Source organism: Hemiscyllium ocellatum, chromosome 6, assembly GCF_020745735.1.
Source record: "Hemiscyllium ocellatum isolate sHemOce1 chromosome 6, sHemOce1.pat.X.cur, whole genome shotgun sequence".
NCBI classification, from domain to species: Eukaryota; Metazoa; Chordata; class Chondrichthyes; order Orectolobiformes; family Hemiscylliidae; genus Hemiscyllium; species Hemiscyllium ocellatum.
The window spans coordinates 102,180,803-102,252,891 of record NC_083406.1 but is presented as its reverse complement, the minus strand read 5'-3'; the positions used below and the strand labels follow the sequence as shown (position 1 = coordinate 102,252,891).

At 40.5% G+C, this 72,089-nt stretch overlaps 1 protein-coding gene across 1 annotated transcript; it reads right to left on the bottom strand.

The window, feature by feature from the left end:
- Positions 1-16,583: 16,583 nt before the first annotated feature.
- Positions 16,584-65,141, bottom strand: LOC132816841 (proteasomal ATPase-associated factor 1-like). Its single transcript, XM_060826819.1, has 12 exons — positions 65,067-65,141; positions 64,920-64,960; positions 53,346-53,449; positions 53,149-53,238; positions 51,416-51,514; positions 50,487-50,637; positions 46,408-46,602; positions 36,700-36,791; positions 29,601-29,716; positions 21,799-21,881; positions 20,150-20,232; positions 16,584-19,569 (listed from the first exon to the last, which is right to left on the bottom strand). Exons 1-12 carry the CDS (start codon positions 65,114-65,116, stop codon positions 19,492-19,494), a joined length of 1,182 nt encoding a protein of 393 aa, XP_060682802.1. The 5' UTR covers positions 65,117-65,141; the 3' UTR covers positions 16,584-19,491.
- Between the last annotated feature and the right edge of the window lie 6,948 nt (positions 65,142-72,089).

The window sequence follows — 72,089 nt, the reverse complement described above, 5'->3', positions numbered from 1 at the left end:
CCCAGGGTACTGAAGGAGGTGACTTGAGAAATCGTGGATGCGTTGGTGATTATTTTCAAGAGTTCGATAGATTCGGGATCAGTTCCTGCGGATTGGAGGGTGGCTAATGGTGTACTACTTTTTAAGAAAGGTGGGAGAGAGAAAGCAGGAAATTATAGACCAGTTAGTCTGACCTCAGTGGTGGGAAAGATGCTGGAGTCTATTATAAAGGATGAAATTATGACACGTCTGGATAGTAGTAAAAGATAGGTCAGAGTCAGCATGGATTTATGAAGGGGAAATCATGCTTGACAAATCTTCTGGAATTTTTTGAGGATGTAACTCTGAAGATGGACGAGAGAGATCCAGTAGATTTAGTGTACCTGGACTTTCAGAAAGCTTTTGATAAAGTCTCACATAGGAGGTTAGTGAGCAAAATTAGGGCGCATGGTATTAGGGGCAAAGTACTAACTTGCATTGAAAATTGATTGGCTGACAGGAAACAAAGAGTAAATTTTGGAATGGCAGGCAGTAACCAGTGGGGTGCTGCAGGGATCAGTGCTGGGACCGCAGCTTTTTACAATATATATTAATGATATAGAAGATCGTATTAGTAATAACATTAGCAAATTTGCTGATGATATTAAGCTGGGTGGCAGGGTGAAATGTGAGGAGGATGTCAGGAGATCACAGGGTGACCCAGACAGGTTAGGTGAGTGGTCAGATGCATGGCAGATGCAGTTTAGTGTGGATAAATGTATGGTTATCCACTTTGGTGGCAAGAACAGGAAGGCAGATTACTACCTAAATGGAATCAATTTAGGTAAAGGGGCAGTACAGAGAGATCTGGGTATTCTTGTAAACCAGTCAATGAAGGTAAGCATGCAGGTACAGCAGGTAGTGAAGAAGGCTAATAGCATGCTGGCCTTCATGACAAGAGGGATTGAGCATAGAAGCAAAGAGGTTCTTCTGCAGCTGTACAGGGCCCTGGTGAGACCACACCTGAGGTATTGTGTGCAGTTCTGATCTCCAAATTTGAGGAAAGACATTCTGGCTATTGAGGGAGTGCAGCGTAGGTACACGAGGTCAATTCCTGGAATGGTGGGACTACCTTACGCAGAAAGACTGAAGCAACTGGGCTTGTATACCCTTGAGTTTAGAAGACTGAGAGGGGATCTGATTGAGACATATAAGATTATTAAAGGATTGGATACTCTGGAGGCAGGAAACATGTTTCCGCTGATGGGTGAGTGCCGAACCAGAGGACACAGTTTAAAAATACGGGGTAGACCATTTAGGACAGAGATGAGGAGAAACTTCTTCACCTAGAGAGTGGTGGCTGTGTGGAATGCTCTGCCCCAGAGGGCAGTGGAGGCCCAGTCTCTGGATTCATTTAAGAAAGAGTTGGGTAGAGCTCTCAAGGTTAGTGGAATCAAGGGTTATGGAGATAAGGCAGGAACAGGATATTGATTAAGGATGATCAGCCATGATCATATTGAATGGTGGTGCAAACTCGAAGGGCAGAATGGCCTACTCCTGCACCTATTGTCTATTGTCTAAAGCAGTTTAATTGCTCCATATTTCCTTATTCCTCATTATCAATTCTCTTGTTTTGCACTTGAAGGAATTTACACTTGACTTGATTAATCCTTTTCTATATAGGTATAGTTATAGAAGTTTTTATGATTCTTGAAAGCTTACTCTCATATTCTGTTTTTCCCCTATTAATTAATGTCTTGGTGAATTCTAAACTGATCACAATCCTGAGGTTTGTTATTTTTTCTCACAACTTTTTGTGACTCCTCCTTCAAGGAGAAAGTGAGGACTGCAGATGCTGGAGATCAGAGCTGAAAATGTGTTGCTGGTTAAAGCACAGCAGGTCAGGCAGCATCCAAGGAACAGGAAATTCAACGTTTCGGGCATAAGCCCTTCATCAGGAATGAGGTAAGTGTGTCCAGCAGGCTAAGATAAAAGGTAGGGACTCCTCCTTCAGTCTAGTACTATTCTTCATTTTATTTCCTAGCCATGTAGAAAAACCTTAATCTGTTGGTTTTTGCATCAAAAAGAAATGTGTAACTGTTGTAACACATGAATCGGTACCTTAAATATTAATTGTTGTCCATTCACCATCATTCTTTTAATTAAGTTACCCAATCTGTTGTAGCCAATTAAGGTTCCATGCCTTTGTAGTTTCCTTTGTCTAGATTTATGACCCTAGCTTCAGATTTGGACCATACGACTTTCCATTCTTCCCTGAAGGACCTCTCACAACCAGATTATTGATTCACCACTTCTCATTGCAAACTACTAAATCTAGGATAACCTGTTCCCTAGTTGGCTCTTTAAAATATTGGTCTGAAAAAAAAAATCACATACAAATTCCAGGAATTCATTCACTGCAATATTATTGTTAATATGGTTTGCTCAGATTATATGTAGATTAAAATAATCCATGTTTACTGCATTCCCCTTGAGTATGCGTCTCTAATTTCCTGTTTCATGCCATTCCCCACCTTATCACTACTGTTTAGAGACAACCATTCTATATGCCTGTTTTTGACTTGTTTCTGAGCTTCCTGCTGTACCCACTCAGCTTGACTTCTTGCATTTCATAAATTCTCTTTTTAAGTCATGCTCACTTCTCACAGATTATTATTGGTTTCTAGTGCATCATTCCCTATCTGTAATAATACAGTTTTAAGCTACCTCCGCATTTCATTGATTTGCTGTCTGAATTCAGCACTGCCATTTTTTTTTTCTCCATCAAGTTCTTCTAGTTAGAGCATGTGGAATTGAAGTTTTGACCTGAGGTTTAGGATCTCTTGGATGGCTCCTCTGCTTTTTCCATATGCTTTTTTGAACATGCCATATTGTCCTACTCAGCATTCAATCTTTCCAGATCAACACTTTCCAGAACACTCTTGTTCTAAATTTTCATTTTAGAGTGCTGTACGTTCTTGGAAATATGTATTACTGGAGAATAACAACCAGTGAGAAATAACTGAGAGTTCAGTTTATTGTGCCTTCTAGATTCTCATCTCAATCATTTTTGTAAATGACAAACATAGCTTCCCATACTCTCTGCAGTTTGACCCATAAATCAGGTGGTTCTTTCTGTTTGTGAACTCATGTGACCATCCAGAGCTCTTGCAATTCTTCTCTCTGACTGGCGTGTCTTTGTTTGTTGCTGTTCCATTGCATTGACCCTGCTGCTGCCTTTCTCTTGACTTAACTGAAAGCTATAAGTTTAGATAATCAACACCTTGAACTCTCTACCCGAGGCTTGGAGTACTCTGAGAGTTTCTAAACCCGGCAATATTGTAATATCATCTTTCTGATCAAATTGTTTTGTACCTCAGGGTGTGCAGAGCTCTTGAATGAGCTGATTTATTAATATTTCATTGGATGCCATGAATTTACATCTTCTGGTTGTATTTTTCAATCATCTTAAGAAATTATCAGTAGGATCACCCGATTCTTGTTTCAGGCTTTGAAATGCATAATGGCAGATCCAATGAGTTGACTTTAGCTAGAGATTTGTACTACATTTTTCAAAGCACTTTTTTTCTGGCCTTCTATTGCCATCCTCACTTATCTCTCAATTATTAAACAAGTTTACCATTGGGAGATCCAAGATGGCGGCGATCTAGTAGGTCTGCCCTGCTGAGCCCTGAACCATAACCCAGGTAAAGTGGTGCATTTACTGTCCCTTTTTTAGCTATTATGGCAAAAATCAGCAGTCTTAGGTCCCCAGAATTGCCATGTACCGGTTTGGTTGATCAGGGAAGATGATGAAGGGAAAAGCGCCATGTGGACCGCAACAAGTGGGGCACACCCTGCAGCAACAGACATGTGGGTGGCTGCAGTGACCTCCATGAATGTTTCTGTGGATTTACCTGCACAGCAGAGCCTGGTCTCGGAACTTGTGAAACTCCAAGAGAAGATTGATTCAGCGATGGAGGAGACCTGGGCCAGACTGGAACCGATCTCGGCCATGCTGGAAAAGCATGAGCAGGAGATCCACGTCTCAGGCAACCCATGGAGGAGGTGGAGCAACAGACAATGACTTCAGAGACTACAGCAGAATCCTCAGTGGGGTCGGGTTCAGGCCCTGCAGAGGCAGGTTTGGGCCTTAGCGGAGCACGTCGACGACCTCGAAAATCAAGACCGTCGGAAGAACATCCATTTGATCGGGCACCCAGAACGGGAGGAAGGAGGCCAGCTAGTCAGCTTTATGGAGCAATGGGTCCCACAGTTCTTGCGGCTGGAGGTCGAGCCGGGTCAGGTGCGATCGAGCGGGCCCACCAGGTTGCAGTGCACAGGCCCAGGTCAGACTGGTATCCCCGTCCGGTCCTAGTGTGACTCCAGCACTATAGAGATAAACAAATGGTGTTGGAAGCTTCCAGAGCACTGGGGAAGGATCCACAGGCTCTGATATACAAAGGATCAAAAATTATGTTTTTCCAGACTTTTCTGCGGCTGTGATCCACAAGAGGAAGGCCTTTGGTGAGGTAAAGAAGAGGCTGAGAGACTTGAATATTCAGTACTCTAAGATATCTGGCTGTGCTACATTTCAGCCTTGGAGGGTCCGTGTTTAATTTTGAATAATCAAAAAAGGCAAAGGACTTCCTGGACACTTTAAGATAGACTGGCTGGTTCAAGTAGTGTTTACTTTGTTTTCTCTGCGATTTATGTTGTTCATCTCGCTTTGCTATTTTAATATGTGGGGGAGTCCTCTTTTTTTCTCTTCTTTCTCCCTTTCCATTGTCTTCTTTTCTATTATTCCCTTTTCTTCTCTCTTTCTTGGTCTGGGATGGGGGGACGGTGGGGTTTTTTTTAATCAGTACTGACTGGGGTCAAAGTACGGGTGGGAGGAGTTGTAGTTATAGATACTTTTTTTTACTTTGTTTTGCCTGGGTTTGTGACTCGGCTTCAACTAGAAGGAGCCATGGTGGGGTTAGTGGGTAGTGTGAGTGCCTCCTGTGGACAAAGGGTAAGTCTATTCTTATTTGTTTATGTGTTGGTTCATTATAGAAATAGGTTTTAGAAGTTTTGCTTTGGTAGTGTTTGTAGTTGTATTTTCTGGTTTATACGAATCTTTTACTGTTTTCACTCAGTGAGTTATGTGTAGGGTTCTTCCTCTCAGGAGGTCATGGGCTTTCTTGGATGGCTATGGCTAATTGTTTGTTTAAATGGTGTACCTGGAATATTAAGGGGAGTCATTCACTGATTAGGAGAAAGAAGATACTTTTGAGCCTTAGAAAAGAAAGGGTCGATGCAGCCATGCTGCAAGAAACACATTTAGGTGATAAGGAGCATTTAAAGTTACAGCAGTGAGGGTCCGGTCGGGTGTTTTCCTCATCCTTTAATTCTAAAAGCAGAGGAGTAGCTATACCCAATTATAAGAATCTCCCATTTCAGCTGTTAGACCAAATTAAGAATGAATATGGGCAGTTTGTGATCCTCAAAGCTTTACTATTTGAAGAGGAGTATGGGATTTTGAATGTATATTGCCCCCTGGCACAAACCTTCAAATTTTTAATGGATGCACTTTCCAGGTTGATTGCCCTTGCAGCACGCTCAATGATTATAGGGGAAGACTCTAATTGTCTTATGGACCTCAAGGTGGACAGGATGCCCAGGGGCCTTGCAGGCATATCCCTGCAATCCAGACAACTGATGGACCTGAGTGGGGAGCTAGGGCTGGTTGATATGTGGAGATGACTTCACCCTGACAAAAGTCCCTGAGGGTAGGGACTTTACCTTCTTCTCTAACTCACATAAGTGCCACACTAGGATTGATATGTGTTTTGGTCCACTGGCCTTTTTGGATTCGGTGCTGTCCTGTAGAATTGGGAACATAGCCATTTTTGATCATGCAGCAGTGTAGCTGGAGGTTAAGACCAGAGGCAATTGGACAGGCTTGTGGCATGGATCCTTCCTCCTGAAGAACAGTAAGTTTATTGAGTATTTTTCGCGGGAATTTTAAATCTTTTGGGATATTAATTCAGGAACAGCCAGTAACCCGTCAGTGCTCTGGGAGACTGCCAAAGCCTATGCATGGGGTTTGATTATTCCTTACTCGGCGACCCAGAAGCAGCAGAGGCGAGAGCAGCTACATATGATTGAGGCCCAGTTGAAGGCAGCCGAGATGGCACACTCTGACAGGCTATTTCTGACCAAGTTGCAGAGGATTGCAGTCCTCAGGACTGCTCTGAACTCTATGCTCACCCAAACAGCAAAGAGGGAGATCTTCATTGCAAAACAGAAGTTATTCGAGTATGTTGATAAGCTGGGTAGATACCTGGCATAACTGAACAGGAAGAAGAGTGCCTCCCAATCTATCACATCCATCAGAGAGTGTGCTGATACTCTCACTTGTGATTCCAAAATGATTAACATGGCATTTAGGAAATTCTGTTCTGAGTTGTACCAGTCGGAGGGCTGTGAGGGCAGGGTGTGAAGATGAAGTCCTTTCAGAAGACCTTGGACCTCCCAGGTGTAACTTCAGAGCAGGCGTCTCTTTTGAATGCCCCCTGACAATCCAGGAAATACAGGAGGCAGTGAGGAAGCTCCAAAGTTGTAAAGAACCCTGCCCAGATGGATTTCAGAGTGGGTTTTATAAGGAGTTTATAAACATGTTGGCCGGGCCAATGTTGGATATGTACAATTACTCGTACAGTCAGGCTTGCCTCCCATCCTCTCTGAGAGAAGCTAATATCTCCCTTATTCGCAAGAAAGCCCCAGAGGATTGTGTCTTGCACAGGCCCATACTGCTATTAAACGTGGATTTCAAAACTTTGTCAAAAATGCTGGCATTGAGGTTGGAGAAGGTATTGCTCTCCGTTGTAAAGGAGGACCAGGCAGATGTTATTCAGGGTCGCAAGTCCTCTAACAACATTGGCAGAGTACTGAATATGGTCCAGGTATGCCAGCAAGGGTCGATTCCGGGCTTGGTGGTCTCCCTAGATGCAGAGAAAGCGCTTGTTCAGGTGGAGTCACCGTACCTCTTTGTGTCCTGGAACAGTTTGATCTTGTGGATGTCTTTGCCAGGTGGTTGGCAGTATTATATAGTGACCCTAAGGCAGCGGTTCTCATGAATGGCATAAGGTCTGACAAGTTTAGTTTTGGTAGAGGCAGAGCTGAAAATGTGTTGCTGGAAAAGCGCAGGTCAGGCAGCATCCAAGGAGCAGGAGAGTCGACGTTTCGGGCATGAGCCCTTCTTCAGGAAAGGGGTTCTGAAAGGGGTTCTCCTGCTCCTTGGATGCTGCCTGACCTGCTGCACTTTACCAGCTACACTTTTTCAGCTCTGATCTCCAGCATCTGCAGTCCTCACTTTCTCCTTTTGGTAGAGGCAGCCAACAAGTGTGCCCCCTTTCACCGCTGCTGCTTACATTAGTGATTGAGCCATTGGCAGAGGCTATCTGGAGGGACCCCAATACAGTTGCTCCAGAGGTGGGATCAAGAGGGCATAAAATCACCCTTTATGCAGATGACATTCTTCTTTTCCTAACTAACCTGACAACATCTGTGCCCCGTTTAATACAAGTGATTAAGTTATTTGGCTCTCTCTTGGGGTATAAAGTCAATTTTATGAAGTCGGAGGCCATGCCTGTGGGGGACTTGTTGGAATACCCAATCTTGGAGGTAAAATCCAATTCCCTTTCAAGTGGTCACAGGGAGGTTTTCTATATTTAGGCATTTTTGTATAATTGATCAAAGGCCAGAGCAATAAATCTAATTTTGTGCAGTTGCTAGAGAAGATAAAACAGGACCTCCAGCATTGAAAGGCTCTTCTGATATCTTGGTTGCATAGAATAGCTGTAGTTAAAATGAATGTTCTTCCTCGTTTACTACATCCCATGTGAATGCTGCCTTTGACGCTACTTAAGCAAGTACTACAGAGAGTTAATAGTTGGCTCGGTTCTTTCATCTAGCATCACAGGTGACCTCTTACTAAGCTTGCTAAATTGCAGCTTCCACAGGGGATGGGGATGTAGGCTTTCCAGACTTTAAGAAATATCAATTAAATTCCCTGTTATCCTCTGTGACTGATTAGGCTTGCCCGGACCAGAGGTCAATTTGGTTGGAGATCGAGGCCTGGAAAAATGCCTCCTCATTAATTTGTTGTTTAGGGACAAGATGAGGACTGGCATGGAGCATTACAGAAATCTGATTGTCCTGAACACGGTTAAAGCACAGAGAATGATGTGACAAAGTGAGGGCAATTAAGATATAACTTCCCTTTTTACTCCCATAGTATGAATGCCAGGATTTTGGCCAGGATTGATGGGTTCAGGCTTTAGGTTCTAGGAATCTAGAGGCATTTCCTGTTTGGGAGACTTATTTGAGGGGGAGGTCATGATGTCTTTGGATCAGCTGAGCCAGAAATATGAACTGTCTGGTAGGGATCTCTTTCAATATTTTCAGATTAGGGACTTTATACAGAAAACGGCCACATTATTGGTTAATCCCCAGAAGCCTGATGTGGAGAGTACTTCGGTCCAGAGGTACTCTCTCAATCAGTACCCTCTATCATTTACTAGGAGGTAATGTCTTGAATGGCATTAAGTGGCTGTGCGGAGAAATTGGGGGTAGAGATCTCATCAGAAGTATGGGAGGATATTTGGGAGAATGTGAGGAAGATTTCAATTTGCAATAGGGCACAGGCTACGCAACCAAAAGGGCTTATTTGACACCTGAGCAGCTTGCGAAATTTAAGAAAGGAGTGTCTCCAATGTGTCCCAAATGTAAAACAGATATTGATACTTTTACTCATTGCTTGTGATCATGGCACAAGCTTCATAGGTATTGGGGCGCAATAGTTAGTGTTTTGGAAGGGGTCTTGGGAACAGAGGTCAAGATAACTCCGGTGTCCCTCCTCTTGGGTCTGCCGAATCTGCCCTCTTTAGATGCGCGTGGGAAGAAACTGTTTAATATTCTCTCTCTGTGCGAGGAAGAACATTCTGATGAACTGGATATTGGAAAATCCCCAAGGACTTTTGGGATGGCATAGGTTAGTTATGGAGCATATCCCCCTAGACTTCCTTACATGTATGGTACACCAGAAAACATAACTTTTTATAGGATGTGGCAGCCCTTTTTGAACTATATAGATGCAGACGCATTGGCTATATTGATTAGAGCCTTTGCGTAACCATGAGATCTGTGTCTAGTGGGCTGGGGGCCCCTGAGAAGATGAATCGTGAATAAATACAGATATGCCAACCGATGCTCCTGGTGATGGGTGCTGAGTGCTGTAATTTAATTTACCTTGGTTCAATCCTGTATTTTCTTTGTCAAATTTTCAGCATCTGTAGTTTTTTGCCTTTGTAAGAGTATAGTAAAAATACAAACCTGTCAAGACTCCTTTTGAAATCATCAGACAGAATCAACAATGCAGATTGACCATTTTCCTATGTAATGTCCTTTCTGTCATGTATGTGCTGTCGATTCCAAAAATTTGCAATGAATATGTATCAGATGTCTTGACATCTGGACTTATGATTGCAGATCTGGTCAGCAGCTATCTTTTTAACAAGTTAAAAAAAATAACACTCCCACCTTTAAATTAGTGAGTCAATTGCTTCACACTGTAGGTGTGTCAAAATGGAGGTGATTCAAAAAGCCTAAAATAATCATTTTCATTAAAAATATCGACAGAATAAATGGTTAGCAAGATTTGGAGAACATTGTTTTATTTTAGTTAGAAAGATTTTTTTTATAATCATTATTTCTTTTATCCTTTAGAGGAAAGGAGGTAATTACTTTGCAGTAACTAGTGAAACATTGTTCCCAAGGTGCTGGATGGTTAAAATACTTAAAACATTAAGGCAGAGTGAACTGCAAGCCATGTCTATCATTTTACCATTATTTTTATGTATGCACCCTTGACATTGATCCTTAAACTATTTATCTGCTTCTACCACCCTGTCCTATTGTCCTATCACTTAAAAACAAAAACTTCATGACATTATTCTACTTAATTAAAACTGCCAACTTTCTTAAACCCATCCTTCTACTTCTCTTTCACCCGAGTGGACCAGCCTCCTCGAAAGGAGAAAGAGAGAAAACAGTTAGCTGTAGGTCAGTATTACTTACAACCCTTGAGCAACTTTGGGGTTTGGATTTATTTAAAAACCAGCCAAAAGGCCATGAAGTTACCCGATGGTCAGGAGCTAATATTGACAAACCTGCAGCAATTTTCAAGAGAATGCTCTGGGTTAAAATTCAGGTCAAAGAATGGTAAGTGAGATCTCTGGAATCATTTTAGATTTAGGAGTCAAAGCAAGGTTAATGCTTCAGGTCCAGTAATGTGTCTTCAGAACTTTTCAAAATGTTGCTTTCTCTCCACAAATGCTGTCAGATCCGCTTATCAAAGAGTCTATCACCACCTTTAAAATATTCAGTGAAGCTCACTTCCACCACCGTCTGAGGCAGAGCATTCCAAATTCACACAGCCATTTGAGAATAATGAATTCCTCAATTTTTGTCTAAAAAGTGCAGATAGATTCTCAAGTATCTTTTCCACTGACATCAATATTGTCCGTTTGTCGACTTGCCAATAATCTCATTCTGTTTTGGTGCTTTTGAGGTTTGTTTGGAGGCATTCAAATATGATGACAAAGTTGTGTTGCATAGGAGATACTGGAAATGTACTGTAGTGAGAAGCACCAATCAGGCTTTGTCCTGTAGCCCTTTAAAAGTTGTAAAGCACAGACGTTCGATGACTCCAAGGCTTTTCAATGACAATGAAGATCTACATCAAACAATCATTCCACTTCATTGCTCAGTTGTCAGTTAGTCTCCCTTTGATGTTACTGAGTAAAAAGATTCCAATTACATACTCGTATCAAATATTTACTTGGAATAATATGGACTTTCAAAAGATCCAGCAACTCCTAGGCATCCATGAGGAGCTGTGGGTCATCAACAGCAGTATAATTGTACTCAAACGCAATCTGCAACCTCATAGCCAGGCATATTCCCTACTCTACCATTACTATCAAACGAGGGACTCAACTTGTTTCAATGGAGAGTGCAGGAGGGCATGTTAGAAGCAGCACCAGGCATACCTGAAAACAAGGTGAACTTGGTGAAGCTACCAAACAGAACTAATGTGCCAAATCGCATAAGCAACAAGTGAGCGATAGAGCTAAGAAATTCCACATCAAGTGAATCAGATTTAAGCTCTGCTGTCCTGCTCTATCCAGTCATGAATAATAGTGGACATTAAACAAATCACTGGAGAGAGATGCTCCACAAATATTCCCATCTTCAACGATCGAGGAGTATGACAGATCAGTGCAAAAGTTAAGCATTTGCAACAACCAGTTGAACTGCTGAGTGGATTATCCGTCACAGTCTGTGATGGAGGTTCCCAGCAACACAGAAGTCAGTCAAAAGGCAGTTCAATCCACTCCTGTACTATTGTAATTTAAGTGACTTATACATGAATTTATTTTACAGATTTGGATTTTGAACTGGTGACATGAGTTTTTGACAGTGTTTATGAAGGGTAATACAGTAATTTACATGTCAGTCCTGCTGCAGCTATCATTTTAAACCAATGATGAGAAGCCATTCAAACTCCTTGCATGCATTGATCAAAAAACTAGTACATGATCGACATGATCATTGTTTGATCCCAAGACCAAAAGGATATCTCATTACCAAAATGATGACCAGTGCAGAGGCCTGCTACACAGACCCCTGGTTCACTCCTCAATGTCCATCACATGCCACCAGAAGCAGATGAAACCAAAGAACCAGTTCAGAGAAAAGGTTTGAGCAGCTTCAAGAGCCAAGCAGACTTGCAAACTTCCAACCAAGTCCATCAACACCTTCAAAAGATTTCATTTTAATGGAGTGGAACAAACTTGGAAAAACGTTGAAGACAGCCATCATTTCCTGATGTGAAGAAACTATCAGCTTCAAGACCAAGAAACACCAAGACTGGTCAACAAGAATGACCATATTATTCAAGACCACAATCGACAAAAGGAGGCAAACTCTCTTATGTCTGCCTAAATGGTGATATTGCTTTATCAAAGAGAACTCAAAAGAACAAAGGTGGAATTACAAAGAAGAATGAAGGAAATCAAGGACCAATGGTGGACCAAGAAAACTGAACTGCAACTTCTTGCTGACTAGCAGGACATTTAGGGTTTCTTCAGTGCCACAGAGGCAATATACAGACTCAACGTCCTTGGGCTTCAGGCAGTGTGGAGTATTGATAGAGCCCTTTGAGAGACAGGGAAAGCATCAGCTTCTAATGGGTAGACTCTTAAACTATGATATGACTGTGGATGAACAAATCTTTAAACTGCCCATGAAAGATGATCTTAGAGTTCCACTTAGTTGAAGCAGTTGAACCACTCAGACAGCAGTTGAAGCTGCCGAGAGATACTTGATGAGTTGAAAGGCCACAGGAGGAGATGAGATTCTGGGGAAAACTTTCAACATCGGTGGAGCAGAGTTGACCTGTCAATTGTTCCTGAAAATCTGGGACAAAGAAGAAATACCTGCTGAACTCAGAGACACTGCCATCATCACTGTCTTTAAGAAAGGAGACAAAATAACTGTGGAACTTACTGAGGAATCTCTTTACTCTCCATTGCGGGGATGCTCATTTCCCAAATCCTCACTAGCTGAATTCTTCCAGTCCCAGAAGACATCCTTCCTGAAAGTCAATGTGGCTTCTGACCAAACTATGGAACTATGGGCATGATTTTCACTGTTTGGCAACTCCTACAGAAATGGAGGAACATCAACAACCACTCTACATGGCCTTCATTCATCTGACCAAAGCTTTAACTCAGTCAATTGGGAAGTGCTATGGAAGACTTTGTCAAAGGTCAGCTGTCCAGCCATGTTCATCAATATCCTCGATCGCCTCTACAACAATCCTCAGCAGCAGTAATATGATAGAATCATTTGAGGTCAAGACTGGAGTCAACAGGATATGAGCCTTCTCCCCATCCCATTATTTTCTCCATCTTCATCAATACCATCCTTCACCTTAAGAACAAGTGGAGTGGACAATGTCTACTGGATGGACGGAAACCTTTCTACCTCAACAGGTTGAAATTAAAGAAGAAAGTGATATCAAGGACGCTTGTGAAACCTCATTATGTGGATGACAAGGTCTTTCCAGTCTCTCAAAAGAGAATCTTCAAGCCTCACTTAACACCTTCACAGAAGCAGACTGAGGAATTGGTTTCAACCTCAAGAAGATTCAAGTCCTTTACCAACTCATCCAAGGGAGATCTAGCCCATCCATCATCAAGATCAACAGGAAAACCCAACTAAACGTGGAACATTTCCTTTCTAACATGGATGTGGACATTGTATCCAATTGGTGAGTGCCATTTCGGACACCTGTGATGAGTGACTTTGATTATCGGGACAACCATGCTCGTACTTGTGTATGAAGCAACCATCCTTTTGACTCTTCTGAGTCCAAAGGTTGAACTCTGTATAGATGTCAGTTCAAGACTCTTGCAAAGTATCATCTTGTTATTTGAGACAGATTCTCCACATCAGTTGGGAGGTTAGGTTCTGAAGAATCAACATTTTGAAGGAGCCAGTGGCACCAGCATTGAGGCCATGACAATCCAAAACCAAAGGGTGGCGTGGTGGCTCAGTGGTTAGCACTGCTGCCTCACAAGCTAGGAACCCAGATTCAATTCCAGCCTCAGAAAACCACCTGTGTGGGTTTCATCCACTTTCTGATTTCCACCTGAAGATGTGTAGATTAGGTGAATTGGCCATGCCAAATTGGCCACAGTGTTCAGGGATGTGCAGGCTAGATGAATTAGCTATGGGAAATGCAGGGTTACAGGAAAGAGGTAGGGGGTTGGGTCTGGGTGGGAAGCTCTTCAGAGAGCCGATGTAAACTCAATGGGCTGAATGGCCACTTCATCACTAGGGATTCTCTGATTCTAACTGCTGGGCTGGTACCATGCATAGGATGCCTGGGTTTGGATTGCCAAAAAAAAATCATCTTCGTCCAACTCAAGGAATACACTTGATGAGAGGACAAAGGAAACGTTTCAAAGTTTTCCTGAAGGTTTCCCTCAAAAAAGCTACATAAATGTCAACATGTAGGAGACCCTCGTTCACAAGAAATCAACTTGGAGGAACAATGCTTCAAGAACACACGTTGGCTAGAGGAAGGATAGAAAAGAACAGTAGAAAGGAATGTCAGTAATTCCAAGACCAATGATCAATTCCACCTCTCGGAAATACCTGCCAAACGAGTGGTTGGAGTTATGGCTCTAGGATTGCATTCATTAGCCATACAAAAAAAAATTATGGAAGAATCAAGAACTAGAGCTTACCATTGGAAAACAAAAGGGTGGTTAATTTAAGACACAGTTTAACAATAATACTTTTCTCGGGGGTTGAGTGTCTGGAATTCTCCTCCTTTAAAGGCAAAGGAAAGCAAAACCTTTGAATACTTTTTAAGGCAGAGGTAAACATAGAAAATGAGAGCAAGGGTAGGCCCTTTGAGCCTACTGTACCATTTAAAATGATCATTGTTAATCATCCAACTCTCTACCATGTACACGCTGTCCTTAGCCTTTGATTAAAAGAGGGGATTAAAGGTTATTGGAGTAGGTAGGAATGTGAAGAGATCAGATCATATTGAATAGCAGAGAAAGCTCAAGGGGCAAAGTGACCTTTCCTGCTAATTAGTATATGAAAAGACTTCAACTGTTTTTAAGGCGAGGTGGCAGGAACATCTTTCCAGGTGGTGTGCAATGCAAATAAATAATATTGAGTTTAGTGAAAAGTTTTTAGTTGTGTCAATGGAATCAGTCAGTGACTACAATATTTAGTGTAGAGTACAGGTACCAGCTTCAAAGAGCACTTGACTTCTTCATATTATTCCTATCCAGACAATATTGATTTTATTCCTCAAACAATGTATGTAAACTTCCCACAAATGGGAAAAAGCCATTATCTGTTCTAACAGGGAATACTTTGCCTGACAACTCCACCTCAAAACTAGTACGACTGACAAGAAAATGTTTTTCTGAAGATTTTGAAAATTGTTTTGTTTACTTGTGTAAATCATTCCCAAACAAATATGCCAAAAAATTTAATGTAGCTGTTACAGATTTCAAACAGGAGTTATAATCAGCAAAACACTCTGGTTGTAACACTTCTTTTCGTTGGTCTCACAATATTGCTTATTGGATTACTTACAGCGTGGAAACAGGCCCTTCGGACCAACAAGTCCACACCGACCCGCAGAAGTGCAACCCACCCAGACCCATTTCCCTACATTTATCCCTTCACCTAACACCACAGGCAACTTAGCATAGCCAATTCACCTGACCTGCACATTTTTGGATTGAGAGGAAACCGGAGCACCTGGAGGAAACCCATGCAGACACGGGGAGGATGTGCAAACTCCACACAGAGTCACCTGAGACGGGAATTGAACCCGGGTCTCTGGCGCTGTGAGGCATCAGTGCTAACCACTGTGCCGCTTATATCATACATTTAAGTGAATTGCTATCAAGGTCACAATGACTTTGGCTTTAAATAAAGAATTTGTTACTTGAGAGCATATAATGTTATTTTCAAGAGAACAAATTGATTAAAAAGGCATATTGTTAGTCCAGAGGTACATTGCATCCTATTCACCACACAGATAAAATTACCGGTAAGTTTCAGTTCACTGGAGGCATAGGCCAACTCACAAAAGCAGGATTTTTGCCACAAGGCCAATAAAGCATACAGAACTATTTCAAATTGTAACAAGTACTCAATGTTTTGCTTTTTCATCCCACAACAAAATTTTCTCTTCTTGCTTAGTGTTTTCCTGTCTTTGAGTAAGTGAGTCATTTCCACGCTTACCATCACTGAGATGTATATGTTTTACTTGAGATCAATTATCAGGATGAGACTGAATTACACACACTATTAAAGCTGAGTCATTTGAGATGCAGGTGGCTCCTGCATATCTGAGATGGCAGTACAACAGGCTGGAGATCAAAATGATGAATTTTCAGTGAGGCTATAAATTTGATTTATTTTAAAAGATTGTCATGGAATGTTTTGATAGCTGTACTTTTGTTTACATTTTTTTCCAAAATTGTAGATATGTCAAAAAAGTAACATAGCAACAGAAAGTATGTAATATCTGCATTATAGATGGGCAAGTGCTACAGTAGAATTGCATTGGATTATCAACCAATGAATTTATATAATCAGCAAAAGTATGGTTTAGAACATAATCATAATCTTTTTTATTTCTAATCGTCTTCTGTTTTAAAGATTGAAATTCGTAAGTCATTGTAAGTGTAGTATTCTTGACACCTTGTCTTCAAAAGGATATAAGAACGAACCAGAGAGGAGCATGAAGGATGATTCCAATATTCAAGAAAACTAACTAATTTGGACCTATTTCTACTGGAGAAAATCCAAATAATGCAGGTTTTCAAAACGGTGAAACACAGTTTTAGTCTACTCCATAAGCAACTGCTAAATAATATTACCTTGTGGTCACTCAAGGACCTTAAGTTATCTTGACAATGTGGCTTGAAAGTAGTTTTGGGATTTACATGTTAATGAATTGAAACCTGCAATCCAATTTAAAAGATGGAAGAGTTAATAGCAATCTAGGTTTGTTCAATATATCGCATCAGTTGTATGACACTATGATCTTTTGCTATAAATCCTGTGTCTTATGATCCTGCTCCATTAGCTACCTGACAAAGGAGCAGCGGTCTGAAAGCTTGTACTTTCAAATAAACCTGTTGGACTATAACCTGGTGTTGTGAGATTTTTTAAACTTTGCCCACCACCTACAAGGCAAAATTCAGCAGTATGATGGAATAGTCCACACTTGCCTCGACGAGTGTAGCCCCAAGAACATTCAAGAAATTTGACACCATCCAGATCAAAACAAAACAGTCTGTTTGATTGGCACATCTACGAACATTCAATTCCTCCATCATTGACACTGAGTAGCAGTGATCATCTCCAAGGTACACTGCAGAACTCCACAGAAATTCCTTAGACAGCACTTGCAAACCTACAACCACTACAAACCAGGGCAATGGCAGCAAATACATAGGAACACCATAACCTGTAAGTTCCTATCCAAACTCACCATCCTGACTTGGAAATATATTACTGTCGAGTTCAAGATCATCACAAACAGCATCGTGGGTGTTGCTGCACCAAGCAGTTCCAGAAGACAGTTCACCATCACCTTTCCAAGGGCAACAAGGGATGGGCAATAAATGCTGGCCCAGTAAGGGAATCCACATCCCATGAATGAATATAATAAACTGATGTACAATAATGCAAGTTTAATACTAACACAAATGGTGATCCATATTTTTTGATGTTACCTCAAAAGTCCACACATATATACGCAAATGTATTTATTTAGTCACACCTAGCAGACAGGGGTTTTGTAAAAGGCTCAATATAATTATTACTTGCTGTAGGTAGTTATCGAGCACATAGTACAGCTCGTGTGTTTTCATTGGTCCACATAAATAGACTTGTGCAACAGAAGTTTCTGCTGCCTACAAGTCATGCCTTCATAGGTGCTCACCAAGAAAACCAAATTAAATTTCCACCCAAGACAATGAAATTTGGTGGAAGACACAATTACAAAAGAAAAAGTTAAAAAAAAACTGAGAAACATATCTTACCAATATTGATTCTGAGCCAACTTAGCTCTGCAATATGGCTATAAGTATTACATTTTTGAGAAAGAGCCAAAACAGAACTGCAGAACAACTTTTATTTTCTCAGTAATGATCGCTTAATTCTGTGGACTAAGCTCTATTATTGCCACACACAATTTAAAAGAATGGAGAGCACACTGTAATTTTTACCACCAAAGAGCAGAATACTATGATCTCTAGAAATCTGAAATAAAAACACAAAATACTAGGAATACTCAGTAGAGTAGGCTGGATCTATGTAGAGTGAAACACAGTGAATGCAATTAAGTGGAGCTGAGTCCACGAAAAGATCAGCCGTGATCTTATAGAATGGTGGAGCAGGCTCGAAGGGCCGGGCGGCCTACTCCTGCTCCTAATTCTTACATTCTAATATTTCAGGTCAATGACATTCAATCAGAACTGGGAGAGTTAGACATTTAATATATTTTGAGCAAGGTGTGGCTAGGACAAAGAGAAAAATGTCCGTGATGCAGTAGAAGGATGGAGAAACAGAAATGACAGAAGAGTTAATGGGGTTACAGGGTTAAACAGAAAATTGAAGAAGAAATTAAACAATAGGTGAGTTTTTGCCTGAAACATCGATTTTCCTGCTCCTCGGATGCTACCTGAGCTTCTGTGCTTTTCCAGCACCACTCTAATTTCTAACATCTGCAGTACCCACTTTCACCTAAACAAGAGATGGGCCTAGAGTAGGTCTGAAAGCAAAAATAAAAGTAAAATCAAAACATACAACAAAAATGGAATAAAACAGCTTGGGAAACAAAGGGCTGCTCTCTGTGTAGTGCTATTATTCACTCTTCAAACCATCCAGCCCCTTCCCATCGCACTGCTCCATGTAAAAACAGACGTCACAACATTTTTACTTCTCTTCTCACCAAAAGACCAAATACTCCTCCCAGGTGAAGTAATGATTGCATTTGATAATGCTGCATCAATTTAGTCTACTACATTCACTGCTCAGAGTGATCTTCTCTAAACTGGGAAGATCAAGCAGAGTGGATGATTAGTTTGTGGAACACCTATGGCCAGCCCACAAGCATAACACTGGGTTTCATGTAACCAGTCATTTTAATTTGCCACCTTGCTCTCACACTGACATCTGTGTCTTTTGACTACTGCACTGTTCGAGAGAAGCTCAATGGAAGCTTCAGGAACAGCATTTCATCTTTCAACGAGGCACTGTGTAGCCTTCTGAACTTGATAACGAGTTCAGTAATTTCAGACCATAAGCTCCGATTTAGTTCACTTTTCTTTATATGTTTTGACTTTTCTCCTATTTTCATATTCAGAAATAGCACATTTGCTACCGTTGCTTGTAGGGCCAAACTCATCATTCAATCTTGCTTGTCCTCTGCCTTCACAGACATTGTTTTCATGTTGTCTCACCCACATCTTGTTTAAAATGCATTGACATATCTAATGTTTCTCAATTATATTGAATGGTCATTCACTTGAAGCATTAACTTTATTTCTTTCTACATAGATGCTGCCTGATCTGAGTAATTCCAAAATGGTACTTTTTTTTAAACCATCCTGTTTATAAAAATATTCATAATGACTGACATAATGCAATTATTACAAAGCAGAACTTAATTTAACAACTTTTGTGGAATTCATCCCCTTGTACATGCTAATGAGTCTAATACACACTGGATAGCAATTCCCACGACCTGCATGTTGGTCTGCAGTCCCAAGGCTAAAATGTTACTGTTTTGCACTTTTAACAATGGTTTTAACAGGTTAAGCTTCAAGTTCTTTATCTGAAGTGCCCTCCTTATGAACAATATAATAGAGTTCAGAAATTCAGCAGTTGGTACTTCCTCACAATGCTATCTCTGGAGCAAGTGTAGGCAAACTTCTCCCACAGAACTACCTGAAATACAAGAATGTTTAGAAAGATAAGCATATTAAACAATATAAAATTTGTCAAAATGTACTGTGCAGAGAGGCATCCCTGAAGTGGTGAACAATGACAATTCCCAAGATTGGTAACGGGAACAAAAACAGAAGGTGCAGGTGCTAAGTTATTAGATATATTCTACTAAAATCTTTAACATTCACAACTCAAATTTCAACTCAAAAATAATGATTTTGATATCCAATTATTCAGAAACTGAAAAGAGACACATTTTTAAAAAGTCACAAATCCCACGCTCTTGTCACCCCAAGGATTAAATGAAAGCCCAAACCACACATTGTAATTTGAATTAATGTTTTACAAAACTAAATTCTGTACTTTCATAAATTGAGGAAACTTGCCATATTTAATACTGGATATAAAATGATGCGTTTAATACGTTCCTGACAATGTAGAGGTTTTAATTTCCAATTGCTCATTGTTAAAAGCTAAAAACTCTAACTGACAGAAAAATTACACACCAAATTTTTAATGTTCATATTTGAGATAACCAAACATGATTGATAGAAATGTGAAGCATTATTGTTTTGCTTACCTTGTAAATGGGGTCACAGTCAGGCCCAGAAAATTCTATTACATAATCCTGATCCTGTTGAATGATGTAACAACTTCCATCACCTGAAACAGTAAGTGAGATAGGTTTGAAGGTTTGGCTGCTGGTTGGATAATTTCTGATCACCGTTTCAGAGCTGTCATGACACAGCTGTGGAGCAGGTGGGACTTGAATCCAGACCTCCTGGAGGTTCAGCTACTTTGACCATGCTCCAGTAAACAAGCCACATTATTACATAATAAAAGCAAATTACTGCGGACGCTGGAATCTGAAACCAAAAGAGAAAATGCCGAAAAATCTCAGCAAGTCTGGCAGCATCTGTAAGGAGAGAAAAGAGCAGACATTTCGAGTCTAACTGACCCTTTGTCAAAGCTGGGCTTTGACAGAGGGTCAGTTAGACTCGAAACATCAGCTCTTTTCTCTCCCTACAGTTGCTGCCAGACCTGCTGAGATTTTCCAGCATTTTCTCTTTTGGTTCCACGTTATTACATGTTTAATATATATTAACTTCCAGTTCGCATGAAACCATTTTATTTTAAGGTTACTCTCACACCTCACCCACTGCTTCAGTAGCTGCTTATTTGGAGGTACAGCTTCATTTTTTACGCACAAGCATGGCTACCATGTGTCAGCAAGGAACAACTGAATGGCTGTTACATAACTACAAGCTTATTCTTGTTCCCACAAGACAACCAGCTATCACCAACAGTCAATATGCGATCAGAAATATGACGTCTAGGTGATTGACCTTCTGTATTTTTTGTTTCCATAGTCTTCTTCATGCTTTCCTGGTCAGTTGACTTTGTGCTGAAAGGTCTCTTGGTTATCTATGGTCAACTTGCATACTTTCTTAGGATGAATTTGGTCAGTTTTCAGCTGAGCTACTCAACTTATCCAAACTATCAGACCTGCAGGTAATGAAGCAAGGAGTCATCAAACTCTGCTTCGCCAGTCACGGATCAGGGATGGGAAAGAATTTGGTCATGGGGGCCATGAAAGCAAGGATGAGAATTTTTTTAAAAAATCAAAGCTATGTCTGACTGCAAGGCGATCCAGTGTGGATCAGGGAGAATGGAGTGAGGTAAGTGCATGAGACTTGACACAAGGAAGGACACAGGCAGTAGAAGTTTGGATCTCTTCAAGTTTACAAAGGATAGATTGCAAAAGGCCAGCCAGGGGAGAAAGAAAAATTGTGAAAGCTTGAACAGTAAGTAGCTGCATGTCTAACATAATTTTCAGAATGGGCGTTTACTCACAACTACCTTAGGTTAAAGTCAGTTTCTAGACGATTACAAGCAATCAAGTACTTCAATTAGAGCTGAGGGTGGGACGGTTGAATAGAGGTTAAGGAAAGTAAACTGTTGATAGTGGAGAATAAGGTAGACGTAGATGGAAATGGATCAAATTATTATATTCTGTGTAGGTTATGGAATAGGTTTCTATACCTAAAGGTTTATTTATTTTTGTAAGAGACAAAATGACTGACGTATTTCCAGTTGAGACTGTTTTTCAATATTTAACTTGGATATATTCTAATATGATCACATTTCTTAATATGGAGCATGTTTCCTGTATTGACTTTTTGCATGTGTACCGAACAGATGGAAATTGAGAAACAAATGCTATCTTACCATGGCTGGCTATAAAGCCTTCTTTACAGGGCAACAAAGAAAGCACTGGGGATCCTGATCGATGGATCAACTGTAGAGGGGTTCTGCAAGGCAAAAAAACAAAGTGAGCTAAATCTACCTTTGTAAAATATAAACACACACTCCAGGAGATTGTGGCACAGGAGGCTTTTCTAGTAAGCACAATTTTCTCTGTCTAATGTAAAGTTATGGCATTCAATTCTCAACCACTCAACTCCACTTAGGAAATCAGGAAATAGGAGCAGATGACCATTTGACCCTCCAACCTGCTCTGGGATTTAAACAGATTATGCCTAATCACCTACTTCTACACCAATTTCCATTGGTATTCCCATTTCCCTTGAAATTATTAGTATCTAGAAACTTTTTTTTTGTCTTGAACATGCTCAGTGATTGGAATTTTCTATCCCAGAGGATTGCAGAAGCTCAAAGATTCACGAGTTTCAGTTAAGAAATTCCTCCTCATCTCGGTCTTAAATGGCCTGTCCCTTGTTTTCTAAGAATTTCATAAGTTTCAATGAGTTGATCTAATTCTTTTAAACTTCTCAGAATACAAACTCAGTTTACCCAAACTAGCTTCATAAAACAATCCCACAATTCCAGAATTAATCTGGTGAACCTCACTGCATTCATTCTATGGTAAGCAATCCTTCCTCAGATAAACTGTGCACAATACAGTTGCAGTCTCACCAAGGCTCTGTAATTGCAGGAAGCTAGCTTTGCTCCTATGCTCAAATCCCCTTGCAATCAAGGCAAATATACCATGTGTTTTTCTAACGGCATGCTGCAGCTGTGACTCATGAAGGAAGACACCCAGGTTCTTTTGGACATTAACACTGCCCAGCCTCAACATGGAGAAATACTCTGTCTTTGTTATTTATTCAGGTATATAAAGCAGAGTGTTGGAATAACTGGATCAATGGCAGAATGATAGACAGGTAGGGTACAAGAATTAGTGCTTGAATCAAAGCTGCTCACCATCTGTTTAAATGATCTGAATTGGGGGGCCAAATGTAATACTTCCAAACTTGACAGAAAACTAGGTGGAAATGAGTGGGCTAAGTGAATGGGCAGAAATACTCTGCTTTATGTTGGTTAACCAATTCTCAATCCCAAACAGTATATTATCCCCAAGTCTTCTGAAAACCCTTATTCTCCACATCCACTTGTTTTTTTTTAATCTATCCTATGACAAACCCAAAAAGCTTTCAACAGATTTGTCCAGCAGAATTTTTCTTTCAAAAATCCACATTGAACCTGCACAACCATATAATTATTTTCGAAATGTCAAGTTAGCATTTTTTTTTACAACACATTCTAACAGTCCTCTGACTATTGATGTTTAACTAACAGGTCTACAGTTCTCAGTTTTCTCTCTCCCTACATCCTTAAAGACAGGAGTAATATTTACTATTTACAGTCTGCTGGAGCCTATCTAGAATCAACAGAATTTTGAAAGATGGTCACCAATGCATCCACTATCCCTAAAGCAGCATTCTTCAGGATACAGATAATCTGCTCCAGCAGATTTATCAATCTGTGCTCTAATTAATTTTTCTACTTTATCACTTTGTTAATAATAACTTCTTTCAGTCCCTCATTTTTATATGTCCCTTGGTTCCATAGCATTTTCGGGTTTTTTCTTAATTCATTCAGAGGATGAGGGCATCTTTGGCTAAGGTAGTATTTATCCTTACACACTGACTAAGAAAGACACCATTTTGATGAGGACAACACATCCATCATAGGACAGGCTAAACAGAGACATGAATGGGAATTCTTAGAGGCCTGGCAGTCAAATAGAAACTCAGTCAATAAACATATCGATTTGGACCCCAGTTACCAATCTCTGAGAGAAAGAGCCAGAAATGATATATCACTCACTTTAACAGACCAAGGTACAAATAGAAAGAACACTAGCATTTTACCGGAGGCTCACTGATGATGTTACCTAGCATGGTGACGAAATATCAGAGAACAAACCTACCAGCTCAGTGAGCAAACTTATAACCTGAAGCTCAAGCTGAGCTACAACCCTTCTCTAAAATCGTAAACCAATATTTATTGTCCATCTCTGATTGCCTAGAGGGCAGCAAAGAGTCAACCACATTGCTTAAGTCTGGAGTCACATGTAGATGAGACAAGGTAAGGACAGCAGTTTCCTCCCTTAAAGGGCATTAGTGAAACAGACAGGTATTTACAACAATCGAAAATGACTCATGGTCATCATTACACTCCTAATTCTGATTTTGTTTTTCAATTCAAATTCCACCACCTGCCTTGGTGAGATTTTAAATCCCAACTTTATCTGGATCTCTGGATTAACAATCTTGTGATAATACCACTAAGCCATTGCCTTCCCAATTTTTCGTACCTTTATCCAAGTGATCAATGTTTCAGTAGAAGAGCATTGTGGGTTAAGTGACCATAACTCCATAAGATTTTGTGTAGTCACGGACAAGAGTAACCCTCAGGTAAGGGTGATTAATTCGGCAAGGGCCAATTACATCTAAATTAGGTGGGAACTGGGGAATGTGGATTGGAAGCAGTTATTTGAGGTCAAATCTACAATTAAGTTTTGGATGTCCTAAATTGCATTAAGGAAGATAATTCCCCAGGGCTAGATGGGATCTATCCTATGTTACTGTGAGAGCCAAGGGAAAAAAATAGCTGGGGCATTAGCAGATATCTTTGACCACAGATGAGGTTCCAGAGGGCTGGAGATCAGCCAATGTTATTCCCTTATTTAAGAAAGGAAGCCGGGATAATTCATGAAATCAGAACGCCAGTGAGTATGACATCTGTGGTGGGGAAACTCTTGGAGAAGATACCGAGGGACAAGATATATGCACATTTGGAAGAAAATGGACTAGGTACTGACAGGTAGCATGGTTTTGTACTGGTAAGGCCATGTCTCACCAATCTTATTGAATTTTTGAAGAGGTGACAAAGATAATTGATGAGGGAAGGGCTGTTGATGTAGTTTATATAGACTTTAGTACGATGGCAGTTTGGTACAAAAACTAAAATTACGTGGGATTCAGGGTGGGCTGGCAAGATGGATACAAAACTAGCTTGGTGGTAGAAGACACAGAGTAGCAGTGGAAGGGTGTTTTTTCAGCACGGAGACCGGTAACTAATGGTGCTCTACAGAGATCAGTCTTAGGTCCTCTGTTGTTTGTAGTAAATATAAATAATCAGGAAGAAAAATGTGGGTGGTCTGATTAGTAAGTTTACAAATGACAGAAAGATTGGTAGAGTTGCCAATAATGCCAACGACTGTGAAAGGAAACAACATGATGTGGATAGACTGGCAACTTGGGCACAGAAATGGCAGATGGAATTTAATCCAGACAAACGTGAGGTGATGAACTTTGGAGGTTCACATTTAGACACGAATTATACTGTAAATGGCAGAACTCTTAGTAACATTAACATACAGTCAGATCTGGGCATGCAAGTCCCCAATACACCAAACTTGGCAACATAGGTTGCCATGGTGATTAAGGTGTACATGGCCTGCTTGCCTTCATCGGCGAGGGCATGGAGCGTACGAGTTGGGAAATCATGCTACAGCTATATAAAACCCTTACTAGGCCACATTGAGGTATTGTGCGCAGTTTTGGTCACCACACTACCAGAAGGACGTGGAAGCTTTAGAGAGTGTGTAGAGAAGGTTAATCAGCATGTTGCCTGGTCTCGAGGGCATTGGCTATGAGGAAAGGGTAAAAAGACTAGGATTGTTTTCACTGGAAAGACTGAGAGGAGATCTGATAGAGGTCTACAAAATTATGAGGCATAGATGGAGTGTATAGACAGAGACTTTTCCCTTGGGTTAAAATTTCAATTACAAGGGGACCTAGGTTCAAGGTGGGGAGGAGTGGGGGGGGCAGGGGAGGGGTGGAATTTAAGGGAGATGTGAGGGGGAAGTTTTTCACACAGAGAATAGGAGGAGTCTGGAATACACTGCCAGAACAGGTGGTGGAAGCAGGCATGTTTGGCGATATTTAAGAGGCATCTTGATGGTAACATGAATAAGGAGGGAATAAAGAGATATGGACTGAATAAGAGCAGAAGGTTTGTTTTTTTCATTAAGTAAGGGCATAAGGATTGACATAGGCTTGGAGGGCTGAAGGGCCTGTTCCTGTGCTGTACATCTCATTTGTTCTTTTGTTTTCTTCCATGAAAGCAAACAAAGTAATTGTTTCATTTTTTTCACCATCCCTCTCTTTTTCATTGTAAATGCTCCTGTCTCCAACTGTAATGGACCATCACTGTCATTGCTAATCTTAGAATCTTCGCATCCCTACAATGTAGAAAGAGGCCATTCAGCCTATCAAGTCTGCACTAATCCACCAAAGATTTATTCCTGTTCCCTTTCCACCTAGACCCAAACCACCCATCACAACATAGGGTTTTTAACCACAGTTAGTCCATCAAACCTGCACATTATGGGACAATTTTTAGTGTTGCCAAACCTGCACATCTATGGACTTTGGGAGGAATGCTACATAGACACAGGGAGAAACTCCACATAGTTTTCCAAGGTTGGAATCGAACCGGGTTCCTCTGGTGTTGAGAGACAGCAGTACTGACCACTACGCCACTGCATTACCCACATCATTTGCTTTTAAAATACATAAATAAACTTTTAGAATCAGTTTTTATGTTGCTCACTAGTTTGTATGTTGTATTCTCTTTTTCCTTTATCAGTTTCTATGTCATCTCTTGCTGGATTCTAAATTGCTCCAAATCGTATCTTTCCAGCAGGCTTACAAGCTCCTTTGTTTGATGTATTACAATCTTTAACTTCTCTTGTTAGCAATAGCTGAATCTCCTTTCCTGTTGGGTTTTAGCATTTTAGAAGGGTAAATAATTGTTATTGACCATAAAATACGTTAAACACGAGACATTAGCTGTCTATTGTCATATTCTTTGCTGTATTTTTCCAATCCACCAAAACCTTAAATAATTCCACTTTCTCAGATTGAAATGAATATCATTTTCAAACTAAAAAGAAAACTGTGACACATTGTGATCTCTGTTCCCCAAAGATTTCTATACAGCATAGTTATTAATTAGCCCTTTCTCATTACATATTATTACAGCTAAAATAGCTTGCTTCTTAGCTGATTCCTCAATCAAGTGCTTTAGAAATCCATCTCATACACAGACTAGGTATTTACTTTCCAAAGCATTAGCACTGATTAAGTTTGTCCAGTCTACATATATCTCATCTATTATTATATTACCCGTGTTACATGATGGTGTATAACATTACCCTTGCAGTTTGGTGACCTGTAAGTAACTCCCACCAATGCTTTCCCCTTTGCTGCTGTTTAGCTCCACCCAAACTGATTCTTTTTCTTGACCCTTTACTCCAAGAGGATTCACATGTTCCTTGGATGCTGCCTGACCTGCTGCGCTTTTCCAGCAACACATTTTCAGCCCTTTACTCCAAGATCCTTTTTCACCAATTGATGACTTCATCCTTATAAACAAGGCTATCCTTTTAACCCCCACCCAATCCTTTCCATCCTAAATAACTAGTATCGCTAAATAATCAACAGCCAGTCCGGGTCTCTATTTAACCATGTCCAAATAACGGTAATTAAATCATATCCATTTACCTTGTCTGATCCTTAAAATCATATACCTTGTTAATTCTACACGCGTTCAAACAGAGTGCCTTTAAATTTGTTTTTTATTCTATTACTGCATTCTGGTTGTATTTGATGTCTGCCTTCCTTTCATCTATCTTCTAACTATGTTCACAAATGTTCTACTTTTTGTCACCAGTTCTGCTTCCCTCTGAACTGAACTCCCTCTCAGGCTCTCATCCCCTGCCAATCTTGAGTAACCACTCCCCAACCGCACTATCAAATCCTTTCTGACAATAAGTGATGGTTCTGTTCCCTCACAAACTGTTCCATTATTTATAAAGTGGTAGTTAGCTTCCTTAAAAAAAAACTTACTTGGCATTCAACCAATTCCCAATTGCCCTTCCCTTTTCAAGAACCAGTACCATATCTACCGCTCGGAACCCTGAACTTCACAAAATGCCTTCACCCTTTTCAACACCACAACAGTCCTAACCAAGTGACATGAATGACTACTTGGACGATGAGCTGTAACTTCGTTCCTATTCTGTGCAGTACCTATTACAGTTGATGACCATCTTTCCTCAATCTTTGTTGTCCAATTCCATGGAACTGCCCTTGCATGATGTAATTCACACCCATTTGAAGATGACCCCAGCAATCGCTGTTTTGCTCTCCTTCAAATAATATCCGAAAATCTATCTTCGGCATTGTCTTCTTTATCTACACATTGTTTTGCAGCATCAGCAGCAGCAGCATACAGTCAGTATTCATGTGTATGCTAATAGTATGCTAACTCTATACAATCTCCCAAAGATCCAATCTGTTACAATGTTCTCCAGTTCAGTATCTGCGAGAACAGAGCCTTAAACCTTGGTGCCCACAAGTGAAATTCTTTCCATTCTGTTCAACCCTAGTCTAACTTCAAACTCTACTTCCAAATGTAAGACCACTTACTTCTACTTATTCAAAAACTCCATCTACAAGCGGTCTGTTGCGTAGATCCTACTTAGTGTCTTTTTCACTTGATTTTTCTTTTGCAGACATTCTGATCAGCATTCACTTAATTATCCTTGCTTAGGTAAAATGGTCCCTATGTCTCCAGCATTGCCCATTTGAAATTCTGATATTTGCCCAAAAATCTCTCTTATGGTCACCCTATCACCACCCACACACCTCCAGCGTATTTATAAACAGATCCCACCATTAGCAGCACAGCATTCAGTGCTTTCAGTGCCACTCTTTTGAGCTCCCTAGCTGAACCTCTTTATTCTCTTAAAGACTCTCACACATCACTTAACTAGGCTGATCTGGTCAAATAAACTTTCTTCTTGCTTCTACTTAGAAATATGTTTGTGAGATAAGGACACTTTTGCAATTTGATAACAATCTGCAATAATAGTTATGAATACATACAATGATATGCTGCTTAAATACTATAGTGTACAATGAAAATGTCATGTTGGGGTCATGTGACCCAGCCCGTGACAAAGGCATTTTCCAATGAATTATAGAACAGCTAAGGCATAGATGGAAAATACAAATTAAAACGTATTTAAATATTAAAACTTCAAAGGAATTTTCTCCAATTCCCCATATGATTTCCACAAGCTAAAAACCAAATTTAAAGATATTTGCTAAATTTAAGTGAAAAGAATAAGCATGTTTTTCTTGAGTAGTGCTAGTTTATATCAACTAGTTACAAAATATCATTAAGTATCTACTACTTAATGATATAACTTATAAACAAACTATTTGGTCTAACAGGCAAGTGTTTATGCTCCACACAAATCTCCTCACACCCTTCATCTAACAACAGCGAGTCTAGAGACCTTTATCTCCTGGTATTAATCTAGCTTCCCCTCAATTCAAGAACTACTCATTTCAATCATCCCTTTCACAGTGAATTCCACTTTTTTCACCATCCTTTTGGTATTAACTGCACCCCAACCTGGTGTCATCCTAAAATTTGAAATTGTACCTTTGATTCCTCACTGCAAATCTTTTATGCGAATAGTGAACAAGTGTTCTAGCAATGATCCATGTAAAACACTGCTTTCTATCATTTACCAATCTGTGTTTTTGAAAGATTTTGTAGAAGTGGGACAATATAATCACAAAAAGAACTGAACATCCAAGCTAACCACCAAGTTGATTTAGGGTATTACCACACAGCATACTTACTTTGTGTTTCGAACATCCAGCTGATAAATGTTACCATCCTGTGTTCCTGCGAGGATATATGTACTTGAAAGGAAGGTACAACAGTTGAAAGCATCGGATCCCTCAAACATAAATATCTGAAAATTCACAATACAGAAATACGTCAGGTAAATCTGTTGTTTTTAAGACTGAATGTGTTAGGGCTTTGAGGTATTTGTTGGCATTTCTAGATTTAAAAAGATATCAAGAGACATTATGATTACACTCCACATTCCTCAAAAACAAAGCTCATTTCAACCTCAAAGGAATACCTCTGCATAGATTTTTTTTTGTTTTATCAGTTCTTCTTTCCTTTTGCAAAAAGTAATGTCATCATTTTTAATTCCTGTCACATTCCCTGACAAAAAGAACTGCTTAGAGACAAATACAAGATTGCAGCTCAAGCTGCCAAACACATTTAATTTCCCTCAGGAGAACTCATGACACAACCCACCAGATTAAATGATATTAAATCACAACATAAATTGGCATTCAGCATTCATATCTAACTACATGCATTATGGTGGTCTTGATATGATCTTAAATATTGATGTAAACACTAAAACATTTTAAGGCATACATTCCTACAAGTTTCTTTTATTGTAAATCAATATGCGAAGCATGAATGTATCAAAACAGTTTCAGCACAGAATAATGGAGGAAAGGAGCCTTCATTCTTGCACTGAATGTTTTGTTTGTATAGTACTTTGGTATTTGCGTTGAGTTATATTTACTTGAACTACTTTTTGTTCCCTATCCCACTGAAATATCTGTGCTATTTTCATAACGTGTTTTACTTTTATGTGAACTACTATCATTATATTGATTTCTGCTCAGTCCAAGAACCATAAAACAATACAGCAATACCACTTGCTCTGGCTCTTATAAAGGGCTAAGTTGACCCATCTGCCTGCCCTTTTGCGCAGTAGCCCTGCAAACGTATCCCTTAAAAGCATTTATCTAACTCCCTTTTGAAAATGATTAATGAATCATTTTCCAGCTCCCTTTCAGGCATTGCATTCCTGATGAAAACCTTGGTTTAAAAAAACTCTTCATCTCAATTCTATTAATTCTACCAACCTGTGTCTTCCGGGTATGGACCTTTCTTATGGAAACAGTTGCTTTTTATTTGCTATATCAAAATATTACAGAATTTTGAAAGCTTCTATCTAGTATTGGGCAATGAAAAAGGATAAATTAATAATCGTGCTGTAAAGGAACTGTTGGGAATACTGATCATAATATGAGTGACCAAATCACTTTCAAATGTAACAATCAGAAACTATGATCTTAAATCTATACAAAGGAAATTGAAGGTATGAGGGACAAATTGACTATAGTGGATTAGGTTGTCAGAGTCAGAATTACATATCTCTTTAAGGCTCAAAAATGTTTTCTAATCAACATGTTCAGAGATGTTATTACACATCCTCCGCCATTGCTGCCACCTACAAATGAACCCCACCAACCACCAGAGATATATTTCCCTTCCCAGCCCTACCCACTTTCCATGAAGACCATTCCCTCCCCGACTCTCTTGTCAGGTCCATGTCCCTCACCAATCCACCCTCCCCTCCCGGCACCTTCCCCTGCCACTGCAGGAATTGCAAAACCTGTGGCCACACTTCCCTCTCACCTCCGTCCAAGGACCCAAAGGAGCCTTCCACATCCAGAGTTTTACTGGCACTTCCACATGTCATTTACTGTATTTGTTGCCCCCGATGCAGTCTCCTCTACACTGGGGAGACAGGACGCCTACTTGCAGAGCGCTTCAGAGAACATCTCCGGGACACTCACACCAACCAACCCACTGCCCCGTGCTGAACACTTCAACTGTCCCCCTACTCCAACAAGAACATGCAGGTCCTGGGCCTCCTCCATTGGCACACATTAACCACCTGACGCATGGAGGAAGAATGTCTCATCTTCTGCTTTGGGACCCTCCAACCACTTCATTAACATAGATTTCACCAGTTTCTTCATTTCCCCTCCCCCCACCTTATCATTCCATACACATAGTACCCTCTGTGTGAAAGGTTTGCCCTTTAGGTCACTTTTATATCTTTACCCTCTCACCCTAAACCTATGCCCTCTAGTTCTGGACTCCCCCATCTCAGGGAAAAGACACTGACTATTTATCCTATTCATGCCCCTCTTGATTTTATAAACCTATTTAAGGTCACCCCTCAGCCTCCGATGCTCCAGGGGAAACAGCCCCAGCCTATCCAACCTCTCCCTATAGCTCAAATCCTCCAACCCTGGCAACCTACCTGTAAATCTTTTCTGAACCCTTTCAAGTTTCACAACATCCTGCATGCAATATTCCAAAAGTGGCCTAACCAATGTCCTGTACAGCCACAACATGACCTTCCATCTCCTGTACTCAATATTCTGACCAATAAAGGAAAGCACACCAAATGCCTTCTGCACTACCCTATTTACCGTGATTCCGCTTTCAAGGAGTTATGAACCTGTATCCCAAGGTTTCATTGTTCAGCAAAACTCCCTAGGACCTTAGCATTAAGTGTATAAGTCCTGCTAAGATTTGCTTTCCCAAAATGCAGACCTTGCAATAATCTAAATTAAACTCCATTGGCCACTCCTCAGCCCATTGGCCCATCTGATCAAGATCCTGTTGTAATCTGAGGTTACTTTCTTCGCTGTCCAGCACATCTCCATTTTTGGTGTCATCTGCAAACTTCCTAACTATACCTGTCATTCTCACATCCAATTCATTTATATAAATAACAAAAAAGAAGTGGAACCAGCACCGATCCTTGTGGCACACGACTGGTCATGGGCCTCCAGTCTGAAAAACAACCCTCCACCACTTCCCTCTGTCTTCTACCTTTGAGACAGTTCTGTATCCAAATGGCTAATTCTCCCGGTATTCCATGAGCTCTAACCTTGCTAACCAGTCTCCCATGGGGAACCTTGTCGTACGCCTTACTGAAGTCCATATAGATCACATCTACCGCTCTGCCCTCATCAATCCTCTTTGTTACTTCTTCAAAAAAAAACACAATCAATTGTGAGACATGAGTTCCCACGCACAAAGCCATGTTAACTATCTCTAACCAGTCCTTGCCTTTCCAAATACATGTACATCCTGTCGCTCAGGATTCCCTCCAAAGACTTGCCCACCACCAAAGTCAGGCTCACCGGTCGATAGTTCCCTGGTATGCCCTTACCACCTTTCTGAAATAGTGGCATGTCAGCCAACCTTCAGTCTTCTGGCACCTCACCTTTGACTGTTGATGATACAAATATCTCAGCAAGGGGACTAGCAATCACTTCCCTAGCTTCCCACATAGTTCTAGGTTACACCTGATCAGGTCCTGGGGATTTATTCACTTTTATGTGCTTCAAGACATCCATCACTTCCTTCTCAGTAATATGGACATTTTTCAAGATATTGTTTGCTGAATTAACAACATACAGATTTGGCAGTGTTCAGACATGCACAATAGCATCTCAAGAGGAAAAAAGAGCCAAGTTCTTCAGGGGTGCTTGTGATGCAGTGCACTGACACTACCTCTGGGAAAGGAGGCCAGGGTCCAAGCCTCAACTGCCCTCGAGTAGTGTACATCTCTGAGCCGAAAGATTAGAAAATGTTTAAAACACAATAAAGGGGGGTATCACAGTATAGTGGTAGTGTCCCTACTCTAAGCCAGGAAATCAGACCACATTTGACTGGGTGTGATATCGAGAAGCCTTAGCAAAATTCGAGTCAATGAGAATCAGGGGTAAAGTACTTAGACTAAGATTGTGGTTGTTGGAGATCAGTCAGTTCAGCTCCAGGACATCTCTAAGGTTATTGTCCTCAGGGTACTGTCCTCACCCCAATCATTTTCAACTGCTTCATCAATGACTTACCCTCCATCATAACGCCAGAAGTAGGGATGGTCACCGATGACTGCACATTCAAGACAATATCCAGGCTTGGGTTAAAAAGTGGCAAGCAACATCTACATTATACAAATGCCAGGCAATGACCATCTTCAATAAGAGACAATCTGATTGCCCCATGACATTCAATGGTGGTACCTGCACCGAATTTCCCAATATCCCCATTTTCAGCATTATCATTCAACAGAATCTTAACTGGACTAACCATACTTTAGTTGTCTAAGTAACATGATCCAGTGACGGTTTCATTTTTTAAAAAATGTATGAGGAGAAAGGGCTAGTTGTCCATAACTCTGAGCCAGAACTCCTAAGTTCAAATCCTACCTGCTCAAAAGATGTGATATAACATAGTATGAAGTTGAAGATGTGTACTGCACCTTTGAGAGAGACAGAATGCTGTTCTGGACTAAGAGATTACAACAGTTGTGTACATGATGAGATGGCAGTTCCAGAGTGGACTGGAAAATTGAAAATATCTAACATTTGGCTGTGAAATAGATATTCCTGATGAAGGGCTTGTGCCCGAAACGTCGAATTTCCTGTTCCTTGGATGCTGTCTGACCTGCTGCGCTTTAACCAGCAACACATTTTCAGCTGTGAAATAGATACATGAATTTTGGTTGCTGTTTGGACGACAATTCGAACTTAACTAGTTGAAATTATGCACCAGGATACTAAAATCCAATTGAGTTTGAACTTATTGTTTTACCAATAAGTTGGGGATATAAGAGTACGGACATTTTGAAAATTGGTCAGAGTGCAACTGCTGTAGAAAGAGTAATTCCTGGAGAGCTAATTACCCATATTTAACATCTTGCCCTCAAAGAAATTAGAAAACACTCTGCGGTACCTTTTCTGGTGAAACATATCCAAGTTAAAAAGACAGACAATGACACGGAGATTTGCAGCCAGAGAGTGAAGACACAGACGACAACAGAGACTGTGGGGTTTTGAAATTAAGTTGATGTAATTTTAATAACTGTCTTATCGGAACAGCATATTGTTATAGAGTTGGAGGCAGATAGTAAGCAGTTAAGGGGGGCTTAGATTTATGATTAGTTTTTGTTTAATGTTCACTTTTAGAATTAGAAAATAAACTGATGTTATTTCTTTAAATAGTGGGATTTCAGAATTCACTGTCACTAATATTTCAACAGATTATGAGGCGAGCCTTTCTGGTTGTTAGGTTTAATTAATAGAGGGATTCATTTCCATGTCGTAACACATATCTGAACAGGTTGATTTAAATATATCCAGATATGACTATTTGAAAAGAGCTGAGTTCCAGGGCTCTTGTGATGCAATGGTACTGCCCCTATACCAGGTTATAAAAGCCCAGGTTCAAGTCCTACCCACTCCAGACATATCCAACTAGGTTGATTGCAAATAATATGGGCTTTTGAAATGAGTTTAAAATATGGTGATAATTAGACTTTCTGAAAGCTTTTAATATGGTTCCACACGAGAGATCAGTAAACAAAATTAGAGCACATGGAACTGTGGGAAAATATACTGGCACGGATTAAGAATTAATTAACAGGTAGAAAACAGAACATAGGAACAAATGGGTCATTTTCAGATTTACAGGTTTAATGTGGAATACCACATGGATCAGTGTTTGGGCCTCAGCTTGTCAGAATTGTCATACTAATGACATGGATATAGGGATTACAAGTTATATTTCCAAGTTGCAGGTGCACAACTTGTTGGGAGCGGGAGTTGTGAGCAGAAGGCAAAGACACTTCAAGGGAATTTGGAGAGGCTAAGTGAATGGGCAAAAAGCTGCCAGATGGAATACAATGCTTTCCACACTTGTAGGAAAAACAGAAATAACAATACTTCTTAAATGGCAAGGGATTGGAAAGCACTGAATTTCAAAAAGGGCCTGGGTTTCCTGGTCCATCAGTTGCTGAAGTTTACCATGCAGGTACAGCAATCAATTAAGATGGCAAATAGTAGGGAGCCTTTATTATAAGAGGATTTGAGCATAGAAATAAAGATTTCTTACTGCAATTATACAGAGCCATTTTTTGAGACCATACTTGAAGAAATGTCTGAAGTTTTGATCTTCTTGCCCATGGAGACATATGCTTGCCATAGAGGGAGTGAAACAAAGGTACACCAAATTATTTCCAGCACCGGACAGATAGTTAAGAGGACTAGGTCTTTATTCTTGAAGTTTAAAGGAATAAAACAGGCACAGAAAATTCACGGTAGATGCAGGAAGGATGTTTCCTTAGCAGGGTATCTAGAATCAGGGAACAGAGTCTTAGAATATATTTAGAACGGAGACCAGTTGTTGAGTATGTTCAAGATTGACATTGATAGATTTCTACAAATTAAAAATGTTAAGGGATATGGGAATAGCACAGGAAAATGGTGTTGACATACATCATCTCACCAAATGGTGGAGCAGGCTCAAAAGGATTGAATGGCTAACTCCCATTAACTACCTCTCTCGAAGGACACAATTCACCAGCTCCTCCAATCCCTCCTTGTAACTGAAGTTTTGAATTCTCATACCAACTCACTGTCAACTTTGTACTGCCCTAAAGCTTTGACTTCTTTCCGAAAGTGCATTGCAGAAACTGACTACAATAGTCCAGTTGTGACCTAACCAGCGATTCACGAAATAAACTTCTTGCCTTTGCATTCTTTGCTTCTGTTTATAAAGTTTCAATAGGTTGCTTCAGTGTGCCACTAGTTCCAATCATAATGTTAGTAACCAGAGTTTAAGCTTTTAATTCTATAATTGTACCTTATCACTTGGCGATATTTATGGTGTTCTTGGTTTGATTCCAACTGAGTGCTTGATTTGGAAATACATGTGGAAACCCATGAATTTAAATAAAAATAAATTATCTCATCCATAATTTAAAAGCTGAAACATTTTATTAATCAAATATTAATCCTTCAAGCAACATCTCTCAAATAGATCATCTGGTCATTAACTCATTGCAGTACCTTGCTATTTGCAAATTGACAGCCACATTCCCCACATTACAACAGTAACTACCACTTAATGGCTATAACTACTTTAATTTGAGCCGAAGTCTCAAAACCTGTATTTTATATTCAAGCTTTTCCCACGTTATTACAGTATGCACAATCTGAATCAATATATCAGGTTAGCATAAAAGGTTCAATCTTACAAACAATAAAAAGCACTTACTGGTTGTCTACTGAGAAGTCCAATGCTCTGCAGTTTTCTGTCTTCACGGGCTAAAAGTAACAATTTTCCCTCCGTCCCTATTTCACGCTCACCTGGTAAGCAGAGTTTGATTTTAAAATATGATATAATTTGAAAAGAATAATATTTCAACCATGAATTAAATCAACCGTATGGATGCCCACATTAATTTGAAGACCTCAACATTTTTGTGAGCTATCATTCACTATTAGCAAATACCATGTTATTAAACATAATATATAATGAATATTTCTTTGCATAATTTCCATCAGTCATTTTTTCTTCACAATGGTACATACAAGTAAAAGCACATACATCACAGCATAAGAATATAAGAAATAGAAACAGAATAACCTACTCCACCATTTGCAGAAAAACATAAGTCTTTTGGTGCAGAAATTGGCCATCTGGCCCATCATGTAAAAGATCATGGCTCTTTAATTATGATTTAGTGCCATTCTCCTGCTTTTCCTCCATACCCTAACATATTGTAATATTCAAGTCACTTCTGGGCAGTGCATTCCAAATCCAAACCATAAAGCTTTTTGCTACTTTCACAAATCACTAAGCCTGTGCGCTCTCAGTCCTCAATTCCTTCATGGGTGAGAATAGTTTCTTTCTATCAATTCTATCCAGACCTCATGATTTTGAAACCTTCTGTTCAATCTCCTCCTAGTTTTCTTGTTGCTAAGGAAAGCAATTCCAACCTCTCCAATCTCTTCTCATCACTGAAGTTTTTCATCCCTGGAACCATTCTTTTAAGTTTCTTTTGCGTCCAGTACGTTCCCATCCTTCCTACAGTCTGGTAAAGATGGTTAGCTCAATTGGTTGGTTGGCCAGTTTGCAATGCAGAATGACACAAATAACATGGGTTCAATTCTTGCATCTGCTGATGTTACTATGAAGAGCTCTCCTTCTCAACCTTTCCACCTGCCTGAGGCATGGTGACCCTCATGTTTAAACACCTCTATAATGAGAGCAGCCCTGTCATCTGGTAGATCTATGGTGACTTTACTTTTGTAGTCTGGTGCACAGAACGGCACACAATACTCCAGATGAGATCTCAGAAGAGTTCTGTACAAATCCAGCATAATCTCCTTGCTCTACAGCAGGTAATATGGAAGACAAATAGAATATTAACATTTATTGTGAAAGAAATAGAGTATAAAAGGCCTTAGTGAGATCACACCTGGAGTACTGCGCACAATTTTGGTTCTCTTACTCGAGGAAAGACGCAGTTACATTTGAGGCAGTTCAGAAGAAATTTGCTAGATTGTTCCAGAGATAAGGGGGCATGTCTTATGAGGAGAGATTGCATAGTTTAGGCCTATACTCTCTGGAGAATGAGGGGAAATCTAATTAAGATATAGAAGATGCTTAGGGGGATTGACAAATTAGATAAGAGAAAGGATGTCCCCTCAGGTCAGCAATCTAGAATAAGTAGTCATAGCTTTAGGATAAAGGGTAGCAGATTTAAAATAGATGAGAAATTACTTCTCTCAAACAGTCATGAATCTGTGGATTTCACTACTCCAGAGTGTGGTGGATGCTGAAAGATTGAGTACATTTAAAAAGAGGAGCTAGACAGATTTTAATTAATCGCTGATTAAAGGGTTTGAAGACCAGGCATGAAAGTGGAACTGAGGCCAAGATGAGATCAACCATAATCTTATCAAATGGTGGAGCAGGCTTGAGGAGCTGAATTGCCTACTCCTAGTTCTTATGTTCTTGTACTCTACATACTCTTGTACTTTATTAATAATGCCCAGAATACTGTGTGTTTAATTAACTGTTCTCTCCACCTGCCATCTTCAATGATGTACATATATACCCAGGGCCCTCTGCTGTGCATCCTCATAAGAATTGTCTCTCGCATATCTTATACTGTCTGTTTATGTTCTTCCTACTAAAATGCATCACCTCAAATCTTACTGAACTTCATCGGCTACCTAGATGCACATTCTACCAACTTCTCTGTGCTTTTAAGTTGTACGCTGTCTTCCTCAGCACTTACAAGTTTGTATTCGTCTGTAAACTTTGAAATGCTCCCCTGCACATCAAGATCTAGATCTCTAACATATACATCATTCAGTACAATTACGGCTGATCTTAAGCTTCAACACATCTTTCCTGTCTAGTTCTCATATCCCTCCATTCTTTGGGGTACAATGCTCTATTGGTCTCAGCCTTGATGCTCAATTATCATCACTGGTAGTCCCTCACAGTCGATGATGACTCACTTCCACCTTCAGTGAGAGTCCATAGGTTGCTGTACAGTCTGATGCCGCTTCTGCAGACTCTGCTACATCTGGGGCAGAAAGTGAACCTGGGAAGGGGTGGGTAGTGCACTGGTGTGGCAGGCCTGTTTCTTATGCTGTTTTGCCTGGCTTCCTTGAGCAGCAAGTCTCAAGGTCCTGGATGCTCCTCCTCCACTTCGCACAGTCTTGGGCCAATGATTCCCAGGTGTTGGTGGAAATGCGAGTGAGACCTTGAGGGTATCCCTGAAGCGCTTCCTGTGTCCACTTAAGACATGCCTGCTGTTTCAGAGCTGGCAGTAGAGCATCTGCTCATGTTGGTCTTGCAGACAACGTGCCCAGCTGATCAAGGGTGGTCAGTGCCTCATTGTAGGGATGTTGGTCTTGTAGAGGACGCTGGCATTGGTGCGTTTTTCTTCTCAGTGGATTTGCAGGATCTTGCTCAGGCAAAGTTGATGGTAGTGCTCCAGTACCTTGAGGTGTCTGCTGTAGACAATCCACATCTCAGAGCCACATTAGAGAAGGGGTACTATCACAGCTGTGTATACCATAAACTTGGTGTCAGATGTGATGTTGTTGTCCTTGAGCATGCTTTTCCTTAGAAGACCAAAGGCTGTGCTAGTACAATGGAGACAGTGCTGGATCTTTTTAACAATAACTACTTTGGTTGACCGGACACGCGAGGTATTGAAAGTGGCCAATGTTCTCGAAGGCCTCCCCATTGACCTTGATAATTGGGGGTTCATTCTACAATGCCAGGCCAAGTTGGTGGAGGACCTTCATCTTGCAGACGCTTAGGTTGAGACCCATGCTCTCATATGCTTCTGTAAGGGTATTGACAATAATGTGGAGTTTGTCCGCTGAATTTAACACATGCAAGCATCATCTGCATACTGCAGTTCGATGACACGAGTTGGTGTGACTTTGTTTTTGGCTTGAAGGCAGCAGAGGTTGAATAATTTCTCGCTGGTTCTATAGGTTAGCTCCAATCCAATGGGAAGCTTGTCGGCAGTGAGGTAGATCGAGAAAGGTGTTGCAGCAATGATGCAGCTCTGCTTGACACCAGTCCAAATGGGGAATGGGTCGGTGGTGGAAGCATTTGTCATTACCAACACCTTCTATATCATCATGGAGCAGGTGGAGGATGGTGACAAACTTCGTTCTGCAGCCAAAGCAGAAAAGGACACACCATAATGTTGCCTGGTTGACAGTGTTGATGACCTTTTTAAAGTTGAAGGCAGCCATGTACAGGGGTAGGTTCTTTATTCCGCATTTCTCCTGCAGGTGTCACACAGTGAAAATCATGTTAATTGTGCCCCTCCGTGGCCAGAGGCCACACTATGATTCCAGGAGGAGTCTATCAGTCTCAGGGAGGAGACAGTTGGGGAGGACCTTGGCAATGACTTTTCCAACAATCAACTGCAAGGAGGTTCCCCTAAAGTTACCACAGTCAGACTTGTTCCTTTTTTTGAAAATGTTCATGAATGTGGCATTTCGAAGCTCTCCCAGAATGCTATTCTCCTTCCAGATAAGGCAGACAAGAGTGTGTAACTGCAGCAGGAAATCTTTGCCTCCGCACATCAATGCCTCAGAGGGGATACTGTCTGCTCTAGCATCCCCAATGTTCTTAAGCTGGTGGATGGCTTTCCTTACTTCGCCCAGGCCTGGAGTATTGCTGAGCTCATGGCACATAGCGTGCTGTGGGATCCTTTCAAGAATGCTCAGATTGATGATAGGACCCCAGTTAAGAAGCCACAATACCATGTTCCTGTCTGATTCTCATATCCCTCCATTCCTTGAGATACCAAAACTCTACTGATCTCAGCTTTGATGCCCAATAATAGACATCCATAACTCTCTTAAGTGGAACACACTAAATATTCACAATGCATCAAGTGTAGAAACTTTCCATCTTAATCTGAAATTATAAATAAATGGGGCTGCACCGAGACTCAGCAGTTAGCACTGCCAGGGGGGTTCAATTCCATCCACGGGTGACTGTGTGGACTTTGCACATTCTCCGTGTCTTTGCGGGTTTTCTCAGGGTGCTCCTGTTTCCTCCCACAGTCCAAAGATGTGCAGGTTAGGTGGATTGGCCATGTTAAATTGCCCAGTGTCCAGGAATATACCGGCTAGGAGGATTAGCAATGGGTAATGCAGGGCTACAGGGATAAGGTAGGTGGGTGGGTCTGGGTGGGATGCTCTTCAGAGGGTCAGCGTGGACATGATTGGCCAAATACTCTGCTTCCACACTGTAGGGATTCTATGATTCTAATTCTGAATCTGTGCCCATATGTTATAGATTCCTCAGTCAGGAAAACAACCTTTCAGTGTTTACCCAGTCAAGCCCATTCAGAAAACTATATGTTTCGATTAAATCACCTCTCATTCATCTAGCAAATACATGAAGCATCAGTTGTTAGAAACATCTGCCAGAAATGTCCCTCATTAAATCCGAAACCTAAGATTTGGGTTGAAAATTTTATTTGGATCTGAATTTTGGATTTTTGAGTTGCTGTCGACAAACCCTGTGTTTATTTGAAAGATGCATCATGAGAATTTTCAACAAGCCACTGTGGAACCGCAAATATGCCAACCTACAAATCTCAGTAAAGCTCATGACTTTTTAAACAGCTGACACAGCTGCATTAAAAAAAAACTTAACAAATCAAAAACTCAAACAACTGCAAAACAGCCCAGAATGAAGGCCTACCATCAAGGCCATTGCTTCAAGGTGAAGAATAAATTAAGTTCATTTTTATTACATTGGATTTCAGGATATTTTATTAGTATTTGGGGATTACATTCTGCAACATAGTTTTTTTTGTAATGTGAACAACACAGCTCTATTTATGTGCTGCAAAAACCAATTGCTCTAATTGTTATACACAATTGGTGCAGGAGTAGGCCATTCTGCCCTTCGAGTTTGCACCACCATTCGATATGATCATGGCAGATCATCCTTAATCAGTATCCTGTTCCTGCCTTATCTCCATAACCCTTGATTCCACTATCCTTGAGAGCTCTATCCAACTCTTTCTTAAATGAATCCAGAGACTGGGCCTCCACTGCCCTCTGAGGCAGAGCATTCCACACAGCCACCACTCTCTGGGTGAAGAAGTTTCTCCTCATCTCTGTCCTAAATGGTCTACCCCGTATTTTTAAGCTGTGTCCTCTGGTTCGGCACTCACCCATCAGCAGAAACATGTTTCCTGCCTCCAGAGTGTCCAATCCTTTAATAATCTTATATATCTCAATCAGATCCCCTCTCAGTCTTCTAAACTCAAGGGTATACAAGCCCAGTTGCTCCAGTCTTTCAGCATAAGGTAATCCTGCCATTCCAGGAATTGACCTCGTGAACCTATGCTGCACTCCCTCAATAGCCAGAATGTCTTTCCTCAAATTTGAAGATCAGAACTGCACACTGTATTCCAGTTGTGGTCTCACCAGGGCCCTGTACAGCTGCAGAAGAACCTCTCTGCTTCGATACTCAATCCCTCTTGTTATGAAGGCAAGCATGCTATTAGCCTTCTTCACTACCTGCTGTACCTGCATGCTTACCTTTGTTGACTGGTGTACAAGAACACCCAGATCTCTCTGTACTGCCCCTTTACCTAAATTGATTCCTTTCCATCATTAATATTAATCATAACTATTAACACCCCAAATGTATGATGAGGAAAGTCTCCAAGTTCATCAACCTCCAGATTTAGGAGATCACATAGAGTTGCATGAGTGTGGGAAACTGTATGTAAATTAGAGGTTTCGCAGTTTAAAACTGATTTTTGGTAGGCATGTTTTATTGCAAGGAACTACTTTTAAAAATTAAACACAAAAGGTGCAGGGCCCATCTTAACCTGGCTGGAGGATCGATTGAAAGAGAGAACTGGAAACAAAAAACTACTATCCCATCCCAAGCCTATCTAATAACACAATCCAATGGCAAATGATCTTCTTCCTCAAGAGACAGCACCAAGACCACTGGATTCATTCACTATCCCAGGGGTATCCACTGAATATACATAGCAACTCCATCACCTTAGAAACTGATAAAAAAGATTTTTGATTAACGCAAGATGCAAGATCATAGGAAATAGGCGCAGTAGTAGCCCATTTAACCCATTATATCAGCTTCATTATTCAAGAAGATCATGGCAGATCTAATTGTGGTCTTAAAACGACTTTCCTCATATCCCCAGGCTTTTTTGACAATCAAAAATCTGGATCACTCAGTCACGAATGTGTCCAATGACCCAACTCCATTTTTCTCTGTGGAAGATACCTTGAAAGACTAAAAATCATTTGGGAGAAGAATACTCATACAGCGTGGAAGCAGCCCCTTTGTTCCTTCTTGTTCATGCTGACCAAGTATCCCAAAGTAAAACTCGTCCCACTTGTCTTTTAAATGTTGTAACTATAACTTCATCTACACTTCCTCGAGCAGTTCATTACACGTATGAACCACCTTCTGTATGAAAAAGTTGCCCATCAGGTCACTTTCTCCTCATACATTAAAAACATGCCCCCAGTTTGATTTCCCCAACCCTAATGAAAAGATCTTTTCTATTTTTCTGCCTTAAATGGAAGATCCACTTACCTTCAAAGCATGCCTTCTAGTTTTAGATACCCCCATCCCTCTCCCAGAGAGGAAACATCAGCAGCGATTCTGCCAAACTCTCTCAGAATCTTATATAATACAGTAAGAAAATTATTAATTCTTCTGAACTCCAATGAGTATATGCCCAACCTTTGCACCATTCATTCCACAAACCATGGTGAATTGCACCAAATTCACATTTCGGATTTTCCCAACGTTAACAGCTTTGCTATGCAAGTGCAGCTATAATACTGAATCTACAAGGCAAAAGTTAGGGTGGGATGGAATATTTTCCATGTGCCTGAATGAGTGTATTTCCATCACTCAAAAAAACCAGTACCATACAAGACAGAGCAGACTACTAGATCAGCACTGCCAACATTCACTCCTTTAAAAGCTGATGCACAATGGCAGCAATGTGCATGGTCTACAGATGCACTACAGTAACTTGCCAAAGGTCTTTCATAAACATATGCCAACCTGTGCCTCTAATACTGAGAAGAACAATGACAGAAGATGTATGGAAACTGTTGCTACATCAAATTCTGTATGTCATTCCCAAGCAGCACCGTGGATTTAGCTAATCCTCACATAGACCACAGTGGTGGAAGGAGATAACTCACCACAATCTTCTCAAGGGAACTCAGGAATAGGTAATAATATACTGCCTATCCAGCAATGCTCACATCTCATGAAATAGCAAGAAAAAATTTACAAATTTTTCTAAAAATTACAAACAGTACCAAAAAACAGCACTTGCAACTTAGATACTGATAAACCATGAGTAGGTACAATAAAAGGTGAGAGATCAAATTAGCAACTCATTTGTTATTGTCTCAACAGAGAATCTATAATTCTATTCAATGAGATCCTGGAAGAGCGGCAACATTTTGAAAGCAAGGTTTGACAACAACTTGCGCTTATGTTGTACCCTTGAAGCAGAAGAAAATCAGTGTTCTTTCAGAGGAATAATCATAAATAAATGGATGGCAGAAAGATATTATGAGGGAAGAGAAAAATGCTTGAGCAAATAGCTGTGCTTCACAGATAGCCTTGAAAGAAAATAATGGTGTTGGAGAAGCAGAGGAATGCAAAAATGGAATTCCAATGGGTAGTGACTAGACAGCTGAAAGCCTGGTCGTCAACTGCTAGTGTAAATTTTAACTGAAACATTATTAAATCTTCCCGGATATGCTTTAACAGAATTCTTCAGACAGATCAGGGAACGCGTAGAAAGAGAATTAATGTCTAGAGTCTGATCTTCGCTTGAACTGAAAGGGACTGGTAAACATTGGTTTTTATATTGTAGACAGTGGGAACAGTCGATGAGGGCGTCCAGAGCCTAAGGCGGAGATCGCTAACAGCGGTGAAGGAGCAATTGAGATGTCAAATGCCTGTTAATGATGCAGTGAAAAGGGGAAACTGCCCACACTGCTCAGACCAAAGTCAGTAAGATATGGCCATGTGGGCAAATGTAAGAAAATTGGAGAAGGCAAACCAGGGCAAGACCGATACAGTTAATGGCAGGGCCCTGGGGAGTGTTACCCAACAGTGACCTAGGGGTGCAGGTGCAGAGTTCCTTGAAAATGGAGTCGCAGGAGGACTGGAAGGTGAAGGAGGCATTTGACATGCTTGCTTTCATTAGTCAGTGTATTGAATATAGGAGTTAGGACATAATGTTGCAGCTGGACAGGACATTTATGCGGTCACTTTTAGAATACTGCGTACAATTCTGGTCACCCTACGATTTTGTTAAACAGGAGATGTTACTGGGACTGGAAGGTTTGAACTACAGGTAGATGCTGAATAGGCTGGTCTTTTTCCCTTCAACCGGCAGAGGCTAAGGGTTAAGTTATGGAGGTTTATAAAATCTTGAGGGGCATAAATAGAGTGAATAGCCAAGGTCTTTCCCCCCAAGGGAAGGGAGTCCAAAACTAAGGGGCATATTTTTAAGGTGAGAGGGGAAAGACATAAAAAGCACCTGAGGGGTAACCTTTTCACACAGAGGGTGGTGCATGTATGGAATAAGCTGCCAGAGGAAGCTGTGGAGGTGGGTACAATTACAATATTTAAAAAGACAGCTGGACAGGTTTTTGAATAGAAAGGGTTTAGAGGTATATGGGCTAAGTGTTGGAAAATGGGACTAGATTGGACTGGGATGTCATGTGAGTGCGAACGAGTTGGACCGAAGAGTCTGTTTTCGTTCTGTATGACCCTATGACTAAATATTCAGGGAAGCAATGACTAGTGGTAATGTCACTGGACTTGTGATCTGGAGACCAGGCTAATGTTAAAGGGACATGTGTTCAAATCTCTCAATGGCAGATGGTGAAATTTGAATTCAATAAAATGTAGAATTAAAAGCTAGTTTAATGGCCATAAAGTAACCATTGCTGTTTGTCGTAAAATACTTATTTGATTCACTAACACCTTTTCAGAAAGGAAATCTGCTGTTTTTAACTGGTCTGGTTTACACGTGACCCACAATTTTACGATCGTCTCTTAACTGTCATTATAGCCATTAGTTCAAGGGATACAAACTGACAACTTTGGATGGAAAAATCAGTTTACCATATAGAATCTGTGCTGTTGTGTACATTAGATTGGGTTCAATTCAGGACAACAGTGATATTTGGATGGGAAGCACAATCAGCAACAGTACAAAAGTCCCCCCTAACCTAGTTCCACCCACGGGACCTATCATGACCCACACGAAGATTGTGTAACACCACGAAATGGGAATGAAGTTCATCTTCCTGGTCCGTATGCTTCAACATTTGAAAGGAGTAAGTGGAACAACTTGGGATGCTGGACAATCTGTTTCAACGGTCTACTTACTTGGTGAATGCTCAGGAGAACCCAAATTCACTGTGTTTTCAGCAACACCAAGTGAACAGCCATTAATGGGAGACCCACAATCTGCCAACACTGCAAGGCAAGTGGACTTCCCACAATCCCACAACCTTGCTGTTCCATCCCTGGAGCTTGAGATGATATTTCGTCCACGTTCTATGATTGCTGTATCAAGAATACCTAAAAAGTTAAAAAGGAAATCCAACTTTAATAAACATCATCTTTTAAAATCACTATAAGGTATAAACACAAAGATATTTTCAATATTGAGTGAGAAACTATGTGCTATGATTCTAGACCAGAACCACCAAACGTGTGTTATGATCTGGGTAGGGACCAGTAATATTTTTTGAAGTAGATCATATGTGATATAACAGGTATTAAGAGATAAAAGCCACAATATTCCACTGTTACTACATAAACTTTGAAAAATAATACAATGTAGGGGATGCAGTGACATAGTGGTAATGTCACTGGGCTAGTATTCCAGAACTCTAGGCTAATGTTCTGGAATAGAGGTTCACTAAGATTGCAGATGGATAATTAATGCCTAGGCATTTGATGTCAACATTCTACAAACTACTGAATAAAACATATTAATTACATGGATAACAGACAAACTGCAATCATACACCCCTTAGAACAGATCAACTAAAAATGCAACGAAGGTTGGTGGAGTTGTGGATAGTGTGGAGAGATATTGGAAGTTGCAATGGAACATTAACAGGGATGCAGAACTGGGCTGACAAGTGGCAGATCGAGTTCAACCTGGAAAAGTGTGAAGTCATTCACTTTGGAAGGTCGAATTTGAATGCAGATTACAGGGCTAAAGGCAGGATTCTTGGCAGTGTAGAGGAACAGAGGGACCTTGATGTCCACGTCCATAGGTCCCTCAAAGTTGCCACCCAGGTTGTTAGGGTTGTTAAGAAGGTATAGGGTGTGTTCACTTTCACTAGCAAGGAGATTGAGTTTAAGAGATGTGAGGTTATGCTGCAGCTCTAGAGTCTAGGTTAGACGACACTTAGAATATTCCTATAACGGTTGCCTCATGATAGGAAAGACATGGAAGGTTTAGAGAGGGTGTAGAGGAGATTTACCAAGATTCTGCCTGGACTGGAGGGTATGTCTTTTAAAGAAAGGTTGAGGGAGCTAGGGTTTTTCTCATTCGAGTGAAGGATGACAGATGACTTGATAAAGGTGTACAAGATGTTGAGAGGCATTGATACGAGTGGAAAACCAGAGACTTTTGCCCATGGTAGAAATGTTTATCATGAGGGGGCATAATATTAAGGTAATTGGAGGAAGGTTTAGGGAGATGTCAGAGGTAGGTTCTTTACTCAGTGTGGTGGGGATGTGAAATGCACTGCCAGCAGTGGTACTGGAGTCAGATACATTAAAGATATTTAAGCGACTCTTCGTTAGGCACATGGAAGTTAGTACAATGAAGGGTATGTAGGTTAATCTGATCTTACAGTAGGATAGAAGACTGACACAACATTGAGGGCTGAAGAGTGTGTACTGTGCTGTACTGTTCTATGTTCAATGTTCAATGTTCTAAGGTAGATCCCATAGATTTCTCAGCAACCTCCAGTAATTAGCAACACTGTGGGTCATCAAATATTTACATGAGATTTCAATCTTCTCGATTAAAGTCCCAGATTTGGAACACCCTCAAAACACACTCCATCATGGCCACCTCAATAACTGCTCATATTCATTTTGCTGGGTCCAAGGTCTTTGGGCTCCTGGAAACTCACTCCAGTACTTACTGACAAGCTCAGGGCCGGTTTTTCACAGGTTGTAAGCTTCGACAACCAGGACCACCCTTGGGTTCTTTTTTATTCTGAGCTTCAACGTCGCCCAGCTGTCCCAAGCAAATACTGCTTACATGTTTTTCAGTCAGATCTCTCAGCTGTATTGGGAGTATTAATTGCGCTGAGCTGTCATACTCTTAGCCTCCAGGACATTCCTAAGGCCCAATCAGCAAACATTAGCTGCACTTTACATGTTCTCACAATCTCCCTGTACTGCACAGAGCTATCCAATTGCTCTTGGTACGTCTCTCCAAGGCCCAACTACATAGAATCAGTGACATTCTTAGCTGCACGTTTCTGCATGAAGCTTGCTTCTTGCTCTCTCATACAATCACAAGATGGTTATAACTCAAACTTCACTCTAATGGTCCCTGAACTGTACTGAGTGGCCTATTGAAAATCTTACTGCCTACTGCGATGTAGAACCGAATATAGCAAGCACTTGAATGTAGCTAATATTGAGGCACCAAGCTCTCCTGAATGTTACAATATTCACAGATTACTGGATTACACATTTCAAATTGCCAGGACAAAAAAAGGATGTTAACACATCAGATATACATGCTGTCTTGCAGAATAAAATTAAAAAGACAACTTCAAAAGCCAAGCAAAATTAGCTTTCTGCTCAAGTTCAAATACATGTAGCAACTGCCTATATTTTTAATTATTTATTACTATTCTCTGTCATTACATAAGAAAATTACTTGAGGATTTTCTTTCCAGAACATTAGAAAGCTGTTTGCAGTGAATAGTACCATGCTTTACAAATCAAAAATAAAAATGTATCCAGAAACTTTGGATTAAGCATACAACTGTTCTCAAATATTGGCCACAACAGTTAACATTAACCATTTAGATGGACTGTGCGAAGATTTTGTTCAGCGGTTTAAAGAGATGGTGAGAAGTGTACCTTGGAACAAACAAGAAAAAAAGTGACTGCATGCATCACAGCAGAACTTCAAAAGAACAATGACGACTTTTCTTGGGTTTAGTTGCAATTTTCGATTTTATCTTTCAGGTAGATATCACAATCATGTTAAGACTTTATGACAAGCTTCAAATAAACATAGGTAGAAACAATTTTAAATGACTCAATTACACCTGCAAAGCCACTAATACTGGAGCATTTTATTTATTAATAGTGATGGAATTGGGGAAAAAATGTAATTGCTTAAAAGTTGATTTTCAATCAGTCCAAGTTATAGTTGACCGAATTTCATCAATTTTTTATCTGGTCCAGATTAGCACTGAGAAGCATTCACCGAGAGGAGGAAGGAAAAACAGCACAAAGTGAAAAGAAAGCAGATAAATTTTCCAATAAATACCATTCGTTCATTCACAGGGTTATTGAATTACTGGCTAAGCCAGCATTGTTCTTCAATGACCCTGGAGAGGGGAGTGTTGAGCTGCCTCAGCTATAGGGAGAGGCTGAATAGGGTGGGGTAATTTTCCCTGAAGCATCAGAGCATGAGATTTATAAATTCATGAGGGGCATGTATATGGTAAATAGATAAAGTCATTTTCCTGAGTTGGGGGAGTCCAGAACTAGAGGGCATAGGTTTAGGGTGAGAAGAGAAAGACAAAAACTGACCTAAGGGACAACTTTTTCATGCAGAGGGTGATGTGCATGCCAGATGAAGTGGTGGAGGCTGGTATAATTGCCACATTTAAAAGGCATCTGGATGGGTATATGAATAGGAAGGGTTTAGAGAGAGCTAAGGGCCAAGTGCTGGCAAATCTGGTCGGCATGGATGAGTTGGACTGAAGGGTCTGTTTCCGTGTTGTACATCTCTATAACTCTGTAACTGCTGCATTTGTTGGGAGTGCAGGCACATCCACAGCACTACTATGAAAAGAGATCCAGGTTATTGACCAAATAACAACAAAGCATTGATATTATAGTCCCAAGTCACAATTGGGTGTGACTTAGAGTGTAACTTGCAGGTAGTGGTGCTCCTAAGCAACTAAGACACTAACCTGAGGGACTCCATATTGATGCCCTGGAGTTGAGATGATTGTTCTCCAACAATCACAAACATCTTCCTTCCTTCAATGCAAGACATTAACCACTGTTCCAAAATATATACTACAGTAAACCTGATAAAACAGTCAATGTATACCAAGTTCTGACCCTGTATCTAAATTTACAATGTTTTTAATAGATTTGTTTTTCAAAATCTTTGTTACACGTAAAACAGAATACCATCACTGTTTTCTTTCTTAAAATGTTGTGGTAAAAGCTCTGTATACCTCCTTTGTGTCCATTCAAAGTTACAGAACAATTTCCATCTTCAACAGACCAGATCTTTAACTGAGCATCCATTCCTCCACTTAGAACCACAATCCCAGACGGAAAGAACCTACAACAATTCACGTCGTACACGTGGCCAACCAGATCTCTCTAAAAATTAAAATTGACAATGGATTAGATCCAAATCACATACACACATATCTGCACACACTTTGAAACATCAGGTGTGATACTTCCCACAGATCAATACCTGACGCTAGATAAAGTGGCAACGATTATTATGACACTGAACCCTTCAGTATGGTTGTCACTACTAATGAATTATATTGCCAGTTCACTTTGCATTAGCAACCATAATAAATACTAGGAGAAAGCGAGGACTGCAGATGCTGGAGATCAGAGTTGAAAATGTGGCACTGGAAACGCACAGCAGGTCAGGCAGAATCCAAGGAGCAGGAGAATCGGCGTTTCAAACATATCCCATAATAAATACACCAAAAGTATAATTATATTACTTGGACATTACAGGGTCAACTAATTCAAAATAATAGCTACAACAGAACGATTATAAGATATCAATATTCTATCTCAAGGTTCACATATAACTGTTATAAATGTCATCTTGTTTACTATGTGATTATGACTCAATCATCTCTCCTAGGTATCTGTTATTGTCTACATTAATTAATTTGGGTAGAAAATTCTCAAGTTATTTAAAAAAACACATCCAACTTGCTACCATGTTTAATATTAAAGAGTGATTCAGAATTCAAACCAGAATGAATAAGATCACAATCTTTCTATAGAAGCTGGTCAAAGACTATAAATTTTTTACTACTTGGCATTTAAGGAAAATTGTAACAGTACTTTTTGTGAACCTACTGTAAATTATCGACAATATTCATATAAAGTAAATAGATACACAAACCCTCAGATCTCCATTGTTGGCTTGCCAGATTCGCATTGTCCCATCTGTACTGCAAGATACACCCAGCCCTCCACCACTAGAAATATCTATACTGGTTATCTAGGGGGCAAGGGTAAAAGAGATAAAGAATTTTGGAAAATACAATTTTATTTGAAATATACATCAGGTTCAACAAAATCAGTGCCTTGTATAAACACCAGAATCTATTTTCCAAAACTCAAAACTGTTTTTAATAAAACGTATGTAAAATTTTACAAACAAAAATGTCTATGACTTATGAACAATTAGGGCCTTCACATGATATTTTCAAACCAGCTTATCTACAGGGGAGCACCTTCCAGCTTCCATTACTTCAACTTATTACTTGACAGCATGTTGTTGCGATGAATTGCTGAAGAGAGACTTGATATTTCAACATGGGGGACAAAAGGATTTGCTCATATGTGCCTCATAGTGACTTATAAAGGTTTAATGGAAGTGGAAGAGGGGCAGGGGATAAAACTGTGGGAGACTGCAACATCAAAAATCAAGGAAGGTTTCTCACTCTATCCTGTAACATAGTTCAAAATCTGGAGGGGGAAATAGAATAATAAGCACATGAAGAATAGATTAGATTACTGTGCACTTAGTATGCCTTAGAATATAGCTTCAAATTAATTTATTGTTCTTCATAACTACAATTATTTATAATTTTGTTCATTTGTCACAAGTGACAAGAGAGATCCTGCACGAGCTGATGAGATGGCAGCACTCCGCCCCCTTCCTAACATCTGGGCAATCAAGAGGCTGTATCAGGAGCAAATGCATGCAGGAGGGAAAGATGAGAGGGGCTCCATGTTTGGTGAGCCATGATTAATGGACAGAAGCCAGTAAACCTAAACTGATTGATTTGACAGCAAACTTGGTACAAGCAACTGCCAGACAATGGAATTTAATCAAAAATTAGTGCACACGCAGGCTGAAATGTGGATTGTATTCACTTAAGTAAGAAGTTGTTGATGCAATAGAACTGGACACCAGCATAAGCTGCTACTTTCATGTAGCAAGAGGACAATATTTCAGAGAGCTTGGGAACCAAATGAATTTTAAAAATGTGCCTTCACTGAAAAAAATTATTTGTAGTTTTAACTGGATGACATTTAATAAATTACAGATCTAAAATTTTAGCTTTAGTAACAATGTGCAATCATAGATCAAGATCCATTAACCAGGACAGGCTAGGAACTGCCTGGTAAACAATCATTTGCAAAAGAAATTGCCTATGAATTCTTAGATCATGTTCACTTTGAATAGTGGCGTCGGAGTTAGTTTTCAGATCTATGAACAGATAGTTCTTTTGCTGTGGAGCAGCCGGTGTTGGACTGTGATGGACAAAGTTAAAAATCACACAACACCAGTTTTATTTGGAAGCACTAGCTTTCAAAGCGCTGCTCCTTAATCAGCTACCTGTTGAACTATGACCTGGTGTTGTGAGATTTTTAACTTTTACTATTTTAGCGCTGGGAATTAACTAAAATATTCTCTAAATTATCAGGAGACACCAATACATAAGAGATAACCTTTGTGATGTAACACCTAATTGAACATAAAAATTAGGATGCTATACAAACATGTTAATTTGAAAACTGCTATTTTTCCTCCTACAATGATCGCACTTCTACAAATGCTTACTTCAGGAAAGATATCAACATTATTCAGCTTACACAAAACAATTTTAAAAAAAACAGACTTACACTTTTAGTGTGTATTCTAGAAAAGGATGTATAAGGCATAAGAAACTTTGAGGCTGCATTCCCATCAGGACAAGAGATTAGAATACTCTTCTGCAACGAAAATAAAAATTCTAAAAAACTGAATTTTTCAATGTCTAAATGCTACATTTTCACAGATGGCAATAATAACAAAAATAATATATGGAGGAAGATCTCACCTTTGTAATCTCTGTCACTTCAAACCCTTCTGAAGCTGTTACCACTGGGACCCCATCTTTACCAACTCCTTGACACTTTATACAGCCATATAAAGTAGCTGCTCCTAAATTAGAAATGGACATTAGACCATGTTGTTGTTAATTATAATATGACATTAATGGGAGATATCAACAACAAATAAATCACCACCTTTTGAAATCTCTGTTGTTCAGATGAGATGTTAAATGGAGGCCCATCTATCCTCTCAGGTTGGCCTGAAGTAGACTTCCTCATGAATTTCAAATAGCAGGGAAGTTCTCCCTTGCTTTCTGGCCAATATTTATTCCATTGCACAGATGACTGTGGTACCTCACTATGTTCATTGCTGAAATGTTTTCTTACAACAGCAATTGCACTTCTATAAAACTTACTAAAAAAAGACTTAATTGGCTTTGATGTCTCTACATTGTGAAGTGTGTTACATAAAAATGAAAATATTTCTTTTGTTAAGATCTTCCTATACTGGAAAGATGACAAATCATGGCACGAATTTGCAGATAACTTCAGGTGTTGTATCATTTGTTGAAATTAGATTACTGTGGATTCAATATCACCACTGGCACTGATTCACACTAAAAGCCAATCACTGTAAAACTCATTTAGAATGTTAGCTTTATAATGTAAAAGCTCTTCAAAGTGCTTGTGTGCGCTGTTTATGCATCTGTCTCTAAAATGCGAGCACATATTTCAAAGATACTGAGCTCTGATTTAACATACTTTTGAAATTAGAAGTCCAAATAATTTATGCCCATAGTAAGTGGATTATCATACTGCATAGTGTGGCAATAGTCCACGCCACAAGATTACAGACAATTTATGAACTAAAATGAGTGAACCAATTCCAGCTAAGGTGGTCACAAAGGTGCAGATTATGTTGTAAATGAGGACTGCAATGGTGCAAGTGGTAATAATACAAGGTTATCCCAAATTTCCTGCTGAATTGAATAAAATAACAACTTTTTGTCATGAGTATTTTTACAACAAAAATGTGAATATTTATAAGTCGCCATACCATGGCATCATGAATTCATAAGTAAAAATTAAGACAGAAGTCATCTCAGATCAATTTCAGTTCTGGGAAGAGTCCACTAAGATGGAGAACGCTGGAATATCAGGAAGCTGCTGCCAAAGACAATTTCCACACTGACGAGACCTTCACGCCAGGACAAGACTACCAAACCTGGAGACCGCCACGCAAGACAAGACTGCCCCTCTGAGTCAAGGTTACCACAACGGGAGACTGCCGCTTCAGGCTGGAACATAAGACCTCCATGCCACACACCAGGACGAGATCTCAACACTGGGACTGGATGATATCAGCACACCGGCCGCTGGAATACCCGGAGTCCGCCATCAAAGACTTACACATCAATGACACCTTCATGCTGGGACAAGAATACCAAATCCGGAGACCACCACAGCAAGCTGAGACCACTCCTCTGGGATGAAGTGGACACAAAGGAAGACTGCTGCCCAGGCTGAGGTCAGTACATTGTGCTGAAAGCCTCCTCTTTGCTGGGCACGATCCAGGAGAATATGACTTCAGCCAAAGTTAAAAAAAAACATAAGGTGGTAAATGAAAACATTAAGAAAAATGGAGAAAGAAAGAAAAAAGTAAAAAGCAGATGGAGTAGACGAGTTCCAGGCTCCTGGGCAAGCTCCACATCTATACCGCTGCCATCTTAAAGATTCAAGACATGCTGCAAGTGCAAGCCGACATCAGAGTCAGGAAAGTTTTCAGCTATGACGTACCCATTATTACATAATCATGCAATGCAAGAAAGCCACTATTCAAATATGGTACTAGAGTATCATATCCCCCTGTGGACCCACACCCTGTTGAAAATAAAACTTCTTAGAGGGAAATTAAAGTGAAACAAGATATTCTATAGCTGATATTAGACTTTATTTCCTATATAAAGGAACAGTTATGACAAAAAACTTGAAATTTTTCATGCAAGAGCTGAGTTCAAATAAAATATCTTCAGAAAACAATATGGCTACATTGATGAGTGACATGGTCTATTAGAAACTTCAATATTCAGTTTGACAGATGGCTAGTTGCAATTTCTAGTTAGGATCAGACTCTAAAGTCTTCAGCAAGAGTTCTGAGGGCATGATAAATCTGGGAAAGAACCTTAGAGAAACAAAAACAGAAATTGCTAGTAAAACTCAGCGGGTCTGACAGCATCTATAGGAAGAGAGCAGAGTTAGAGTCCAGGGACTCTTCATCAAATCACTGTTTTTGCATAAGATCTCCAGCATCTGCAATTCTTTGTTTTATTTTAGTGAGGAATCTTATAGATTCTGCTTGTCACAGTTGTTGACGAGCTCTTGTTGATGGCAAGTGTCGGTGAGAGTGAGTAGATAGCACAGACAACTTGCAGACTTGCTGATGTCAGGGGTCGGAGAGAGTGAAGGCAAGTGGGTAAGATATTGCAGGCAATAACAAGAGTGGTAGAGTATGTGCTTTGATGGGAGGTAGCGACAGTAACAGAGATAAAATGAGTGTGGAGGCACTGGACAGAAGATGGTGGCATTCACTTTGGCAAATTGGAGAAGATCATTGACCTTCCTTCATTGCAGGCATTCACTCAGATGGCTGCAACTGCTTTATCCCAGGCAGTGACATCTGTCACCTGGCATGGTCTGGTCTTCTGGCCTCATCTATTGTCCCTGAGGAAAGAGGTGGTCTTGCTGACACCATCCCATCAAGCAGGACCTCCTGCAAAATGGGGCCTGCTCTACTCCTGTCTGCCAGATTTAGGCAAATTTCAGCAACTTTTAACCTAACTTGATAAAATAGTGGGTGTCTGGGTGCACAACAGAATTTTAAAGGTGCCGCAGGCACAAGGGATGCCACTGAATTCTGGATATCTGCTGCTGGCAAGTTGCTCTGAGAATTGTAAGATGGAACAGAAATCACAATTGAGTGGATGAGATAGGTAAGTAATGAGTCGTGTTTGGGAAGGAAGAGAAAACTCACTAGGTATTGTGGTGAGAATCCCTCTTAAAAATTTCAATGGAACTAGGATTTAGCCAAAAATGGTAAGTTTTTTTATTATTATCACATTCTCTAGAGAGTTAAAAGTTAACATTTTTGTCACCTAACTGCTCCAAAGATCTTTAAATGTGAAAATGTTCTGTCTTGGAAATCTCTCAAACTATTCACACGCTTTATTCACCAGCCTCTTTTGGGTAAGGTCACAGTAATTCCAAGAAATAATTTAAGGAGTGTACCAAGAGTACACGCTTCGAACTGGTTGCTAAGAGATTGTGAGAAGCAATTTCCTGAAAAGATGTGTATTAATTCTCAGTGGATTTCTTCCACTTGGATTCTACAGAATAGATTATCAGAGTCCTTGCCTACTACCAGTTAAGGAATATAGGAACAGGAATTAGGTCATTCACTCATTCAAGCCTGCTCTACCATTCAATTATATCACTAGTTGATCTGTATCTCATATCCATCCACTCACCTTTGTTTCAAATCCCTCAGTTTCCTTACCCAATAAGACGTAAAATAAAACTAAATATCTAGGGTTTTGGAATGAATTGATCCAATCTTCACAGCCTCTCAGGGATAGTTCTAGGTTTCCATTACACATTGTAATATGGTGTTTCTTGACTACACTCCTCAATGCCTCAGCTCTAATTACAAAAAGTACCCTCTTGTTCTGCATTATACCACCAGAGGAAACGATTTCTTTGTACCTACCATGTTAAATCCTTACACATTAGAAAACACCTCAATTAGATCACCCAGCAACTTTCTAAACTCAGGCTACAGGAATGCAAAAATGAATTGGGAAAACTTCCCCTGATGTGTATTATGTTCTTTAAAAACCTTGCTTTTTCCAGTTAGAATAGATTGCACATCAGGAGAAATCACGATCACATTGTCAAGCACCCTCGACAGATCAAAGATTGGACAAAGCTGGCGAAACATATTGTAAATTCAAACAAAAAGTATGGGGTTATCTAGAGCCAACTTTAAAAATTTCTACAAAAGAAACCAGTCTGGTTCAAAATAAAGATTATAGATGCTGCACCAGGTAAGGTCTTACTTCATTAGACAATTATTCTAAACAAGAAACATGTTCTAAATTTTTGGCACACTATTCCTATATTTTTCAGCCAATGGTCTCTTCTGCATTCCAAATTCAACCTAAAAGAAACTGTCAGTCTGAATATTGCATGTTATACTTCAAATATACGAACCAGGTTGGCTCATTAATTTTTCACTAAGAAAGAATAATTTTACAAAGCAATCACCCTAGCCATTTTTGCATCAGTAAGACTGACAATATAACTTCAGAGACAGTTGGGAATTTAATGTCAATGCTGAAGTACTGTATCAAATGTACTTCTAAACGGCAGATTTTATGATTCTACAGCCAAGTACAGTCGACTTTTTTTTAAGATTCCCTACAGTGTGGAAACAGGCCCTTCGGCCCAACAAGTCCACATCAACCCACAACTCATCCTGACTAGTGCACCTTTCACTACGGACAATTCAGTATGGCCAATTCACCTAACCTGCACATCTTTGGACTGTGGGAGGAAACCCACGCAGACACAGGGAGAATGTGCAACCTCCACACAGGTAGTTGCCCGAGGCAGGAATTGAACCCGGGTCCCTAGGGCTGTTAGGCAGCAGTGCTAACACTAAGCCACCGTGCCTGAAATATAGGAGGTAATATGTGGCACTTTGTTTTTCAATATTTAAATAAACGGTCACCATAAAAATTGTTAGGCCTCAAATATTTATTATATATTTGTCACAATTTTTACTTGATTGTCTTCAAAAACCAAAATACTGGGGAAGGAGATGAGATAAAGTAGTCACTTTACTTTTAAGTCTTCAGAACAAGTAACAGAAGCTTTTTTAAAAAGTGGACATTTATGTCTTGAAAGAGAGGTCAATAGCAGGATTTTAGAGATACGACAGATACTGTCCAGAATTGGTTAACGTGGTGGTCTTTTTATTCACAGCATTGTTCCTCAAAAGCAATTAGGGAAAACCTGACTTTGGTGATGTTGAGGTACATTGACCATGGCTCTGGAAGTTCCTCCTCAAACTACTTTGGGAACTTTAGCATTCACATGAATCAGTAATTTCCTGAGAGTACCATGAGAATTTTAGCATTCATATAAACACAAAATTTTCTTTTGCCCTTCAACCACTTATACAGGACAAAAGATTTCACAATCACATATCAGGCTTAGTCACCATTTTCAAGCTGGAGAGCTTCAGTTTAAAGCCAGGCTCACATACAGTTGGCTGTTCTTCAGATTTTCCACACTTGTGTGGTTGAAAATAAAAATCTTCCAGTTGCACGTTACTGCGAATGGCACCAAGTGCTTTAGAACATTGCAGGATATTGGGACTGTACAAAGAACTGGTTTGTCAAACTTTTCTCACCAAATTAGAGCTTCAATACCTTGCATTTTGAATCAGCAAACAATTCAACTCACCCTGTACAAAACTCTGCTAATACCCCCCCATATGTCTGAGACACAGAATATCTATTCCAGCAATATAACGTAATTGGGTAGATTCTATACTAGATGCATTTAGACCATCATGACCAACAAACAGGAGGACAAAGTGCTGAACATTGAGCTATTTTCAGGATAAATGTCTGGAATTGAAACATTCCAACAGCCAAGTCCAGCTTAGGTGAAACAGGCATGTGGCATTTACAGTTGACAATAAATTAGCTGTGATGATCACAAATTTACAATTTTGGACACCATCGACAAGGGAGGTAGAAATGAAATGAAGGTTCAAGTACTTTTTGAAGGTAAACCTTAGAAGATGTTACACATCTGCGACAGAAGGGTGAAAAGCTACCAGGGAGCAATCTCAAATAATGGTGTTGTTCCTTTGAAAAGCAAAATAATACAGGTACCTAAAGACAAAAGACAACTACTTGAGATCAGCCATGATCATACTGAATGGCAGAGCAGGCTCAAGGAGCTGAACCGCCTACTCCTGTTCCTCGTTGTAATGCACTCCAAAGAAAATACCATTCACACCTACAATGTGGAAAGCAATGCAGGTCTGCAATAAGCTTCAGAGCCATGTTTTAATGTGCAAAGAATAACTCTACACTTTCAAGAAACGGTCATCTTCTACACAGTAACAATCATAGGTTTTGTAGATGCTTTTGAAGCAGCTTTGGCAAGCTTTTGCAGGGTATCTTGAAGAAAATATTCAGTGAAGACACTTGTTGTGAGAGGATGTTTCAGGGAATGGATGGGATGCCAATCAAACCTCCTCGCAGAGTGCTTTAAGGAACATCTCTGGGACACCCGCACCAATCAAACACTGCCCTATGGCCCAACATTTCAACTCCTCCTCCCACTCTGCCGAGGACATGGAGCTCCTGGGCCTCCTTCACTGCTGCTCCCTCACCACCCGACACCTGGAGGAAGAACGCCTCATCTTCTGCCTCGAAACACTTCTGCCCCAGGGCATCAATGTGAACTTTACCAGTTTCCTCATTTCCCCTTCACCCCAGTTCCAGCTTTCCAGCTCAGCAACGTCCCCATGACTTGTCCTATATGCCGATCTTCCTTTCCACCTATCCACTCCACCCTCCTCCCTGACCTATCACCTTCATCCCCACCCCCACTCACCTACTGTACTCTATGCTCCTTTCTCCCCACCCCCTCCCTCCTCTTATTTATCTCTCCATCCTGCAGGCACTCTGCCTCTATTCCTGATGAAGGGCTTTTGCCCGAAACTTTGATTTTCCTGCTCCTCGGATGCTGCCTGAACTGCTGTGCTTTTCCAGCACCATTCTATGCCAACCAAATTGCTTTGTACTGTATGTGTTGAGCCTTTTGAACACTGTTGGAGCTATGCTCATGCAAACGAGTAAAAATTATGAAAAGCATACATATAGCATTCCTCTGGTATGGAAGTTTAAAAATGGAGGACTTAACCCTAATAAACTGACTTGAGCCTGTAACTGCAGATGGCATCTTATGAAAGCATTTCAAATTTGGCTCACAATAATATGTAGCACAAAATACTCTAACTTGGCTACTCATTTAAAATCTCAAAGGTATGGAAAAAATGTTTACAGAAATAAGGCACTAGGAAATGAATTCTGTGCTCAGAGGCAGATTTGACTCACTTCATTCTGATTACATTTATCGATACAGAAACATTACACCCCAACAGAAAAGCTTATTTCCATAAAATGTGAGTAAATGGCTTATAATGCTAATTTGTAGCACTTGTTGAACTCAAATTGATTGACTAAGGTGTGACAGGGAGCAGAGGACAGGGTAAAACTCAATATTGGACCAACAGGCAGTTAAGAGGTCAGGGCCAAGAACTGGTGTTTGCCAAAATACTTAGAAAAAGCTGTCCTGGGAGTTCCATGGATGTACAAGTCAAATACTGAGGTTGAACAAAAATTGATGAGTGAAATGGAGGCAGTCATCAAAAATCATACTTGCCTCCTCAAAAACAATTGGCTTGTCATGATTTAGCCTTTAGTCTATTTGTTTCACTACTGTGTAGTTGTAGTGGTTCTGTTCGCCGAGCTGGAAGTTTTAGTTGCAAACGTTTCGTCCCCTGGCTAGGAGACATCATCAGTGCTGTGGAGCCTCCTGCAAAGCGCTTCTTTGATGTTTCTTCCGGTATTTATAGTGGTCTGTCCTTGCCGCTTCCGGGTGTCAGTTTCAGTTGTCCGCTGTAGTGGTTGGTATATTGGGTCCAGGTCGATGTGTCTGTTGATGGAGTTTGTGGATGAATGCCATGCCTTTAGGAATTCCCTGGCTGTTCTCTGTCTGGCTTGCCCTATGATAGTAGTGTTTTCCCAGTCGAATTCATGTTGCTTGTTGTCCGAGTGTGTGGCTACTAGGGATAGCTGGTCGTGTCGTTTCGTGGCTAGTTGGTGTTCATGTATGCGGATTGTTAGCTGTCTTCCTGTTTGTCCTATATAGTGTTTTGTGCAGTCCTTGCATGGTATTTTATAAACTACATTAGTTTTGCTCATGTTGGGTATTGACTCCTTTGTTCTAGTGAGTTGTTGTCTGAGCGTGGCTGTTGGTTTGTGTGCTGTTATGAGTCCTAAGGGTCGCAGTAGTCTGGCTGTCAGTTCTGAAACGCTCCTGATGTATGGTAGTGTGGCTAGTCCTTTTGGTTGTGGCATGTCCTCGTTCCGTGGTCTATCTCTTAGTTATCTGTTGATAAAGTTGCGCGGGTATCCGTTTTTGGCGAATACCTTGTATAGGTGTTCCTCTTCCTCTTTTCGCAGTTCTGGTGTACTGCAGTGTGTTGTAGCTCTTTTGAATATTGTCCTGATGCAGCTTCGTTTGTGTGTGTTGGGGTGGTTACTTTCATAGTTTAGGACTTGGTCTGTGTGTGTTGTTTTCCTGTGTACCCTTGTGGTGAATTCTCCGTTCGGTGTTCTCTGTACTATCACGTCTAGGAATGGGAGTTGGCTATCCTTTTCTACTTCTCTCGCAAATCGGATTCCTGTGAGTGTAGCGTTGATGATCCGGTGTGTTTTTGATGATTACGAACGTGTCATCGACATATCTGACCCAGAGTTTGGGTTGAATTTGTGGTAGGGCTGTTTGTTCTAACCTTTGCATAACTGCCTCTGCTATGAGTCCCGAGAGGAAGAGGAACACCTATACAAGGTATTCGCCAAAAACGGATACCCGCGCAACTTTATCAACAGATGCCTAAGAGATAGACCACGGAACGAGGACATGCCACAACCAAAAGGACTAGCCACACTACCATACATCTGGAGCGTTTCAGAACTGATGGCCAGACTACTGCGACCCTTAGGACTCATAACGGCACACAAACCAACAGCCACGCTCAGACAACAACTTACTAGAACAAAGGAGTCAATACCCAACATGAGCAAAACTAATGTAGTTTATAAAATACCATGCAAGGACTGCACAAAACACTATATAGGACAAACAGGAAGACAGCTAACAATCCGCATACATGAACACCAACTAGCCACGAAACGACACGACCAGCTATCCCTAGTAGCCACACACTCGGACAACAAGCAACATGAATTCGACTGGGAAAACACTACTATCATAGGGCAAGCCAGACAGAGAACAGCCAGGGAATTCCTAGAGGCATGGCATTCATCCACAAACACCATCAACAAACACATCGACCTGGACCCAATATACCAACCACTACAGCGGACAACTGAAACTGACACCCGGAAGCGGCAAGGACAGACCACTATAAATACCGGAAGAAACATCAGAGAAGCGCTTTGCAGGAGGCTCCACAGCACTGATGATGTCTCCTAGCCAGGGGACGAAACGTTTGCAACTAAAACTTCCAGCTCGGCGAACAGAACCACTACAACAAGCACCCGAGCTACAAATCTTCGCACAAACTTTGAACTACTGTGTAGTTTTCTGGAAGAAAAGTGTTCCTTCAAAACACGGTAGGCATTAACGTGAAATTTAGGGCTCCAGATCAGGGAGTAACGAAAGGCGCAATGGACCCCATTCGCAATTGCTAACTAGCCACTCCTGCTGTATGGAGTGGATGTTTGACTGAGTTTTGTGAAGATAGTTTCTTCCCATCCCAAGCAAATCTGAAAAGTTGGTTGAGTAAATAGAAAAAATACTTAAGGGGCTTCTAGCCTCAAGGCAACAGAAACAAATTAATTAGAGGTCAGGAGAATAGTTTTTGTGTAGACGTACAATTGTGAAATTCAAAAATGTACCAGAATTTGAAGCAAAATTTAATAATAGGCTGGATAGTTAGACTAAGGGCAAGCAAGAACATATATATTTAAATAATTTGCTTTTTTTGGAGAGTAGCTAAGTAGAGACTTGATAAGAATTTGAAAACTTGTGAGGAGACTGAACAGAGTAGATAGGGAGAAACTGTTCTCTCCCACAAAAGAATCAAGAACGAGAGATCATTGATAAGATAATTTGTTGAGAAGCAAGTGTGGAAAAATATATTCACTTAATAATGATCCTGAATCCACTGCCTTGAATTGTCATGGAAACAGGTTCAATTCAGGTTTTCAAGACATGAGCTGATTACTTAAATTAAAATAATATTCAGAGTTATGGGGTAAAAGCTGTAGACACCAATGTTGCTTGGTGTGGAGCATTGCAGGAATGAAGAGAGATTGGATAAGCTCAGGTTTTCTTCACACCAGAGAAGGCTTGGAAGGGGAGCTGAGGGAGGGAGAGGGAGCTGAGGGAGAAAGGGAGAGAAAGAAAGAAAAAGAAAACATGGACAGCATGAAAGAAACCAGATGTTTCCTTTGGCCAAAGGATCAATAATAAGGGGACATACTTTTTGGAAGTGAAAGACAGGACATGTAGAGGAGATTTAAGGAAAGCCTTTTCACCCAGAGGGTGGCAGTGATCTGAAATGCACTATCTGGGAGGGTAGTGGAGGCAGAAAACCACACAGCCCTAAACAAATAGTGAAACAAATTGTGAAACTTGAAAGGAGTCAGAAAAGACTTACAAGCATGTTGCCAGGATTGGAGAACTTGAGCAATAGGATGAGGTTGATTAGTCTAGGGCTGTTTTCCCTGGAGAGTTGGAGGCGGAGGGGTGACCTTACAGAGGTTTATAAAATCATGAGGGGCATGGATAGGATAAGTAGACAAAGTATTTTCCCCCTGGGGTCAGGGAGTCCAGAACTAGAGGGCATAGGTTTAGGGTGAGAGGGGAAAGATATAAAAGAGACCTAAGGGGCAACTTTTTCACACAGAGGGTGGTACGTGTATGGAATGAGCTGTCGGAGGAAGTGGTGGAGGCTAGTACAATTGCAACATTTAAAAGGCATCTGGATGGGTATATGAATAGGAAGGGTTTGGTGGGATATGGGCCAAGATTGGGTTGGGATATTGGCCAAGATTGGGTTGGGATATCATGTCGGTGTGGACGGGTTGGACCAAAGGGTTTATTTCTGTGCTGTACATCTCTGACTCTTAGTACTTGGGTGAGCAACTGACTGCAACAGAACATTAAAGGCTATGAGGAGCCTAGTGTGGTAAAGTGGTACTAGTGTAGGTAGTAGCATATTTTTGGCAGCACGGACTCAACCCTTGTACTGTTTGATAATACCACCAAACGGCCTCCTTCTGCACCGCACCAATTCTGTGATCCTGTAATCTCCGAATTCGTCAGACGTGATGGGGGTAGAGTTACTGCTCTGTGAAGGATAAGGACTCAGAGCTGGGCCAAGTGCCTATGTTGTCTTCTCTGCACGTAATTCTATAAACAGCACTATGTGACTTCATACCCTAGCACTGGCAGTGAGAGTCTTCAGGATGAGGGAAGTTTCACAGTTTGGGGAAAAAAACAGAAATACAGAGTTTTTTTTGTAGTTTTCTAGCAAGCAAACCTTATTCTCAGAATGGGGACGGTGCAAGGTGGAGGGAATCAGACAGTAAACATAAGTGGGCAGTCAGGCCAGCCTTTATTATTAGGATTTTGTTGCTGGTGATGACTTTTTCAAAACACATCAAACTCTGCCTCGGGATCCTTACCGGGTCTTTTACAGGAAACCCACGCTTCCCTCTCATTCTCCCTGTGGGATAAAACCGAGACGTCATTAGTACCCGCACAGGAGTGACGAGGAGCCACAGAAAGAAAAAGGTCTGTTATAAATGTCTGGCCCCCTCAGGCAGAGTTACCGCAAGGCTCGAGGCCAGTCGCACTGGATGAAGATCCTGCCTCCTGCCATGGCGACGCCACACTGCCGCAAACCGAACGGCCGCCGCCACTGTCGCGAAGAGCCCTCACCCGCCCTTCCGCCCACCTCCCGCTGCACAGACCACGCCCTGGGAGGCTCTCAGTCATCAGGTCGCTGAGTGCTTGGAGCAGCCTGGATTTACATGCTACCTTGATCACTTCCAAACCTTTTCCCTTCATGTCTTTCACAACGTGGCAAACGATTTCGTGATTTTTAAAAAGATGTTTCAGTTCATTTAAACTCTTTTTGGAAAAAAAAGGCCCACTTATAATTAATTCTTTGTCATATCCTGACAGAAGAATCTACTGTAATTGCTTGCTACCCTACAATTACTCGTCCAGATTACCTGTCCTATTTCTACACCCTCTGGCCTTTATTTTCCATTGTCCTTCCACTTCAGCAATGATTGCAATTGATAAACAGAGTACTCAACCTATTTCCAAAGATAAAAATCACAGAACACCAGATTATAGTCCAACAGGTTCATTTGGAAGCACTAGCTTTCAGAGCACTGCTCCTTCATAGGACAACTGTCTGATGAAGGAGCAATGCTCCGAAAGCTAGGGCTTCCAAATAAACCTGTTGGACTATAACCTGGTGTGTGATTTTTAACTTTGTCCACCCCAGTCCAATGGCGGCACATCCAAGTAATTTCTTACCAAACATCTCATTCTTTGCAGCAAGATTCAAAAGACTTCTAATTAGCTCTTCGACAACATATTTGGTGACTTTCTCCAACCTCCAGTTCGATGTTGGCACCCATAGTTAAAATCATGACAAACAGACAAATGAAAGAAAGACATCCCCTTCGCTTTTCAGAAGGTTAATTGACTTCTTCAAGAAGAGACTAAATGTGTGGATAAGTGTAGTGCGGTGGATGTAGTTTACATGGACTATAGTAAGGCTTTTGATAAGGTCAACTACGATGGAACAGTGGCTAAGAGGGCACGACCCCAAGAATTCAGGTCGACTTGGCAAATTGGATGCAAAATTGGGTTAGTGGGAAGAAGCAGAGGGCGATGTCAAAGGTTAATGGTACAGCAGCCCCTAAACACTGTATTTATCTCCATTTAAATCAAATTATTTAGCTCTGCAGTGAAGTTTGATCTTACAACCTTTTAGAGTCATAGAGTCATAGAGATGTACAACATGGAAACAGACCCTTCGGTCCAACCTTTCCATGCCGACCTGATATCCCAAACCAAATGTAGTCCTACCTGCCAGCACCTGACCCATATCCATTCAAACCATTCCTAGTCATATACCCATCCAGATGCCTTTTAAATGTTGCAATTGTACCAGCCTCCACCACGTCCTCTGGCAGCTCATTCCATACACTACCACCCTCTGTGTGAAAATGTTGCCCCTTAGGTCTCTTTTATATCGTTTTCCTCTCCCCCTAAACCTATGCCCTCTAGTTCTGGACTCCCCGATCTCAGGGAAAAGACTTTGTCTATTTACCCTATCCAGGTCCCTCATTATTTTGTAAACCCCTATAAGGTTACCCTTCAGCCTCCGATGCTCCAGGGAAAACAGCCCCAGCCTGTTCAGACTCTTCCTCTAGCTCAAATCCTCCAACCCTGGCAATATCCTTGTAAATCTTTTCTGAATCCTTTCAAGTTTCACAACATATTCCTGATTGAAAGGAGACAGAATTCCACACAATATTCCAATAGTGGCCTAACCAATGTCCTGTATAGCCGCAACATGACCTTCCAACTCCTGTACTCAATACTCTGACCAATAAAAGAAAGCTACCAAATGCCTTCTTCACTATCCTATCTACCTGTGACTCAACTTTCAAAAAGCTATGAACCTGCACTCCAAGGTCTCTTTGTTCAGCAACACTCCCTAGGACCTTACCATTAAGTGTATAAGTCCTGTGAAGATTTGCTTTCCCAAAATGGAGCACCTCACATTTATCTGAATTAAACTCTATCTGCCACTCCTTTGCTCATTGGCCCATCTGGTCCAGATCTTGTTGTAATCTGAGGTAACCCTCTTCGCTGTCCACTACACCTTCAATTTTGGTGTCATCTGCAAACTTACTAACTGTTCTTCTTATGCTCGCATCCAAATCATTTACGTAAATGACAAAAAATAGAGGACCCAGCACCGATCCTTGTGGCACTCCACTGGTCACAGGCCTCCAGTTTGAAAAACAACCCTCCACCACCACCCTCTGTCTTCTACTTTCAGCCAGTTCTGTATCCAAATGGCTAGTTCTCCCTGTATTCTATGAGATCTAACCTTGCTAACCAGTCTGCCATGGGGTACCTTGTCAAATGCCTTACTGATGTCCATATAGATCACATCTACCACTCTGCCCTCATCAATCCTTTTTGTTATTTCTTCAAAAAACTCAATCAAGTTTGTGAGACACGATTTCCCATGCACAAAGCCATGTTGACTATCCCTAATCAGTCCTTGCCTTTCCATGTACATATACATCCTGTCCCTCAGGATTCCCTCCAACAATTTGCCCACCACCATTGTCAGGCTCACTGGTCTATAGTTCCCTGGCTTGTCCTTACCACCCTTCTTAAACAGTGGCACCATGTTAGCCAACCTCCAGTCTTCCGTACCTCACCTATGACTATCGATGATACAAATATCTCAGCAAGAGGCCCAGCAATCACTTCTCTTGCCTCCCACAAGGGTACACCTCATCGGGTCCTGGGGATTTATCCACTTTTATGCATTTCAAGACATCTAGCACTTCCTCCTCTGTAATATGGACATTTTTCAAAATGTCACCATCTATTTCCCTACATTGTATATCTTCCATTTCCTTTTTCATAGTAAACACTAATGCAAACTACTTGTTTAGTATATCCCCCAACTCCTGCGTCTCCACACAAAGTTCACCTTGCTGATCTTTGAGGGGTCGTATTCTCTCTCTAGTTATCCTTTTGTCTTTAATGTATTTGTAAAGACCCTTTGGATTCTCCTTAACTCTATTTGCCAAAGCTATCTCATGTCCCCTTTTTGCCCTCCTGATTTCCCTACTGCCTTTATACTCTTCTAAGGATTCACTCGATCGATCCTGTCTATGCCTGACATATGCTTCCTACTTTTTCTGAACCAAACCCTCAATTTCTTTATTCATCCAGCATTCCCTAAACCTACCAGTCTTTCCTTTCACCCTGACAGGAATATACTTTCTCTGGATTCTCGTTATCTCATTTCTGAAGGCTTCTCATTTTCCAGCCGTCCCTTTACCTGCGAACATCTGCCTCCAATCAACTTTTGAAAGTTCTTGCCAAATACTGTCAAAATTAGCCTTTCTCCAATTTAGAACTTCAACTTTCAGATCTGGTCTATCCTTTTCTATCACTATTTTAAAACTAATAAAATTATGGTCACTGGCCCCAAAGTGCTCCCCCACAGACAGCTCAGTCACCTGATTTCACAAGTTTTGCACCTTCTCTAGTAGGTACATCCACATACTGAATCGGAAAATTTTCTTGTACACACTTAACAAATTCCTCTCCATCTAAACCCTTAACACAATGGCAGTCCCAGTCTATGTTTGGAAAGTTAAAATCCCCTACCATAACCACCCTATTATTCTCACAGATAACTGACATCTCCTTACAAATTTGTTTCTCAATTTCCCCCTGACTATTAGGGGGTCTATAATACAATCCCAATAAGGTTATCATCCCTTTCTTATTTCTCAGTTCCATCCAAATAACTTCCCTGGATGTATTTCTGGGAATATCTTCCCTCAGTAGAGTTGTAATGCTATCCCTTATCAAAAACGCCACTCCCCCATCTCTTTTGCCCCTGTTTCTATCCTTCCTGCAGCATTTGTATCCTGGGACATTAAGCTGCCAGTCCTGTCCATCCCTGAGCCATGTTTATGTAATTGCTATGATATCCTAGCCCCATGTTCCTAACCATGTCCTGAGTTAATCTGCCTTCCCTGTTAGGCCCCTTGCATTGAAATAAATGCAGTTTAACTTATCAGTCCTACCTTGTTCTCTGCTTTGTCCCTGCCTGCCCTGACTGTTTGATTTGCTTCTGTTCTCAACTGTACCAGTCTCAGATTGATCTCTTTCCTCACTATCTCCCTTCATTGCATTGGAGCAAGTCTTAATAACAGAAACTTGGCTGTTTGTGCTATATTTCCCTGAGAATCCATCACCCCCTACATTTTCCAAAACAGCATATTTGTTTGAAATGGGGATAGCCAAAGATGAGTCCTGCACAAACTGTCTACCTCTCTTACCTTTCCTGGAGTTAACCCATCTATGTGACTGTATCTGCGACTTTTCCCCCTTCCTATAACTGCCATCCATCACATCCCCTTGAGCTTGTAAATTCCTCATTGCCTCTAACTGTCTCTCCAACCAATCCATTCAATCTGATAGGATTCGCATTGGCATTTATTGCAGATATAATCGTCAGTAACCTGTAACTCTCCCTAAACTCCCATATCCGACAAAAAGAGCATATCACTCTACTAAGGGCTATTTTTGCTCTTTCACAGTCTACAGACCCAGAAAATATTCCTCGACAAAACACTGCTCCAGGTTAAATTAATACTTATGGCTTATATTTTAAGTTTAATCCAGAGACATATCTCAATAAAACATATAATCAAGAAAGAATCCACTCTGCTCACTACCGCAGACTTACTGTAAGGCCACACCTAAAATATTCACTTAATCACTTATCTGTTTCTGTGCTGTGACCTCTCCCAAACATGTGGCCTCTTCAAGATTAGAAGTGAATTTCGCTGTTTGTTAATTTCCCCAGATGCACTCCGATGTCCAGTGATCCATGAATTCAAACAGTAAAGGCAATAACTGTGCAGGTTCACTGCTGTGTCAGTTAGCAGTGTGGGTTTCTTTCTCTCTCTATCTCTCTCCTGCACTGACCTCACCATGTGCTTCCTTTGTCTGTTCCTCTCCCTTTTAAAAGTTCTGTTGTTTTGACTTTTTTTCACCAAAATTCCAAAACAATGCAACAGCATATAAAACAGCAATTGCTGCTTCTGGAATTCGAGGAAATCACCTCCAAAACCTAAAATACCACAAAAAAGGAGAGGCTGTTCCAGCCAGAAATTTTTCCTACCTTCCATCTTGGATTACCCAGAAAGTCTAGAGAATGTTCAACATATAAAGCAGAACAATCAGCATCTTTAAGAATGAAAATAATCTAATAAATGGGGGTCTTGACATGTGAGATCTTCACATGGACTGCAGTAGTTCACAAAAGTTTAGCATCACCTTCCCAATGATAAGTGTCAATGGCCAATAAATGCCAGTCAGCACTATGACTATATACATGAATTCATGAAGAAGGGTTATATCCAAAACACTGACTTGGAGTCATAGAGATGTGCAGCACGGAAACAGACCCGACTTCTCCACCACCTGATCTTACTTGGCTTGCTGTGTTCTTCCAGCCTCCTGCTTGTCTACTTTGGATTTCAGCATCTGCAGGTGTTTTTTGTCTCTTAAACGAATTACAGGAGTCCAAGATGAAAACTCAGTGTCATCTTCTCAAGGGCAATTAGGCACAAGTGTCAAATAGTGGCAATAATGCTTACATTCCATGAATGAACATTTGCAGTTTGTGGGAATTTACTGCTCATAATTGCTTGCAAAATTACAGTGACTGTGTCAAAATAAATTAGTTACTGTGTAGAGCTTTGTTATATCCTGTTTATTTCAAAGCTAATTAATCTTAAAGTTCTGAGATAGGGTGAACGGTAGGAATTAAAAATGGAATGGCATTGCAAAGCAAAAGGTGTCGGAGATGGGACAGTGAAATTAAGAAAATAATGTCTAGAGATGTTGACAATGACAAGAGCAGACATATTTTATACTCTATGTATCAGTGAGGATCATTTCCTAGTCTGTTAAGCAACCTCACTCCATGAATAATCTACAGTTGAAATTGCAATAGACTCTTCCTTATTTTCTCAGTCTCTATACAAAGGATAAAGCCTTCAAGGTATTAAGATGACATTGGAGATGAAAGGTTATCGACTGTATTTGAACTCATCCAAATAAAAAAAATGAATAGTCTCTCCACGATGCAATTGCTTCTCAAATAACTCCAAGGTTTTTACGCCCACTACTAAACCTAGAAATCCATTCTAAATTATAGTCATTCTTTATGTGAAGAGCTTCATGCCAAAATCTGACTGAAGTTTGTTTTGTGCCTGTTCCAAACATGTCCTCATGAACTATTTCTTAAGGATAACTTTTCGGTGCTCCACCAAAATGGCTGGGGTTTTAGTCATCCTTGGCATCTCTGATCCTGCTGCTTCTTCTGCCAATTTAACCCCTTTTATGTGCTCTTCACGTCTCATCTTGTTCTCTGATCTCTAGACCTGTTCGCTGCAGTAACCTTACAACTGTAGTGAAACCAATATTTCCCTGTAAATGGTGGAAAGATTCCCTTTCAAACCTGTTTTGCATATTATTTCTGATTCCCTTCTCCAGGGAATATACTGTTGGCTGCTGGCAGGGTACACATGAACATGCCATGTTTTCAATGGGCTGAGAAAATCTTGGCCAACCTCTCTGTCATGAGCAATTTGCATATCAAATCACCTGGCTTGGATCCACAGACCATCTGTCTGCAGCCTTCCATTCTCCAACTTCTGGTAAGGAGAGATAGCTTTCAATTTAACTTCGGAATTTTCGACAACTGTAAATCTCCCTATTTGTTATCCTTGTCAAAAACTTTGAAAAGTTCTGTGAGAATTGTTACATTAAATGTACATTTCTTGCAGTGCAATTAAATAACTGGTCAAATACACATTTGGGTTGGATCATCTATCTGTTCAAACCAATATCCTGGAAAATGACAGGCTTTTCTAGGATTGATGTTCCTTAAATGGTACAACCTCAATAAAAATAGTCCATTGGGGTTTGTACAGATGTTGATGTGGTATTTTTGCCATGCTTGGATAGGAAATAGTGCCAGATTGTTTTGAACATAT

Excerpts from the sequence above, each read along its gene's own strand:
- LOC132816841 (XM_060826819.1), bottom strand. The coding sequence starts at position 65,116 with ATGGCAGGAGGCAGGATCTTCATCCAGTGCGACTGGCCTCGAGCCTTG. Across the intron at positions 64,961-65,066 it reads GACTGGCCTCGAGCCTTGCG|GGAGAATGAGAGGGAAGCGT; the intron begins GTAACTCTGCCT and ends TTTATCCCACAG. Across the intron at positions 53,239-53,345 it reads AAGTGACAGAGATTACAAAG|AAGAGTATTCTAATCTCTTG; the intron begins GTGAGATCTTCC and ends TTTTCGTTGCAG.